General features: G+C 45.6%; 3 protein-coding genes and 2 non-coding genes across 7 annotated transcripts; 3 read left to right on the top strand and 2 right to left on the bottom strand.

The window, feature by feature from the left end:
• The first annotated feature begins 12,236 nt into the window (after positions 1-12,236).
• Positions 12,237-30,769, top strand: LOC144100425 (uncharacterized). 2 transcript variants are annotated; one of them, XM_077633387.1, is made up of 4 exons: positions 12,237-12,332; positions 22,275-22,516; positions 29,539-29,692; positions 30,595-30,769. In XM_077633387.1, exons 1-4 carry the CDS (start codon positions 12,303-12,305, stop codon positions 30,694-30,696), a joined length of 528 nt encoding a protein of 175 aa, XP_077489513.1. In that variant the 5' UTR covers positions 12,237-12,302; the 3' UTR covers positions 30,697-30,769. The 2 variants fall into 2 exon arrangements, with proteins under 2 accessions (XP_077489513.1, XP_077489514.1); XM_077633388.1 differs by lacking the exon at positions 12,237-12,332 and adding an exon at positions 14,003-14,444.
• Positions 30,770-32,188: 1,419 nt separating this feature from the next.
• Positions 32,189-56,208, top strand: LOC144100423 (uncharacterized). Of its 2 annotated transcripts, none has more exons than XM_077633385.1 (3): positions 32,189-32,249; positions 42,635-42,774; positions 55,945-56,208. In XM_077633385.1, exons 1-3 carry the CDS (start codon positions 32,196-32,198, stop codon positions 56,051-56,053), a joined length of 303 nt encoding a protein of 100 aa, XP_077489511.1. In that variant the 5' UTR covers positions 32,189-32,195; the 3' UTR covers positions 56,054-56,208. The 2 variants fall into 2 exon arrangements, with proteins under 2 accessions (XP_077489511.1, XP_077489512.1); XM_077633386.1 differs by having other exon boundaries at positions 32,197-32,258.
• LOC144100422 (uncharacterized) lies at positions 46,971-48,531 on the bottom strand. Its single transcript, XM_077633384.1, has 3 exons — positions 48,421-48,531; positions 47,991-48,278; positions 46,971-47,880 (listed from the first exon to the last, which is right to left on the bottom strand). Exons 1-3 carry the CDS (start codon positions 48,524-48,526, stop codon positions 47,867-47,869), a joined length of 408 nt encoding a protein of 135 aa, XP_077489510.1. The 5' UTR covers positions 48,527-48,531; the 3' UTR covers positions 46,971-47,866.
• Positions 51,241-51,322, bottom strand: TRNAS-UGA (transfer RNA serine (anticodon UGA)). Its single transcript has one exon. It is a non-coding gene; the product is annotated as a tRNA-Ser (tRNA).
• Positions 52,066-52,147, top strand: TRNAS-UGA (transfer RNA serine (anticodon UGA)). Its single transcript has one exon. It is a non-coding gene; the product is annotated as a tRNA-Ser (tRNA).
• Positions 56,209-65,756: the final 9,548 nt, after the last annotated feature.

The raw sequence follows: 65,756 nt of genomic DNA, 5'->3' as shown, positions 1-65,756 counted from the left end.
AAGAAAGAAAGAAAGAAAGGAAGGAAGGAAGCAAGAAAGAAAGGAAGGAAGCAAGAAAGAAAGGAAGAAAGAAAGAAAGAAAGAAAGGAAGAAAGAAAGAAAGGAATTAAGGAAGGAAGGAAGAAAGGAAGGAATAAAGAAAGAAAGAAAGAAAGAAAGAAAGGAAGGAAGAAAGGAAGAAAGGAAGAAAGCAAGAAAGAAAGCAAGAAAGCAAGCAAGAAAGCAAGCAAGAAAGCAAGAAAGCAAGAAAGCAAGAAAGCAAGCAAGAAAGCAAGAAAGAAAGAAAGAAAGAAAGAAAGAAAGGAAGGAAGGAAGGAAGAAAGAAAGGAAGGAAGGAAGGAGGGAAGGAAGAAAGAAAGAAAGAAAGAAAAAGAAAGGAAGGAAGGAAGGAAGTAAGGAAGGAAGGAAGAAGAAGAAAGGAAGGAAGGAAGGAAGGAAGAAAGAAAGAAAGAAAGGAAGAAAGAAAGGAAGGAATAAAGAAAGGAAGGAAGAAAGAAATAAAGGAAGAAAGAAAGGAAGAAAGTAAGAAAGGAAGGAAGCAAGAAAGAAAGGGAGAAAGAAGGAAGAAAGGAAGAAGACAGAAAGAAGAAGGAAAGAAAACGAAAGAAAGAATAAAGGAAGAAAGGAAGGAATAAAGAAAGAACGAAAGGAAGGAAGAAAGAAAGGAAGGAAGCAAAAAAGAAAGGAAGAAAGAAAGAAAGGAAGACAGAAAGGAAGAAAGCAAGGAAGAAAGAAAGAAAAAGAAAGCAGGAAGAAAGAAAGAAAAAGAAAGCAGAAAGAAAGAAAGAAAAAGAAAGCAGAAAGAAAGAAAGAAGGCAGGAAAGCAAAAGAAAGAAGAAAGAACGGAAGAAAGAAAGAAAGGAAGAAAGAAAGGAAGAAAGCAAGGAAGAAAGAAAAAGAAAGCAGAAAGAAACAAAGAAGGAAGGAAAGCAAAAGAAAGAAGAAAGAACGGAAGAAAGAAAGAAAGGAAGAAAGAAAGGAAGAAAGCAAGGAAGAAAGAAAGAAAAAGAAAGCAGAAAGAAAGAAAGAAAAAGGAAGCAGAAAGAAAGAAAGAAGGAAGGAAAGCAAAAGAAAGAAGAAAGAACGGAAGAAAGAAAGAAAGAAAGAAAGAAAGGAAGAAAGCAAGGAAGAAAGCAAGGAAGAAAGAAAGAAAAAGAAAGCAGAAAGAAAGAAAGAAAAAGAAAGCAGAAAGAAACAACGAAGGAAGGAAAGCAAAAGAAAGAAGAAAGAACGGAAGAAAGAAAGAAAGGAAGAAAGAAAGGAAGAAAGCAAGGAAGAAAGAAAGAAAAAGAAAGCAGAAAGAAAGAAAGAAAAAGAAAGCAGAAAGAAACAAAGAAGGAAGGAAAGCAAAAGAAAGAAGAAAGAACGGAAGAAAGAAAGAAAGGAAGAAAGAAAGGAAGAAAGCAAGGAAGAAAGAAAGAAAAAGAAAGCAGAAAGAAAGAAAGAAAAAGAAAGCAGAAAGAAACAAAGAAGGAAGGAAAGCAAAAGAAAGAAGAAAGAACGGAAGAAAGAAAGAAAGGAAGAAAGAAAGGAAGAAAGCAAGGAAGAAAGAAAGAAAAAGAAAGCAGAAAGAAAGAAAGAAAAAGAAAGCAGAAAGAAACAAAGAAGGAAGGAAAGCAAAAGAAAGAAGAAAGAACGGAAGAAAGAAAGAAAGGAAGAAAGAAAGGAAGAAAGCAAGGAAGAAAGAAAGAAAAAGAAAGCAGAAAGAAAGAAAGAAAAAGAAAGCAGAAAGAAACAAAGAAGGAAGGAAAGCAAAAGAAAGAAGAACGAACGGAAGAAAGAAAGAAAGGAAGAAAGAAAGGAAGAAAGCAAGGAAGAAAGAAAGAAAAAGAAAGCAGAAAGAAAGAAAGAAAAAGAAAGCAGAAAGAAACAAAGAAGGAAGGAAAGCAAAAGAAAGAAGAAAGAACGGAAGAAAGAAAGAAAGGAAGAAAGAAAGGAAGAAAGCAAGGAAGAAAGAAAGAAAAAGAAAGCAGAAAGAAAGAAAGAAAAAGAAAGCAGAAAGAAACAACGAAGGAAGGAAAGCAAAAGAAAGAAGAAAGAACGGAAGAAAGAAAGAAAGGAAGAAAGAAAGGAAGAAAGCAAGGAAGAAAGAAAGAAAAAGAAAGCAGAAAGAAAGAAAGAAAAAGAAAGCAGAAAGAAACAAAGAAGGAAGGAAAGCAAAAGAAAGAAGAAAGAACGGAAGAAAGAAAGAAAGGAAGAAAGAAAGGAAGAAAGCAAGGAAGAAAGAAAGAAAAAGAAAGCAGAAAGAAAGAAAGAAAAAGGAAGCAGAAAGAAACAAAGAAGGAAGGAAAGCAAAAGAAAGAAGAAAGAACGGAAGAAAGAAAGAAAGGAAGAAAGAAAGGAAGAAAGCAAGGAAGAAAGAAAGAAAAAGAAAGCAGAAAGAAAGAAAGAAAAAGAAAGCAGAAAGAAACAACGAAGGAAGGAAAGCAAAAGAAAGAAGAAAGAACGGAAGAAAGAAAGAAAGGAAGAAAGAAAGGAAGAAAGCAAGGAAAAAAGAAAGAAAAAGAAAGCAGAAAGAAAGAAAAATAAAGCAGAAAGAAACAAAGAAGGAAGGAAAGCAAAAGAAAGAAGAAAGAACGGAAGAAAGAAAGAAAGGAAGAAAGAAAGGAAGAAAGCAAGGAAGAAAGAAAGAAAAAGAAAGCAGAAAGAAAGAAAGAGAAAGAAAGCAGAAAGAAAGAAAGAAGGAAGGAAAGCAAAAGAAAGAAGAAAGAACGGAAGAAAGAAAGAAAGGAAGGAAGAAAGGAAGAAAGCAAGGAAGAAAGAAAGAAAAAGAAAGCAGACAGAAAGAAAGAAAAAGAAAGCAGAAAGAAAGAAAGAAGGAAGGAAAGCAAAAGAAAGAAGAAAGAACGGAAGAAAGAACGGAAGAAAGAAAGAAAGGAAGAAAGGAAGAAAGCAAGGAAGAAAGAAAGAAAAAGAAAGCAGAAAGAAAGAAAGAAGGAAGGAAAGCAAAAGAAAGAAAGAAAGAAAGAAAGGAAGAAAGTAAGGAAGGAAGGAAGCAAGAAAGAAAGGGAGAAAGAAAGGAAGAAGAAAGAAAGTAAACGAAAGAAAGAAGAAAGGAAGAAAGGAAGGAATAAAGAAAGAAAGGAAGGAAGGAAGGAAGGAAGGAAGGAAGAAGAAGAAAGAAAGAAAGAAAGAAAGAAAGAAAGAAAGAAAGAAAGAAAGAAAGAAAGAAAGAAAGAAAGGCTTGTACCTTGAATTCAGCGCCTGACTCGCCAATATCACTTGCACTCAATGGAGGCATACGAGGTCTAGTTATGTTTGATCACTGAATTATTTATATGCGTCATTCTGTGGAGCCGCCTGTTAATTCAAACTCGCTTAATTCGATCTTCAAGTTCACTTCGGCTGATGCCTTGATCCTGTCACCAAATGTGTCAGACTCTCCTTGATCTCGTGTCCACCATTTTCGGGACACTGTTACGGGACACTAAGACGCTGCTACGGAAATGTTGAAGGTAATGGTTCATTATTCTGATATGTACTAAAATCCTTGTTTTAAAATGTTTCCATCGATCGTATCGAACAGTTAAGACTCCCATTGAAAACTAGTGAGGAACGCTTTGGACTATAGCAAAAACGTGAATAGAAAAAAAAATACGAGACTGCCGCCGGGGGATCTGCGGATATATTGCTAGTTATAGCGAAATCTTACATTATATTAAAAAAATTGCGTTCATAAACTGTGTCCTGTTCAAAAATGCTGTTGTTCAGAATTGTTGGGTATGAATTCGTCAGTTATCCTATAAAGTTCCCGATCCTTTTTAGTTCGAAATGTAGAGAGCCGACACTAGCTTGGTTTACCCACACCACAGGTTTTGCACAATGAGGTGACCATCAATTGCTTTTCTACTTGCGTGTACTGCTGAAATTAAGGCACTGCGAAAGTACGGGAAGGGCACTTAGAGGGCCTCGCTTGAGCAAAAACGGTCTCTCTGGTTGCTCCGTTTTTTTCTAGAGCTGCAAAGAGAAAATTATGAGGTGGTTGTCATATTCTTCTTTGTTGTGTTGATTCATTCGTTAATAGAATTATTCGTTAGTTTACTATCTCGGTCTCTAGCCCGCTTTTCCTTTTTAAAAGCTGAAAAGCTGCCTCTGTTCATACCGAAGAGTTGTCGTTCTGTGTAGACCGACATGAATCGTTCCGCTGCATGACCGCAGGGGCCATCTACGCCGGCGTCTAGAGTCAGATCACAAAGCAGTCTATGTAGACGTGGCGGCGTACACTGAGCCGAGCATCTTTGTTGCAGTCGCCCTTGACCACAATTTTCAACTACTGACGAGTGTTTCACTCCGGGATGAGGATCCTGCCGCGGCGGAAGCCTCCGCCATCGCCCTTGCCATAAGGCATTGTGAACTGGCGGACAAATCAGCTCACATAATAACTGACTCGAAGCGAGCCTGTCAATATTACATTACAGGGAGAGTCCCAAAAATGACAGCGGCTCCACTCATACCGTCGGGCCTCACACCTACACTTCAACACCCCCATAACATTCCTTGGACCCCCGGCCATTCAGGTCTTGAAGACAACGAGGCGGCAAACGATCTAGCTCGTGAGCTAACAAACCGAGCGGATCCTTGCCCGTACCTCACCCCTCTACCATCAAACTATGAGGAACGGCTGGAGATGCTTAGATTAGATCGTAGAATATATCCCCCTCCCCATATTAAACTCACCACAGAAGAAGCCACATTTTAAAGGCGAATACAAACGAATACCTTCCCTAACCTGTACTTGTACAAATACCGCCCCAAATACCACCCCTTCTGTCCATGGTGCGGTGATAAGCCTACGCTGTTTCACATTTCCTGGAATTGTCCCCAAAAACCACCTTATCTAAAAACATTACAGACATCACACGCGCAGTGGGAGGCAGCCCTGACCAGCAATGGTCTGGAGGACCAGTGTCGCATCATCAGACTGGTCCAGGCATCCGCCCAAGCCACTGGAGTCCTGAACTGAGGAGTCCGCCTACCTGACTCGTAGAACACTTCAATGAAATAATAAATGTTTTATCTCTATCTCTCTCTCCGCTGCATGATCAGAGCAATTATTCAGTGCGTTTGTTCTCCGAGCCAAAACACAAAACCCAATAATATCCAGCGTAATTACTTGTTCTAAGCGTACTGAACATTGAAAAACAAGGTAGTCCCAGGCAGCCTGTTGATAGAAGAAGTCTGACTGTGTATTACACGAGGTAATGATTTATGATTGTCGAATACAGAGTAAGCTTTTGCCTTTGAAACCTACCTTATTACCTTGTAATGCAGAGACCACAAAGTGAAACAAAAGCAACCGATAAGACCTTTACTCGTCTGCCAACTTCCGTTGAAAGTTTTCCGCGGTGTAAGCTTCAACCAACCAGTCTAACAATCCGCTTAGCGAGAGGGCTAGCCAGCCAGGCAGCCTAGCCCTCGACGGTGCACAAACAAGAAGTCGCCAAAGACACGAAGATTTCCGTTTTGCAAATGTAATGCGCACAGGGACAGGAACCCTTGCTTAGCGTCGGAAACTCGCTACTATGAATGTAGATCCGCCACCCTTATCCGCTCAAGCCAAGAAGTTCGAGTTGTTTACTTAATTAAACCGACAAAGTCCGTGAAGCCCTCCAAAGCCAACAAATCCGTCAGCATCCGTTACCTGTTTGTGCGACCGCCGCTGTGGCGATGTTATCGCTCGGGTTGTGCGTAGAGCCTTCGGTTTCCCGATGACCCGAATACACCCCGGCCTATAGTGCACCGATCGCGCTTGAGCTGACTGGAAACCCACGTGCGGACAATGAATGGTTTACACCTTGGTCCGGCAACTTTAACGCCGGGAAAGGAACACGGCGTGGGACTGGAAATTTTAGACGGATGTTGGCATGCAAAAGTTTAAGTGGAAAACGCCACCACGGCAGGATGTCCGCGGGGTCCTTCGCTCAATGGAAAACCATATTGGGCACTTCTGTTTGTCGGCAAAACCACTTGCTGAAACACACCCCCGAGTTTTTTTTTTTTCATTTCCACATACTGAAAAGCAGGATCATGATCAGCCGTAGTCAGAGCTGACAAACTATCACTAACACGCACTGCCACTAACTTGACCACACTTTATCACTTCAGGATTATCAATCACGGTACTCTTCTTGAAACTTGGAAAACATCCTGGCACAAAGAAATTCACACACACAAAAGAGACTAGGAGACGACGGACAGGTGCCTATCCATCGCCTCCTCGCCTCTTTTGTGTGCGTCAATTTTTTTTTTGCGTCAGGGTGTTTTCCAAGAGCTAGCCCGGCAACATGCTTTACAGTGCACGGTACTCGGCCGCCACTCATGTTCGTGTCCAGTCCCAGCAGTAGTAACTAAGAGCAAAGCATTCTGAGCACTGTATTTACCCTCGCAATAATTGAAGCTTTCCTGCATTAGCTATATATAGCCCTTTATATGCAGTCAAAATTTTACAGTGACATTATTCGGAGCTCTTTCGAACCTTCGCTCGCAGTTACAGTATTTGGTTTCAGTTGAAAGGTTTGGAATTCGCATTTATGCTTTTATTTGCGCTAACACCCTCAGTAGCTGGCACCCATATAGTGGTTGGCTTATAGACATTCGCAGTGACGGTGTTTAATGGGCGCATTTATCGATACTTGTCATTTTAACTGACACTGTATACCGGAGTGAGTGGCAATAGCCCTCCCCCGCCCGCTATTTCTCTTGGGTAGTGCGCGTCTTTTGGGGCACCCACTGAAGCCATTAGACCTAATAATGTTCTACAATCGCCTGCGATGGCACTGCTTGACGCTAGCATTTACCAGTACTCGCTCGCACTTACTGTGCCTATAACTCGCTGCAATTAAGAGAGACACAGAAACCCTTTTAAAAAAAGCAGAGGAATGTCAGCGCAGCTATTTGCACTCGCTCCGACTGCTACTTTCTTTGGCACTGGCCTTTGTTGGCACTCGTTCCCACTCAAGGCAATAGATGCTCGAGGTGACTGGCATTAACTCACGCTGAGGCTGCTGGGTGCTCCTGTTTATCGCCACTCTGTCGCTGTTGCTCAGAGCACTTTGCACTACCATCTTCTGCTACTGTCATCGGCATTCGCTTTGGCACCTTGCCAAGCCGCCGATCACTGCACTCAGTTTTTATTAAGCTTCTTGCTTCTCGCACTTTTTGTCATTTACTTTCACTCACACTGACTGCATGTTCCAGTACTCGGTCTCCACTTCAACAACCGCACTTCGTCGTTCAACTTTACCGGCCCTGAACAATTGCCACTTCCAATGGCGCCGATACCATTCATTTCCTCTCCTTCTCAGCCGTGTTCGTTGAATCGCGCACCCAATCTTGCGGACAACACGAGAAAGTTAATCCTTCCCTGGCACTGTAGTCCGAAGCATGATTGAGCGGCACAGATTGGTGGTACGTGGGGTTTAATGCTGCGCCTTGGCTCTGAGAGTCGCCGGAGTGCAGAGCAGAGGCTTACTAATACGGTAACAAAAATCCTCTCGGTAAAAAAAAAAATGTGTCGTCGGTCATAAAATCCGCCATTAAGCTGGATATCCCCATCGAAAAACACAACAGAAAATTTTCTTTTGTCACAACAGGTTTTCCTGTAGTATTTTGGTACCTGACAGAGAAATTCTTGTCGTAACAACAGGACTTTCTGCAGTATTGAGCAGTCTTCTGTCGTAACGACAGAGTCAGTTCTGTCGCAACAACACACAACTTCGCAATACTGCAGAAAAATCTGTCGTAACGACGGGACGACAAAAATTTGTTATTTTGGGACCGGTTCTGTCGCATTTTGCCACTGAGGAGTGAGGTGGTCTCACCAGAGCGGATAATTCCAATTGGCTAGATAGTTACATCACCAGACCGGAAGCCACGTCACATCCTGTAAGGAAAAACGCTAAGGCACCTGTGTTCTGTGTGATGTCAGTGCACGTTAAAGATGCCCAGGTGGTCGAAATTATTCCGGAGCCTTCCACTACGGCACCTCTTTCTTTCTTCCTTCTTTAACTCCCTCCTTTATCCCTTCCCTTACCGCGCGGTTCAGGTGTCCACCGATATATGAGACAGATACTGCGCCATTTCCTTTCTCCAAAAACCAATTATTATTATTATTATTATTATTATTATTATTATTATTATTATTATTATTATTATTATTATTATTATTATTATTATTATTATTATTATTATTATTATTATTATTATTATTATTATGTAAAGGCGTGAACAGCTTCCGATGCCATTGCATTGCCAACACACGAAGTAATTAGGTGTCCCTGTCAGTTCATTTTTGACCACCTGAGGCTGTATAGCGTGCAATGACATCGTGCAGCATGCAGGCATCGCTTACAGTTCGGCTCCATCGTAATGAGGCCTCCGTGTGGCATTCTATCCCGCGACATTGGCTGAACAGCCGAGCTCCATAGCTACTGAGCCATCGCAGCGGGTAGCATCTATTCCCTGCCACACCACTGAGAGAAAAAACCACCGCTTGTAGGGAGAAGTTGCACTATAAACGAGCAAAAATTTTAGCCTTCACATTTCGCACAATGCTGAGAGAATGTACACCACTGGACTAAGCGCGCTTACCGCATATCGTGAGTAACACGACTACATCAGTGTTCTGCTAGTTTTGCTTCCTGAGGTGTAACTTTTAATTCATGAAATGTCTTCTACGGTTGCATTAGAATTTTCACGTGTCCGGACTCACCGCTGACCACTTCCTCCGTGTGCGCTTATTTTTTGATTAGTCCAAATATGCCCAGGAGCACCTGTGCAAAGCTAAATCTACCTCTATTTTGCACATGTGCTTATCCTGTCCGCATGTGCGGATGCCAAACATCGTGAAACGGGTCAGCGTCCCATATACAGTCACCGCCGTAGTACGTGGCATTCAGCAGGAGCTCATCACACCAATACAGGTCTAAGCTCACCTGGACAACAAAGGAGCAGGTGCCCATGTATTTACAAGTCCAGGTGCCATAGCCTCAAATACTACATAGATCTCTATAAAAGGTCCGCTTTTAGGAGCGCAACGATAGGTTCCGTATGTACTACATAAATCGAAACCCTGCACCATTTCATGCAAAGTGGAAGCAATTTATTCATACAAGAACTGTTGCCTACGGGGCAGACTTAAAGGCTATAAATGCTCGACTCCTTATTGGGCCCTATCATCCCCCTCCCCCCCCACACACACATATCACTCAACAGCACTGTAATGCAGTATTGGGCAATCCAGGCCCTGTCAAACATGCTTCGGAAAAAAATTTTGAATATAAAAAAATTGTAAGGTACTTTTATGAAAGTATTAAAGGTAATGGTCCATTCTTCCCATGTTAGCGACATCTTTCTTTTAAAGTTTCTTTTAAAGCTTTTTTTTTTCATCGATCGCATCGAACAATGAATACTGTCATAGAAGACGAATGGGGAACGCTTTTGATGATAGAAAAAACGTTAACAGCAAAAAAAATACAGGCCTGACGACGCGAGATCTGCGGATATATTCATTTTTATAGTGAAATCTTACAGTATATGAGAAAACTGCATTCACCAACTCTTCAAAAATGATTTTGTACAGAATTGTCGGGAGTGGTACGACGGATTTGCCTTCAAGTTTTTTCTTTTGCGTTGGAACTGAAGGATATTCAATCTAAATGAAGGTTTTGCATCTCGATTTCCACAGCACATCGTTTTTTATGGTGCCCCCCAGTAACTGAATAGTAACCTCATGGGCGCATTAATGATTACACCTACACAGCACGCTTATTGCGCAGCCCCCGCCTCTTATATTTTATAGAGTCGTATTCAAAATTTCTCCGCTAAAGCGTCCTTCCGAATGCAAACTTCCTGCTGGCATCTGTGCCGGCTCCTCCCGGATTGAAGCACGTGTCAAAACACATCATAGCTAAATTCTCTTACTACGCCTACAGAGAATATTCACTCAAGTTCCTCTGTCATGGGCAAAAGCGGGTATGGTCACTGAAGCTAGAACCCGTTTGTCGAAGATCCCAACGGTGAGGAACTCCTGTTGGATGCCCGTTCACCGCACACCGCACGCGCCATCACTTTGGCCGAGCGAGCAGTCAAGGCCGGTAGACTGCCAGCCATGCGGAAATCCCTAAGATCGCTTATTTCCTTTTTTTTCTCCTTATCGCCGCTATGCTCCCATTGGCACGTGCCAAGAAAGACTTTATCTCGCAACGAACCTATTCCGTATTCTCCGATATCGTTCTAAAGGCCGCTCCGGCGTAGACTGGCTATAAAGAGACGGAGGTCCTGCTGGTGGTATTTTAAGAAGTCGGCCGGCAGCAAACGGGCAATGTGTGCGTATGAGACGCTGTCGGTGGGAAAGCTCATTAAATCAGAATGAAAGGACAGCCCGGGAGCTGCTTAGTCGAGGTGTGTTGCACGTGGGGAAAATGCGACCGTTGGCGAAGAACCGGATAAAGTCCAGTAGAGCGGCACCACGTGCTCCAGGGTGTACGTGTGTTGGGGTTAAGGTTATGCTCGCCTCTAACGTAGGAATGACGTTTGAAAGTTGTGTGCAGTTGATAAGAGGAGGCGGAGCTTTCATCGGCTCGGAGCTATTTGCCTATGAAAACCATTACGCGTAGTTATCTATTTGTTCACGTTCTTTCACCCACGTGTCGCGTTATCTTGAGGATGCGACGCTAAACGTCGCCTATCAAGGTCACCGTCCTTCGTCTCTCGCAAGCTTGAGGAAGGAACTAAAACTGGAAAACAAACATGACTTAAGGCGCACCTATCTACAGAAACCAAGAAACAGGACAAATTGTGGTGTGCAGTCGTTGAACTGGCAAATTCCTAATCTTATGAACTGTCATCCCGAGTTGGTGGAAATAATGAAGTCTTCCTCTCTCTCTTGTCTTTCGTAAGCGTGTGAAAACTTACTTTGTGGAGAATGCATAACATGAGGGTTTTATTCTACTGTCAGTTTCCTGTCATATCTGCACCTCTGCTTATCTGGTTGAACAGGTCGCTCGTGTTTTGCGTTTGTTTTGTCGGTTTATTACTCGCTCTGTACATGGGTCTGATTTGTGTGTTCCGTTTCCCTGTACTTTTCCTCTGTGAGCTCATTCTCTACGTCTCAGTGTTGAGGATGTGCCGAAGGCTTAACTGTGAAATTTGTATGTTGTAAACATTCGCATTGTGTTAACCAGAGTGTTCTTTGTTTTTTATGTGTATGGAAGTAATCCTTGCTATTGTTTTCGAATAGTGCTTAGGGCCCGGTCAGGAAGATATTATTTCCGCTTTTTGCCCTCTGCCCCAATACATTGTGCTGCCTTAATTTTTTGAACAAAAATTTAATAAAAAAAAATATGTGCTCTCCAAAATGCAGGTGTTTGCAAAACTTCTGAAGAGTTCTTGTATCTATGAATGCCTTCTGTAATAGTTTTTGAATATATTTTAAACTCATTTCTCGTCTATTTCATTCGAATCCAAGCAAGTTCACGAAACGGTGATTAATCCATGTTTAATTTTCACAAATGCGGGGCAGGTCGTAGCTGTCAACCAGATTGTTTGTTTCACTTACTGCGTACTTACTATGGCATAATATAACCGGGCTAGTTCGTCATTCCAGCACCAAAGCTATACTTCAATCTTGGCTTTTGATAGCGTGCATATCACAGATTACAATTGTAAAATTTTCGCTTCGCCACCCCGATGCGGTGGAAGCCAAAGAAAGAAAGAACGAGCAGAAATAGAAAGAAGGTATTTGTCGAAACAAAAAACAAAATGTTGTGAAAAAGACGTCTCGGCTTCTGCACGGAAGCCTTGTTCACTGAGCTCAGTGAACAAGGTTTAGTCTAGTGAACAAGGCTTCCTTTCGGAAGCCGAGACGTCCAACTTTTAACAACCACCTTTGGCCAGCGTTCCTTTTTCATTCTTTTTAGTGAACCTACTATCTGACCAGACAAAATGTCGTCAAACCTTATATTTCAAAGGAAATTATTTATTGCAACAATGGCGGCAGCCTAGGCTTGCAACCATGAACGGAGAAAGGAATAGAAATGGGGTTCCTTTGTGCTGCTTCGTGTCTTAGTGACCATTAAACCTGGACCATATCAGACGCTAGCACAACTCTTTCACGATGGTCAGTGCCCAAGAAAGGTCAAGTCTAGACAGTGCTTGTATTATATGTGTTCAGCGGCCTCGATGAGGGCCATAAAACACCTTGTGCTGCTAATTCCTTCGTACCTTTTATTCTCTCAGAGATCAAACTCTCTGCAGTAAGCTTCGACACTGACGCATGATCCGCAAATAAGGGGCGCTGCTGGATGCTTAAGGAAATCATGGCGCGATCACCGGTAAAGGATCCCCCAACGTGTCTACACTTTTTTCCCAGACTAAAACCTCGCGAATTTTTTTCCTTATTGCTTTTTTTCGTGGCCTACCAGTTCTTATTATGAGGATTCAAACGAAAAACATAAAATAGACTAAAACGTTTTGCTCCATATACTTCACAAAGAAAAGAACAAAAAAATGAGTGACGGTTTAGCGTGGTTAGGCAAGATGCGAATAAGCTGCGCTAGCATTTCGGTTTTCATTCTGTGATTGGTCATTCTCAACCTATCATTCATAGACCCCTGGGAGACCTCATACCCCTCCTGGCGCAGTGGTGCAGCGGTTAAGCGATGCGCCACTGCACTGCGATGACAGGTGCTGCCTCCTGTGGGGCTTGTGCGACTCAAGTTGCTCTTCCCGAGCGACCTATCCCAACTAATCAACTGAACTGCAACCTGCCATGGTGGGCAGCTTGCTCACAATCCTATGGGCAGGTTGCGATGAGGTCACAACGTAGGTAACCTAGATGGACCACCTGCCACCCAGGCGGGTGGCACCGAGTCACCCATCTCTTCAACGTCGCAGCGGGACCGTGCGAACATCGGCGAAATCGGCGAGTGCACTAAAACCGCCAGAGACGCAACCTAGGTGGTAGGTGGGCCAGCTAAGTCAAGTGGCTTTGTGGCGTCATAACAACCTGCCCACGCAGGAGGCACCTCACCTAAAATAAGTGGAAAATAAAGCTTTCTTTAGGTCCACACAGAGAGATCGCACAGACAAAGGCTAGCAGCTGAGTGGAAGGGCTAGTGCTAGTGCGCTAACACCATTTTTATGTTCAGCGTACAGCAGCAAACAATTCCCTGTGGGGGAGGAGCAGATGTGTTTTCAGATGACTCCATGACTGCTGCCGGTGGTCGGCGTCGCCCCGTTAGTTCCGGAAAACGCTGTTTAGGCCCTGCTTTGGATACCGGATCACTTGTGATAGGTTAGCGCTACTCAATAAATCAAGCGCATTGACTATAAGCAAAAAAACTTCTGCAATTCAGCTAACCACCCTTGCAGGTAGTTAACACATAACCGACTAAAATGACGATTCCACACCGGCATAATATTTGTTTCATGCAGTGCGGCCTGCAAAGGGCATACGTCGAATTAACAGGGCTAATTTCAGCTCGATAAATTTCCTCATATCATGAAACCTGTGTCGGCAATTCCCATACCATGTAACGTAACTTGTGTAAAAAAAACGACGCTCTCCGTTCTAAAAGGACGCGATTAGACAGTATAAAGCGTTATAGTTTTTTGCATACAGTAGCAAGTGCGTTTTTCACCACCAGGTCTAATAAAATAGTCTGTACTAGCTCTGCTAACGCGTCATCATACGTGCAGACTTCACGTACACAATCCGGCTTCGTAGAGAGCCGGTGACATAAATTACACTCTGGCTATCTTTCGCCGAAGGCATTCCCACGTCCCATAGCCCACCGTCAGCCCGCACTAAAAAAAAAGACAAAAACAGCGTAGACAGATGACTCCTGCTTCTCTCTTTGAACCCCAGTGAACCCACAGCGTAATCTTTTTTCTCCTTTCTGCGCTGTTTTTATTTTTTCCTTGTTTTTCTCGCCCCTCTTACGCGTTCCTTTCGTCGTCTCTATAGCGCTCTCGGCGCAGTCTCGCCAGCGCCAAGAAGCCACTGACCTTCCCCGGCCGGAGCGTTGTCTCATGCCGCAGGTTTGTCCGGTTGCGAGGCCGTTCTCCCTCGCACCGTAGACGCCCGAAACAAAACAACGACGCCACTGGCGGGGGGCGGTGCCCCCTTCGCCCCGGGACCGAACAAAACTGGATGTCCGACGCTCGCATCCGCCGGAAAGGAGACTTCGCGAACAAGACCACGTCCGCCCCAACCCCTCCTCGGTGGACGTCTGCAGTGCAGTCTTTGCCACCACAGCCTGGCACGACTCGGGTAAACTTCCGCTGAGTCGACGTCGACGCAGTGTTCGAGATTCAGTGAGTCAGTAGGTTTGGGAGGACCCCGGCACATCCACCCTCCAACCGCTCGCCCACACTTGAAGACACCCTATCTTCACCTTGCGGAGGCCAGCGGGACAATCCGCACACCCACAATGCGCTCTCCGGTAAGATAAAAACCGCTCTCCCCGTGCGCATTTCTTCGTGCTGGTGACTGTCAAGTTCATGGCCGTCGCGCTATGTCGCTCTAAAGGGCAATCCCGGTGTACTCGTCGTGCTCATTTCAAGCCGCGCACGTAGCAGGGTTGTCTGTCTCGCAGGACGATTGCGTGGTGCTTAGATGTATATCACATTCCTATGACGTGAGCTCACAGGAATTGATAGGATAGGAAGGCGGGGAGGGGGGGGGGGGGGGGGGGGAGACGCTTGGTCGTCAAGATGCGTAGATGCGTCGCGTCTTGGCGTCTGTCCTGGACCCAATCGGACCTTGCCCTAGTTGACCTCTCGCTTGTTGCATTCGACACCTTTGTATACCAGCTGGGCTGGTTCTCTAGGGGCATACGTGACCCACCCGCCATGTAGCTGTAGAAAGCGTTAGGGCGGAGACATCTGCTAAGATTGGAACGTCCTGCCAGTCTTATCGGTCGGGTCTGTAGGAGCTAGACGTGACGCAAGTAGTCGGGAATGAATATTTCAAGCATATGACGCAATAGGTAGTCCCTAAGCTGCACAGCTGGTTTCTGTACTGTACAGTCCCCTCTGCAAGGTAGCTCCTTTCTAATGACCTGCTTTGTGTCCTTCCAACGTCTTGTTGTGATAAGCTATAGGTTCTGCTGCTGGCCATGACATGACTGTTGGCATAGGTAGACTGCGTGCGAAGGGTCACCGCTCTAGAATGTCCACACTGAAGAACTCTGTAAAGCGTTGTATTTATCCAAGAACACAAAGTTTCAGTGCAGTTACACCGTGGACATTCCTTCGCTCATAGCTGGTGCGAAAAGTCTGGGGGCTGTAAAATTAATGTTTAATAATGGAGAGCACCGCGCTCAGCGTAATGACGTCTCAGCCATACGCCATCACAGCACGAAGACTCGCACTTCGTGGTGCAAGACGTCGATCAGGAGATAGCTCTTCCATAAAAAAAAATCGAGGAGAAAAAGGGGGAAGGGGTGCGGAGGGCGGAGGTTCCTTCAAGACAAGCGTTTCAATATATTAACTGCTAGCATTAAAGTAATGATTTTGTGACGCTTTTCAAAGTTCTTTCGGCGCTAGTTATTCGCTCAGTCTGCAATTCTTGGAAGCCCATGAAAGAGCTTCGTCCAAAAGTGTCTCGTCTATGGCCAATCCCATTAGACGTCACACGCCGTCAGATGAATTATTCAGTTATTAAGTGGGTTAATCGACCAATCTGACGGCCTCTAAATTGCAATGCCACACCTGTCAGGCTCAGCTTTGACGAATTAGCTCACCTATCTATCGGCTGCAATTTGCCCACCAGCTAATAAGATAGCGTCCTTCATGTTTAAAAACTTGCGGGGGACCCTTGCACCTTCGCAAGCACCGCTCAGGGATCAAAGAGCAAAAAAAACCCATAGCATTCGTTTTTTTTTTTCAGCTTCTGCGTTAAACAGGCGCCCGGCCTCATTTCTAAGGCGTTCCTTTTTGTTTGTGAGGCCGGTTGTCTGCTGTGAGCAAGACCTTCTCCCAGGCCTTGGCCTTGGATTTACCCGGCCGTTCCCTGCTCTCTCCCCCCCCCCTCCTCTCTTCCTCCGCTGTTCGCCGTCAAAATAGTGCTATTTGAGTGGGAAAACAAAGAAAAAGCAGCTGCTCTTAAGGACACCTCCGCGACTCCATCCACGACCCCCCCCCCCTCCACCCCCTTTTTGTACGGAATTTGTTCAGGTAGCCTGTGACGGCGAACTGCGTGGGCATGATGTAACTTTCCAAAGCTGCGGAAAAAAAGAAAGCGCGGTTGTAAAAAGAGCATTACCGCCGACACATAGAGGACAGGAATTCGTTGTTGCCGACCGAGTGTTCTTAGAGCTTTAATTTTCTTTTATTGCAGAGCGAAAAAAAGCGAAAGGAACAGTTCACTGTCCTGACAGGTGCATTTCCCTGGAAAGGATAGCGTATTTCCAGTCGTTTTACATCTTACTTGTTTTGTTCGGTTTCCCATCAGTCTGCGTAATCGATCCCACCGCAAGCCGGACGATTTTAGTGCGCTAGCACTTATAGCGGTTTACCCTCGCAATTAACCATTGTCTGTCTGTGTCTGTCCGTCTGTCTGCCTGTCTGCCTGTCCGTCTGTCTGTTTGTCCGTCCGCCTGCCTGCCTGCCTGCCTGCCTGCCTGCCTGCCTGCCTGCCTGCCTGTCTGTCTGTCTGTCTGTCTGTCTGTCTGTCTGTCTGTCTGTCTGTCTGTCTGTCTGTCTGTCTGTCTGTCTGTCTGTCTGTCTGTCTGTCTGTCTGTCTGTCTGTGTGTCCGCCTGCCTGTCTGTCTGTCCGCCTGCCTGTCTGTCTGTCCGCCTGCCTGCCTGCCTGCCTGCCTGCCTGTCTGTCTGTCTGTCTGTCTGTCTGTCTGTCTGTCTGTCTGTCTGTCTGTCTGTCTGTCTGTCTGTCTGTCTGTCTGTCCGTCCGTCCGTCCGTCCGTCCGTCCGTCCGTCCGTCCGTCCGTCTGTCTGTCTGTCTGTCTGTCTGTCTGTGTGTCTGTCTGCCTGCGTGCCTGCCTGTCCGCCTGTCTGTCCACCTGTCCGTCCGTCCGTCTGTCTGTCTGTCCGCCTGCCTGCCTGCCTGTCTGTCTGTCCGCCTGTATGTCCGTCCGTCCATCTGTCTGTTTGTCTTTCTGTCTGTCTGTCCGTCCGTCTGCCAATCTGCCTGTCCGATGCCAGTTTTGTGGCAGGTGAGTAGCCTGCCCGCCGTGTCAGGCAGCACCTCAAATAATCGTAAGAGGCTGCTCAGGAAGAGCCACTTGGATCGCAACCGAACCCAAGCCCTGCCGATGGCAGCACCTGACATAAGAAGTGCAGTGGCGCATCGCTTGACTGCTGCACCACTGCGTCAGGAGGGGTATGAGGACTCCTAGGAATGTATGAATAGAGAGAATGACCAATTCCGCATATATGGACCCATTATCGCTCTCCGAACAACTGCCATCCGTGAACACTGCATTTGAACACCGGAACCGAAGGGAAAACCCAACTGCTAATGCACCTAATTCGCATTTGGCCTAACTAAGCAATTTTATAACGTTTTTGTTTTTGTACAGTTCACTACCAAAGGTACAACTTCAGAGCATTTTGGGCTGTCATGAATGCAGCGTTGGAGGGCAGTGAAATGTCTGGCTCGAGAATTTTTAGCCCGCTGCAACTGTAGATGTATGCCCTCTGCATTTAGTGTACACGGTATACGATGCAGGCTGCGATACACTGCAGTGCACTGTTGCCAACTGTTTCTTGCAGTTTTATCATAGGGATACCATCACGAGATGGTCTCGAGTCTATTATTAGAAGAGGTTGTGCGAACGAGCCTCAGCACAATCATTCAGGCAGCTCAGATACCAAATTTCCTTCTTGCGTTCTTTCTTTATAATGATGCGCAATAACTCAGTAGACATAAATCACCCGATGGCCTCCACCTACGACTACTAAATTTTTTTACATCACATTTCTACTCTCATGTAGTCTCGCTTTCGCCTTTCGCAACCTATTTGTTTTCTATAAGGTCAAAGTTCAGCTGAAATCTGGTGATAAAAAAAAAAACATCGATGTCTTGGCTGCTTCTTCATTTCTTTTCATTGCGGTGCGTGAGACATGTTGACGTAAGGGTAGTACTGAATTCAAGCGATGAATCTGCGATCATATCGCTGTTTATTTGTGACTCACCTGACCTGAACTAAACTTTGACGTCGTAGCACAGTTGTTGAATTCTAAGCAACCTCTAAGTGTTGAACCGAAATTATTTACTGAGTGTGGGAGAATCCCATGCCGCGATTCAAGCATGCGCACCATTCTAAAGAAGAAAACACGCAACCAAACATTCGGCTTCACTGCTACTCTAATCAACATTTTTTTTTATATATTTAAGACATCGCAGCTCCACCACCATGGAAAAGGCTTAAAACGATTTCGCTTTCTTTTATAGTTCATCGTCAACCTTGTCGTCATCACCCAAGTAGAGTTCATCCTTTTTAAGAAGTCCACTAAAATCATATCGACTACGATATGGTTTATGGGGGTTTAACGTTAAAGAACATCAGGTGGTCGAAATTTCCGGAGCCCTTCACTACGGCGTCCCTCATAGCCTGAGTCGCTTTTGGACGTTAGGTCCCCATACACCATAAACCTTACCGCGTTGCTGATATATCCCACCGCCGCGTAGTAGACTTCCTTCGCATATTTTCGATCCGACATGGACAAGTTTGTCCAGCGTCACCCGGCCATCTAGTCTGCCATTGCCAGCCAACTTTCTCTCACGTCCACGCGGCCTTGCGATGGCGACTCGATTATTATTCAGCGATAAAAAGAAACGTCTCTTTTGCTCCTTTTTTGAAGTGGAAGCCAGAAGGGAAGGCGGAAAGTTTCCGCCACATCTCTGACGAAATAAGGCGTCGTCCCTCTCTGCCAAGTACGCGGATGCACGACACATTTTGCTTGGTTCATTGAAAACAGTTTATGGAGCTCTTGTTTGAGACCCATTTTAGTGGCTCATTTCAATTGCTGATTCCTCGGTCGTCAGAGTCAGGAAAGCAGGGAGGCCCCTAGCTCACCTTAAGCCATACGCCTAAGATGAGGCAGGCTTCAGATTCCACCTCTAAAGGTGGCGCGCAGGGTTCGTTTGGGTGGAGGCATCTCAGGCAACTTTTCAATCTTAATATATGAGACAGATACTGCGCCATTTCCTTCCCAAAAAAAACAATTATTATTAATAAACGCCAGCGCTGTCGGCTTCGGTAACAGTGACACACGTTGTTCATTGATGACTGATATGCAGAGAGGCATTTTTCCGGGCTAGTTATAATAATAATAATTGTTTTTTGGGGGGAAAGGAAATGGCGCAGTATCTGTCTCATATATCGTTGGACACCTGAACCGCGCCGTAAGGGAAGGGACAAGGGAGGGAGTGAAAGAAGAAAGGAAGAAAGAGGTGCCGTAGTGGAGGGCTTTGGAATAATTTCGACCACCTGGGGATCTTTAACGTTCACTGACATCGCACAGCACACGGGCGCCTTAGCGTTTGGGCTAGTTGGTGCGATGCCGTTTTCGTGGACAACGTTGAACTTTAGAACACGGCCGTGTGAAAAGTCAACAAGGACAGTGATGTGTCCTCTTAGTGCTTCTTTACGTCCGTGGGCCAGTGCTCAAGCGGGTCCACCCAAAAAGGAGATATTTTTCTCACAAATGTCACCGAATGACACCTTGAGCTGAACATCACAAATGTGTGATCACGAAGTATCCTTTTTGTCATACCTCGCTCCGGACGATTTCTCTTTCCCGTCATTAAATTCACTGATTCATATCATAAGTCAAGTGGTACGTGTAAAGAATTTCCATCACGAGCACTTGCAGTTGTCACTTTGTGCTGTGGGCCTGCACTTAAAGTGCGGTGCGGTTAGCCTTTGCATCCACTTCAGTAATGGTTTCGTAACACTTTCCGCACATATCAAATTCTGCACATGAAATGCTTATTCGCCAACTACGTTAAGTGCTTTTTTTCATATTTCTCGCTTGCACAGGCATCGTTCTTAACAAAACTGTCGGTTCCTGCGTCTTCTTCTGCACCGCTGGCTGTAACCCCGCAAAAAGCGTGTGCGATCACGTGACCACCCGTGCACACAGCTGGTTCCCCACGCCTCATACCAACTTCGTCACTATCAGGTAGGGCGCGCGCTTGCAGCAAGACGGCGCCAAATGTCTTGGAGTGCCGCTCAAGATTACATCGTGAAATGACTGCGTAGCGCGATATCCTGCGCGCCTGCGCAGTAGCAGCTCCATTAATTATTATAATGCGGTCAGCTGGGACGTGGAACATCACACGCATTTCGGGAGGGCCGTGGATGTAGCCGAGGAGGATGGTGGTGCTGGGAACGCTGCACGTACGCGGGAGGCAAGAGCCAACATAGAACGCATGCTGTCGGGACGCTGCCCACAAGCACGCTGCACGACAAGGCGCTCATATCCGTGCCAACACATTTTTCCCGCTGTAGAGCTCTCGTTGTAACGCTGCCAAAACGAAAACACAATCGTCACCCACTCATTTCTGGCAGCAGCATTCAAAGCAAATACAACAACTGCAAACTCACAATGCGGACAAGCTAGCGTTCATCATCCGCACTACCATATCCCCACTTAATTTTTATCGCTTTTATATTTTTATTTCGAACTTTCTGATAATTTGATAATCAATAATAATAATAATAATAATAATAATAATAATAATAATAATAATAATAATAATAATAATAATAATAATAATAACTGACTTTTGTGGAAAGGAAATCGCACAGTATCTGTCTCATATATCGTTGGACACCTGAACCGCGCCATAAGGGAAGGGATGAAGGAGGGAGTGAAAGAAGAAAGGAAGAGGTGAAGTAGTGGAGGGTTCCGGAATAATTTCGACCACATGGGGATCTTTAACGTGCACTGACATCGCACAGGACACGGGCGCCTTAGCGTTTTTCCTCCATAAAAACGCAGCCGCCGTGGTCGGGTTCGAACCCGGGAACTCCCATTCGAAGACCTGTGCTGTTTACAGCGCAGCTTATTTTTATTTTTTTGTTTTAAACCACGTGTCATTTAGGCTGGCATTTCTGTCAGAACTAGCAGTCTTATGTGTAAAACATTTCAATTTCTGTTACTCCTTCTTTGCTACTCATATCGGGTGATTACGTCAGCGGAGCTTCAATGCTAATTTGAATGCAGTGGAGAACACAAAAAGCTAAATTTCAGCCATCTACCTTAGTTTTTCCGAATCTCACCGAAACCTCCCGATTCAATTGTTATCTAATTTTTGCACTTTTAGCATACGCGTTTAGCACATAGTGCGTGTATTTGCCTACACTGCAAAGCAGCATTCTAGTGACTCGTATACTTACTACAAAAACTTTGCAAAATAAAGACTGATGTAGACGCTAAGCCTCGTGTATAAATGCTTTAATTAGTTTAGTGTGATTCGTCATGTAGCTGTGCGCTTCATTGTCTTATAATAAACTCTGACACATCTCCAACCAAAAACTTTAATTGAAAACACAAAGTTTCGGAGCCGGCTTGGCTCCTTCTTCAGGGGTGACTGTGGGCAGTAGTTAGCGTCTTGGCCCCGTATTCTCAGATTTCCCCTTGGGAGGTAGGCTACACTGTGGAGCTTTACAGTCGTTCCATGCAGAAGACGTAAAACGTCGGAATTCTTAGGTATTTTTGTTTGTTTGTCTTAATATGAACAAGTGTTCATGCCCCAGAGGAGAATTCTGTACAACTTTTTCTTAGCACTACCTATTCGCGAAATTCCTCGCACAACACAATTTTAACCACCAAAAGTTCGTCTTCTGGTACATTGCTTAGTCGTTAACTTGCCTCCTCTATCTTCTGCAACGTTTGTTTTCCATAATTTTATCCAGTTTTATATTCAAGTATATTTCTCAAAAGCTGTTAGATTTCTTTTGTATTGTTTTGAACTTTTGTTTAAATTTCCGGTATTTATTTACTCCTGCTTGTATTCATCTCTAATTCTTATTCACGCTCTTCTATTTCTCGCCTTTGTCGCAGGTCTTTATTCGCATAGCCGCAGTTGTGTGTTTCTGTCTAGAACAAGATGATTCATAACCGTCTTTTATAGCATACGTAATTGTCATGCGTATCCTTTTACTGTTTTACACACTACTACTAGAATGTGTTGTCTGCTGTGGCAGAGTAAAGCAAAAATATATGAGAAAAACACGCCGTCTCCGCCATCTTCTTGTTCATTCAATAGAGAATGCACTAATATTCTTTATCTCTCTCTGCAGATTTCCGTGATACTCCTGCCGGCGTTGTTCTGCCTCTCGGCAACCACAAGGGGCTACCCCGTGATTAGCCCTTACTCGGTTGTGTACCCCGACTACCCCCTGACGTATCATCCCTCTGGCTATGCTCCCGCATACCAGACTGCCTACCAAAATGCCTACCAGAATGCCTACCAGACTGCCTACCAGCCTGGCTACCAGCCTGGCTACCCGGCAGGTTACCAGGCAGTTGTAGTAGGACTCGGGTAAGCTCAAGCTTAAAGCAGCATTATTTCATTGAGTGATTGTCGGTGTATTCCTCCTTGGAACAAAGAAGACACCTGAGGAGCACCTACTAACTTGTCCTGAAAGTACGATGGGTGTGCCAACAGCAGGCAACTGCACTACACGCTGGTGTGCAGAGAATAGCCCTGTAACATTGTAAATTAAACGTAACAGACGGCAACGAATCCTGGAACATGTTGTGAAACCCTTATTGAATCCACTCGATGGCGATTCTCCTTATTATACGAGAAATGCTTGGACCATGATATGGTTAAACAGCGCGTACTTAGTGCGGCATTAAAGGACTGTGCAACTGTGTGCGTAAATACTCGGGTAATGGAAGTGTTCGCATAATGAACGCACTTTCTTGTTTTGGCTGACAAAAGTACAATTTTTCCCCTCGCGTATTGGACGTACCCCCGTTCTTTTTGGCACAAAGTGAAAAGTGTCTTTGTGACACGAAGTCACAGCCAGCTTTTGCTTAGAGATTCTGAAAACAGGGAAGAAACAACAGCAGAGGAGACCAGCAATGTACTCGCACGGGGGTCACGGTGTTTCAAAGCGTGATAAGCCTGTGCCATTCTCGCGCTGTTTTGTCTCGGTGTTTGATAGTAATCGCGGTAGTTAAGAAAGGACGCATGTATTCGCAGGCGCAGCAGACGAGCAGAAAAGTGCGACGGCATGCCCGTGCTCTTTTAGATTTTTGCTGTATTAACTCGCACCTCTTTATACAGCGATCACACACTCCGCCCGATGACACGTCGCCGTGCATCAAAAAAAGTAAAGTGCAAGGCCATGTGCAACTGCAAGTGGCGTCTCACTCTAACGCTTGCACGGCTTTCAGAGCGAAACCTCAACTTCTCCCATTCCTGACGCGAAGGTCAAATGATTCCGAGACTTGACCTCTAAACTGGGAACTCACCGGGGGTGTGGCTCTGACGTCATATCACGTGATTCACCGCAACTGCGTCGCTCGCTTCACCGCCGCCGCGCTGACGATTCGTCTCGCCAGCTGTACCACGTGACTAACCACGTGACTCGCCGGTCGCCTCGCCACGGCTCCGCTGCTTTCACTCAGCATAACTAGGTTCAGCCGGGTTGAACCCTAGCGATTTTTTTTTTGCATAGTCAAGAGTGCTCTAGAACACTGAGACAAGTACACAGGCTTATCGCAAGGGAAAACACCCCTATGTTTTTAAGAGTGAAAAAAAAACTCCTACCTTTAAGGCGAAACCAGTTTTCTTCCCTGGGTGCTTCGTGATGCGCTATGGCTGGTCCGCTCTTTTTTGTTGCTGTTGCTCTTTCAGTTTGTTTTAATCGTGCTAAAATTGTAACAACATGGCACAGCTCTTGTTCACAAGATGAGCCTTTCGTTCATTTTTAAACGCGTGAAAAGACGGCGGCCATAGGAGAGCCACAAACACTATAGCACGAGAGACCTACTCTCTTGTATCGACGGCGCACCAACTCAGCCTATAAGCCGGTATGGATACACAAGATTCACTGCACCACCTCACTTATGTGCGTATACACTGTGTTGTTGTGGGTGATGTGAACCATTTTGTTTAAGCGTGCCCGCGTTTTTGTGCCGAGTGTAAGACACTGCTGGAAAACCTGAGGAGACTGAACGTTCCCTTGGACGACGTCTCTCGCATTGTGTACACCGAGGGTTCTCGACCTGAATCGGTGATCAGTGTCAACGCGTCACTCTTGAAGAGGACACTGGCCTTATGGAACGATGGTAGAGCCATAATCATTTAAATCAGTGACTCCGGTGGAGCAACTGCCGACATACCACTGTAAGGCTAATCCCGCCTGTACAGGGAAGTTTATATACACAGGTTAGACGCACATACACGCACGCATGCAGACGCACACACACGCACGCTCGCTTATATTACCGGATCTTTCACTAACAACATCTCGGGTCTGGGTAACAAGAGTTTAGCGCCATCAAAGTCATAGTCGCAAACGTCACAGGCCTTCTGGCGTACGCGTCAGCGTTTTGTTTTATACGTGCTGTATTCATTATCTCATGTGTTATCTACCATTTTTCATAGCCGATAATCTAACTGCGCTCAAGACTTGGAACACAGCCACAGGATCCACAATGCGCAGATAAAATTCTAGTGAAAGCTAATACTTAGTAATATCCCCGCGACACTTATCACGCCACAAGGCCGGTGCCCGATGATAAAAAGGGCTACCGCATCCACCCGTCATTAGTACCACCTCGTATCACCGTGACGGCTTACCTGTAATAAAAATGAGGTGTATGTGAAGCGAGATAGTCTTCGACGCTCGTTACGTAGATAGAAAAAAGAAAACAAAAGCCAACATGAGAACCGATATAACCTAGTCTATAATTCTGATTGTATCTGACATTTTTCATAATTCAAAAAGCATCTGGCACCTGAGGGGCGTCTAGATTCCGCGCTGTTTTATGTCAGTGCTCGGTTCCTAAATTGGCAAGTCAATGACATTACAAGTCGAACTAAAAATAAACAGATACAGCCCTCCTTTCAAGACCCCTCTCATGCTTTCAACATGCATCAAGAGATGGGCTGTCGGAGTCTTCTTCATGAGAGCATTGTCCCGTTTTTATGAGCGGTCGCTGTTTCTGATGAACTCTCTCCACTTCAGAACCCAGTAATTAGCCCATTCTTCTTCTTCTTTGTTACTCCAGGTATATGGCACATACCCACGCGGGGGGACTGGCCAAGGTGTAGTTGAATAAACAAAGAAGTTTCCATGGAAGATGACGGCAAAATTGTAGCACCAATCGTGAATTTTGAAAAATCAATGAATAAAAAGCGAAAATAACAGCTTGCACATGATCGTCAGCATCGATATATCGCTGTTTCGATTCATCATCGATTCAGTTTGCATGAAAACTAACTCACAAACTATTAGGGAAAGCACGCACGTAGAAATGACGTAGTGCACAAGTGAAGTCAGGAAGAATGGTACGCGTTGTATTCAACTCGGGCATCATTTCCACTTTCGAATCCGATTTGGAGAGGAGGTAGGATTCCTTATATATTTATGTGCTTTCTAGGAAATTAATGCCACTGACTCCCTTCTCTTCAAACTCTCTACTAACAAGTGCGTAGCTGACCGAGTCGATGTCAGTTAAACACTAAGTCTGAAACTCAGTGGTATTACATTTCCACATTCAAATCCATACTAATATGCGCGGGAGAAAATCGGTTCCGAAAAGCTCTCCTTTTCGATACGACATTAAGCCAAGAGTAGTGGACTGGCAGCAGCTTACAATAGGCATCGAAAGTCTTGAAGTGGGGAATAAATACTTGTGGCACGTACTGACAGCAGATCCGGACCATGAGAGTGAAATAGCTGGAAGAATAAGATTAGGGTGGAGCCCATGTGGCAGATTCTTAGAGATCATGAATGGCAGTTTACCAATATCCCTCAAGAGAAAAATATAGAAGCTGTATCTTTCCGGTACTCACCTGCGGGGAAAAAACGTGGAGGCTAAGGAAAAGGGTTCAGCTTAAGTTAAGGACAACGCAGCGAGCCATGGAAATAAAAATGATAGGTGTAACATTAAGAGACCGGAAGCGGGCAGAGTGGATGAGGGAACAAACGTGGGTCAATGACATCCTAGTGGAAATCAAAAGGAAGAAATGGGCTTGGGCAGGGCGTGTAATGCGAAGGGAAGAAAGCCGCTGGTAGTTGAGGGTAACGGACTGGTTTCCAAGAGAAGGCAAGCGTAGCAGGGGGCGGCAGAAGGTTATTCAGAAGGATGAGGTGAAGAAGTTTGAGGAGATAAGGTGGCCACAGCAGGCACAGCACAGGGTTTATTGGAGAATCATGGGGGAGGTCTTTTCCCTGCAGTGGCCGTAGTAAGGCTTATGATGATGACGAAGAGTGCACTGGTGGAGGTCAGAGGCAACTGGAGATCGAGAGAAGTCCTTGCCCTGCTGTGGTAGAAGCCTGGAATGCAATGTTCATGATGGTGAAGACGACGATTACTGTGCAGGTACTGAAGTAGGTAGATCTGACAGAACACAATACAGGCACGCAGGAAATCCTAGTATTGCGTTGCAAGACACTGCTGGCCTGTGGGCCCGCGAGTTCCGGAAACTGCTTCTGCCGCGAACGCTCCGGCCTACCCTCGGCGCTGCAGGTTGCCAGCCTAGTCGCAGACGCAGGGCTCATGTTCGGCCGAAGACGCGCCCCTCTCGGACTTGACATGTTTATGAGGGTCACGAAGCGCGGCTGTCCCCCACTCCTCTCGCGTCGGAACTCGGGTTGGTCTGGATTCGGCCACCAAGGACGCTTTCTTTCTTTCCTGGGACCCGCAGCTTGGTCAAGGAGTCTTCCTCCGGCAGCGGAAGAGAGCAGCTGCTCGGGGAGCCAGTCTGTACCTTCCAAGGGCCTGGGACCCTGTTTTCTTCTTTTGGGTCAAAATCACTGAATAAAGACCCAATTCCTAGCCTTCATGGAGTCCGCAGCCCGTACCTCACAACACTAGTTGCATGACGCACACGCGAAGCTTTGAGCATTCGTTAACTGTCTACACCGACGTTCCATCCCATATACTGCGCTCGTTTGACGCTTATTTGGAAGCGCATCGCGTCAGTGGTGCTCCGGAGCGCACGGACACGCGAAGAGGAAACTGCACACGTGCCCATAGGCAAGCTCGAAAACCACGAAGCTCCTGACGCACGACTCCGACACGTTTTCCGGGTATGGCATACAGCAACGAAAACACTCTCTCCTCAAGCGGACGCCTCTGGCCTAAGGATGCGCTCTCGGATCAATGAGCTTAATTTGCATGTATTCCGCAATGAGCGCCTGTGTCGTGTTGTCTTCGGCCCCGCCGTCTTCGTCTTTTTTGCGCTCGTTAACCATGAAACGTACCAACTAGACTAACTTCTCACGTTAAAGCATTCCGCCGCAAATAAGGCACGGGTTAGGATTTCAAACGCGGTGACTGCGGAGTGAAAAAAAAAGCCTCAGACTTGTTTCCTCCCTCTCTCTAGGTGGAGAAAAAACACCGATAACATTACTACCCCTCGCCCCACGTGTGCGCCTAGCCTGAGGCCCAGCTTGAACACAAGTGACTCATCCTTGAGAGCTGTGCCCTCTCTGGATCTATTGACCCTCAGTGTTCAGGACGACCTACATGGGAAACCTTGTCCTTGGGCAGTGGCGGTGGTGGTGGTTGTCCTTATGGGCACGTGGGATTAGGTTTACACTGATCATCTTACAGCGAGAGCTGCTAAGACCACATTTCTCGGTGGCGGCGTCGTAACACGTAGGAAAGCGAGGAGAGGGAGGAAGGTACCACAGGTGCGGCTATCCATGCTGGTTTTCTTGCTGCACCTGCATTGACAAAGTTAAGGGTAATTATTTTAGGAAGATTAGTTAAGAGGGTTCGTACGAAGGTAAGGCGCTCACAAGAAGCGTACCAGTTCATAAGTTGATATATGTGCGAAAAATCAGGCAGCACTAACAGTAGAGAGAAAAAAGAAGAGAAAATGATAACATCGCTAGATGCTTTGATGAATAAGAATGCAGTACTGATTTCATCAGCGAATAACGGGAAGTTTTTTTTTTTCAGCTGTGCATCTTGTTTTAAACGACAATGCATTTTCTACCTCTGCCCCAGAGGGCCAGCGTCCCTCAGGAAACACGTAGTGCACGAACCCTCAGGAAACAAGACTCAGTCTTCGGGGCTGTGGGTAAACTATTTTGGTCGGGAGTGAATAAGGCACAAACAGCCAGCGCCGCAATTAAACGCACATAGGGTCCTGTACGGAGCTATCCCTGCAAAAGAAAAGGCTGCCGCATGTCCCGCCATCCTCGCGGGCACGCTTTTCCTGGTAATTACCGGTGCAGGCAGGCAGGCAGGGGTGCGGGAAAGACCCGGGTGTCCGCTCAGCCGCCGGCCGCATTTCAATGAGCCCGCAATTCACGGGTCGAAGATCTGTGCATGCGCACCGATAGCCACTGTGTGGCCGCACGCGACGCTTGCTTTGCCAAGGCAGGAGAAAAAAAAATTAAACATCGAGTCTGTGACTGCTTGCTTGCTGGCTTTAAAGCACTGCGCCTTGACGCAACGCTGCCAGAAACTTGGCGCGACCTCTTGACCCGGTGTGACTCACCGGCGCGTCGGTGATCACGGTGGTGACTAATCGTTGTAGATCATCTCCAGAGAGCCGTCAGTGGTCGTTTGCAACTTTCGTGGTCTTCATTCTTGTTTTTATTCTTCATGTGGGGTAACGGGAAAGTCTGGAAAAACAACTTTCCAAAAGGAGTTCCCCAGCCTTATGGAGCACGCTACATGATTTGTTGTTCTCCGCGCCTCGCGGTGGCGATGTAAATGCAAGGAAGGGTCGAACGGTTAGGCTGAAAGAGCGGTAATATATTTGTATTTATTCCTTGTGCTAACTTCGAGCGGTTAAGAAACCCTTGTTCACTTTCAAATTTATGAAAATGGTAGCGAATAGAGACTACCTAATTGATAAGGTATGAAGAAAAGAATTAGGAGTTCACCGAATAGGGCAATGGATATGGGCTTTTGTGTGTGAAACGGGGGCGCTAGGCATAGTTATGCAAAGGAAAGTTTACTGTAGCCTTACCTGCTTCTTAAGGGAGATTCAGACGACGGACCGTTCTCCCGCGAGCCAGGCGTCGTTAGACATAGTCATGGTCATTCGCCATGCTAGCTTACGGACATTGTTGGCCAGCAGTACATCAGATGGACCGGAAATGGGACGTCGCCTGACGCCTAGTCCGCGGCCCAAAAGCCCGTCGTGTGAATCTGCCTTAAGCGTTACCATATCACGCTCACCTGGGGAGCATGTTCATTGGAAACTACACTGGTGCATAACGTTTTCAAGAGAGGGTCCGTCATTTCTAGACCGACCGACTGACTGGCTGACGAACCTTTTGATTGACTGATTGATATTATCCTTGAACGAGGCTGCTGAAAGCCATACAACAATGCGGTACAATGCTCGCCCTCTTGCAGCCATCCAAGCGGGCATGTGCAACTGGTGCCGACCACGGTGACGGACACCCGGCCCGTGCTGGTGCCGCTGGTACCCGTAGGACGGCCACCCCACCGGCGACAGCCGCTGGACCCGCAGAGACACGACAGGCCGCAACTGGTCCACCCGGGGCACGTGAGTGATGAACAGTGGACGCAGGCAGTCTGGAGGGAAGCATTAAGCAATGGGAACAACGTTACAGGGACATCCGGTGAAGCCCTGTCGGCGCTTGGAAACGAGCACATATAATACGCGGAAGCCATGCGAGAATGGGAAGCAAATGCGTGAGGGTTCAGGAGACGCGGAAGGAATTTCAGGAGAATGCCGCCGTGCTAGTTGGTGCTGCATGATGCAAAGAAGTCCACGCGAAAACTAGATGAGGCACAGGAGGTACACCTCGCTGGTGAATGTATTTTGTGTCTTCTCTTTTATCCCTTGTCCCATCGTGGAATGAAGAACAGGCCTCAGGTACAGAGGAGGGTAGACAGCTAGGCTTAGGCATGAGAACAGGGTGTCCAGGGACACGGAGGCTTAAGCCGGATAGAATGAGATAGAACTAAGACGGAAAGCTGCGCCCTGCATTGAAGCTATTGGGCATCGTGATGATGACGGCGATAATGCTGATAACGATGAGAACAGAAGCAAGAAGTATTGATCAGTGAGAAATTAACACTGGAAATGGCATGTGAGAATAGAAATCATAACAGGACAAAGTGGCAGTACGGGGATGAGCATGACGTCAGCAGGTCTTTAGTGACCTGTACTGGGCATACGGTATTGAGCACCATACCGATCATTAGGGCATATAAGATGCCAACAATTGCTTGATCCCATTCGCGCTTAGTAATAACGTACCGCTCGGTCGGCGATTCCACTGAGAACCACCACGTATTTGGGCATGGTCCCTGCAAAATTAAAAACTATCATCTTTATGCAAGGACGCGTTTCCAACGATGGAATTATTGTTAAACGGCTATCCTCTTTTCGGCCGTTGCATTGTGAGCAGACCGCAGGTAACCTACCCACTACCTCCGCAGGTGATCCGCCTGCAACCTGAACGCCACCACGCCCCAGCACCGCAAGAACCGGATGTTGTTGACGTCGTCGTCGACAGGAAACCGGAAGCGGTCACCGAGTAGACAAAGCCACTGAGCTGTGGACATGAAGATTCATTGGGAAATAACGTCATCGGGAAATAAAATAAACAACGATAACGCCAGTGCTGTGATCCTTTCTTCCTTTTCCTCTTTTTTTTTGCACACCGTTAAGCTATGTGAAGCCGAATGCATCGGTGTACACCGAACCAGATTACATTGAGCATAAACGTACGACGGTGACCTTTGGAGCAGGGGTAGAGTTGAATGACAACTTACATTAGCTGTAAGCAAAAATTTTATTGAGAACTTTCTCCGCAAACATTACGTACAGTATGTCTCATACTTAGAGGGAACATGTGAAATGGTTAAACCGGATATTAACGCGGATAAAGGTGCGCGACTTCAGATTCCTCCTCTCGAGCTCTCTGCGCCATATTTTTTTAGCTTTGAGTTTAAAACCTACTTTTCTCCAGTTAAAAGCCGGTTAGCATTTTTTTTCTTGGGTCCCCTCCAAGTATGACACATACTGTACACGGTTTTGATAGCCCGACCCCTGTGATCTGGGCTTTCCACTGGTGTACCATAAATAAAGACTCTTCCGAGTTACGGTACCCTCGCCACCTGCCCCTTAATACATTCCCTTCTGAAACACTGGGCTAGGGACTCTGGCAATAACGTTTTTCACAAGCGCCCTTTGTCCACCATAGCCTATAGTTAGAATTAAATGCTATCCAATTTCTCCTGGAATCGGAACAGAAACGCGAAGTGGAAGGAGAAGTGCGAAATTGAGAATACGTACCCAGCAATTCTGAACAAAAGTATTTTTGAGCGAAAAATTATTTTTGAACGCAGTTTTTTTCATATAATGTAAGATTTTACTATGACAATCAATATATCCGCAGATCCCCCGATGGCAGTCTTGAATATAGTTTTTCTATTAACGTTTTTTTTTTATCGTCAAAAGCGTTCCCCATTGGTTTTCTATGGCAGTCTTCTATGTTCAATGGGATTGATGGAAACAATTTAAAAGAATTATTTTGCTACATATCAGAAGGATGGAGCATTACCTTCAATATTACCTTAAAAGCAGCTTACAATTTTGCAATTTTCAAAAATTTCGGCCGAAATTGCTGGACCTGAATGTAGCCTTATAAATAATAACACGTGGCATTGTCTATGAATTCATGAATAAACTTTAATACACATACACGCCCGAATACGTATGGCATTCAATAGTTGTCTTCTATGCGTTAGTACCCATCCTACACTACGCAAGATACCTTCGCAGGCGGAGCTCTTGGAGTTCCTATAAAAGTTACAATTCCATTGAAGCATGCCGAACAGACAGCCAGTATTTTTTTCGTTGCCCCGACAGTCACGGTAATCATGATGGTCATGACCATATCGCATGTCCTTGTATAACGCTCCTCTTGCAATGCCCTTAGCACAGTTTCGATGGCTCATGCAGTACTGTGAATAGGCAAAGAAGAAGAAGAAGGGGGCTGAGCGACATGTTCGACTAAGGAGGAGAAGAAGAAGACATGTTCGACCTGCCTCACTCCGTCCCGCTCATGGAGGCTTCGCTGATGGTGCTGGTCAGTTTGGTACAGTGACTCCTGTTTTCGTAGACATGTAGTACCTCCGCTCTGTTCGTAGTCTGGCCGTAGTTCGTTGTAGCGAGGTCGCCATCACGCAATGTCACGCCTGTAGCGTTATCAAGTGCCGCTACTCGGCCAGAATGCCTTGTGCTTGAAGAGGACCCAGACGCGAATCGAGAGCGATACGCCGCTCAGCGCCACCTTGTTGCGCATTTTTGCATCGCTAAGCTGACGGCTGCTTCTCCTGTGAGCGTCCTAGAGTTGTAGCCTACACTGGCAGCCTTTTCATTTTCATGCTGCAGGAGCACCGTCTCCCTGTCTCCTTCTATGTGTTCTGCAACAGTAAAAGTAATGACCTTTAGTGGTAATAACGTTTAGTCCATTCTTGCGCTCAATTCTAAAACGATGCTTCATTTCGTCCACCTGGAAATCCTTTTGAAATAGGAGACGCTTCTCACAAAATGGTAACCATGATCATTTGTACGAAATCGTAACTGCCGACCTCACGCCCGAACTAGTAGAATTATTTATTTATTTTATTTATTTAGTACATACTGTTGGCCTAACTTTGAGGCCGTAACAGGATCGGGTTTACATACATATGAAAAAGTGCGAAAGGAAAAAAAGAAAAAGAGAATCAGCAGAGAAGGAACTTTTTCATTTTACACAAAGGTACACGTAAACGCACATGGTGACACTGTTGTTAATAATTTTCAAGATGGTTTGTTAGCTTCGATACAAATGCTTCAGGGGACATCTGGTTCACAATTTTTGGAGGCAACATATTCCACTCATGAAACACATGTGGGAAAAATGAAAATTTTAATGTATCACTACGGTATCTGTATTTGGATAGGTGTTTTTCATGTTTTGTTCTTGTGACACGTGTGTTAGGCTCAAACAGATATCTAGTCTTATCAAGTTTTGTGCGATCATTCAAAAGGAGGAACTGAAACTTAAGCCTCAGCAGTCTGGCTCGTGTGTGGATTGTAGAGAGGCCGGCTGTTTGCAGAAGCAGTGTGTGGGATTCATGACGACTGTATTTGTTGAAAATTAATCGGACAGCTTTTCTCTGGACACTTTCTAATCTATCAATATATTGTTTAGTGTAGGGAAGCCAAGTAATAATACTGTATTCTAGCACAGAACGAACAAGTGAAATGTTTGCCAAAAGTTTTGTTTCCGGTGAAGCAAGTCGAAGGGAACGTCTTATCATGTAAAGAGAAGAATGCGCCTTTGTGGTAATGTGTGTCACGTGCTCGTTCCATCGTAGGTCCGAGGCAATAATAACGCCAAGGTACTTGAACTGCTCTACCTTTGTGAGTGTCTTCTGTTCGATTTCATAATTGTAATTTAATGGCTGTTTCTTTCTAGTGACTGTCATGCAGACAGTTTTTTCCAGGCTGAGGGCCATCTGCCAGTTGTCCCACCATATCGATACAGAGTGCAGTGAGTTGTTCAGGGCAATTTGGTCGGCAGGGCTATTGATTTGTTTGTAGATGACGCAGTCATCCGCGAACATGCGTACTGTTGCATCAATATTCTTGCTCAAATCATTAATAAAAAGAAGGAAAAGAAGTGGTGCAAGCACTTACCGCTGTGGCACGCCAGAGAATACTTCCGCCAAGTCCGACTCGCTGTTTTCAAAGAAGACAAACTGGTGACGACCATTTAAATAGGCTTTTAACCAATTAGTTACTGTACCATTACCAAGTAAGTGAACTAGCTTATAGTGAAGCTTAGGATGAGATACCCGGTCGAAGGCTTTTGACAAATCAAGGAAAATCATATCTGTTTGCCCCCCTTTATCGATTCTCATAGCCAAGTCATGGACAGTTTGTAGTAATTGTGTCGTCGTAGACAAACCTTTTCGGAAGCCATGTTTATTGGGAATAATTAATTTGTGGTCTTCAACAAACGTTGTAATGTGCTTCAAAATTAAATGTTCTAGGATTTTATAGACCGTAGATGTAAGAGAAATAGGACGGTAGTTGGAAACATTGGCTGGGCCTCCTTATTTATGTATCGGAAATACCCTAGCTGTTTTCCACATTTCTGGTAGTTCTGCAGTTTCTATTGATTTCTTATATAAAAGAATTAACTGCAGAGACATTCGCAAAAAAAAAAGTGTACCACCCGCGTCTAAGTATATGTGAAGAGGAGAGGTCTTTTTTTTTTCCCGGGGGGGGGGACTCCCAAACGAGTTCAAGTCATTGCACACTGAATTCTTTCCAAACTGCTAACACTGCTCCAGGTGCCTTTCTTTGATACGTGAAGAATAGATTAAAAATATGCGCCCATTTTTTTCGAATATCATCGAAAGCCTGGTTAAACGACGCACTGTTGTGGGAACATTTATACTCTTTCTCCTTTCCACTCATACTGAAATAAAAACAGAAGCTTTTTTTCTTTGCCGGGGGGGGGGGGGGGGGGGGGGGGGGGGGGGGGGGGGGGACACGCCTAGAGGACGGCTTACTCGCTTTTTACTCCTCTCTGTTTAGAGTGTACTAAATATGTGTTCACCGCTGAACACACATGCTAGGGTGGCAAAAAGAACAATTTTCAAAGTCGCATGACTACAGGTGAGTTTTCCCTCTTGCTGTTCGTACCTGTCATGCACCCACGCGTGTAGTGAATTATCAGACAACCATTCGATTTAACGCATTTTAGTGACGCAAATAATGTCGGACAAACAACCCTTAATGGGGATACGTTGCGTCGAGCTCTAACAATACTCTGATGACGAGAATCGTGAACCGCTCAGGTAGAAAAAAAAGTATTTTGTGGCATTACGGCCTCCACGCAGCTTTCTATGACAGATTCAGAATTAGGGGTGAAAATGCACTCAACGTACAGATGTTCAACTCGAGCAGCTGTGCAAGTGCACGCGGCTGAAAGAGAGCGAGACAGTGTTGCACAGAGTATTTCAGCCTATGAGACGAAACAATGATCATACTAGGGCTGTGTGTAGTGAGCTCCAGTTATGTAGTTACGTCGCTCAAACTATACTGGCGTTCACTACGCGTACTTGTAGTTGGAATATAAACCAAGCAGAAAAAAATTGGAGAGGACAGTTAAGCTCCGCCTTAAGGATGTGACGCCATAGCGTTAAATGAGTTAATGCCCATATATGCGTAATTGGTCATTCTCAACTTTACATTCATATGTCCTCGGGAGTCCTCACACCTCTCCTTGCGCAATGGTGCAGCGGTTAAAGGATACGCCACTGCCCTGCGATGGCAGGTACTGCCACCAGTGGGACTTGTGAGACCCAAGTTGCTCTTCCCGAGCAACCACTCGCGATCAAGCCATTAATTTAACTGCCACCTGCCAGTGCGGTTCATTTTCTAAGGATCCGATGGCTAGGTTGTGATGACCCCACAAAGTCACGTTAGCTAGCTTGCTTACACTGGTTGCTTCTGCGCGGGTGGCTGCCTGGGTCACCCTACGCCATCCTATTTATCGCTCACAACGCCGGCGTCGGATTTTCTGCGTAACGGGGCCTTTAACGCTATGGCGTTAAAACTGCCGGGACCTGAATTATAGCCTGAGCTCTGGACCCTCGATATGACTCAGACACGTTCAATAGCGAAATTTCTGGAAAACACCCGCAACAGCTGTGACCGTGTCGCAAAGGTGGCCGGCAGGCTCTTGACTCGTGACACTAGCGTATGCGCCGCGGCCTATGAAACTTGATCTCGACGTGTGCAATGTTGGCATGCTGCCTGTACCATGGCGTAACGCAGTCGTAAATCTGAACCTTGCAGCTTTTTTTTTTCATTTTGCCTTCACAAGGATGCATTTGGCTCGTGTGTGTGTTCATAGCAGTCTGGCTTCAGGCAGGTGGTCGCAAATGCCGCATTTTCGCGCGTGCAGCCCGCATAAAAAAAGGTCAAAATATGATCTTAAAGTTGTGGTGCTCGTGATATGATTATGGTCTTCTTCGCCTGATTTCGGATTTCGGATAATCGAATATCGGAGGAAGGGGTCATCTTCATGTCGACGCGTGCCGTCACATGGAGCGTCTGCAATCCTTATGTACACAGTGGGCCATTGGCAAGACGTTGAATTGACCAGAAAACAGCGAAAATGTAGTTTAGAAAAACGGCAGTTACGTCAACTTGGCCTTATCCAACAATTCTCGACAATAGCATTTTTCGACGGGAAAGAGTTTTTGGACGCAATTTTTTTCATATGATGTGAGTATCTACTATAACAATCAATATATCCTCAGATCCCATGTCGGCAAGTTGCATTTTTTTTTTGCTATTGACGTTTTTGCTGCTACCAAAAACGTTCCCTATTGGTTTCCTATGGTAGTCTTAATTTATTGATGCGATCGAGTGATGGGGAAACTTCGAAAGATTTTGCTACGTATCCGAAGAATGGCCCGTTACCTTCAATATTTCCATAATAGTATCCCACAATATTCAACATTCAAAATTGTTGTCCCATAAGGATGCGTAAATAGAGCACTGATGTAAGCATCACGAAACAAACTTGTCCTAAAAACTGAGCATTTTAGCACACCTATTAAAGTACAAAGTGCTAGTTTTCTCACGTAAGTGCGCTGGTAATACGAGAATTTATTCTCCATGTTTTTCACCGTCCAAATTAGCAGGGCGAGAAATACGCGGCAAAATACAGTATAACTCCGGCCGGTCAGTTGTATGTCGAGTCACTGTTGAGAAAGGCCGTAGCAGAAAAAATCCGGGAAGCGACACTGGAGCCTTTTCGAGGTCTGTATGGATGCACTGGGGGGAAGCCTTAGAGAGCTCAGTGACCCATTGCATTCGTACAGAGTGGCCTTCGAGCGCAATTGAAAACAGCTGGTCGAATTTTGTGGAGTGAGAAATCGGAGTTTTCCAGCGACGTATACAACCAGGCTGAAAATAAGAGAGAATACGCAAGGAGTTACTGTAAGCGTGACATGTTTTGCATTGAGAACGTTTTTCTCATCATCCGCTATGCAAGAGAATTTAAGGCCGTTATACCTAACGCCATCGGAATAGTCTGATGGGAGATGCTTCCCATGCGTTGGTCAGTGGTTTGCTACCACTTGAATGTTATGCAGGCGCAAATTCTCTGGAACGGGTAAATTTCGAATTTCGATCCGGAGTTTCGATCAGTTGGCTGTTCGTGAGCGCCCTTCTCAAAAATTTCTTTTTTTGTTTGTTCGAGTATGCATCAAACACTTCTAAATGCGATATTTACATTTGTGCGCCGTCAAAATACTTTTTGTGCGCCGTCAGTGCACGTTAAAGATCCCCAGGTGGTCGAAATTATTCCGGAGCCCTCCACTACGGTACCCCTTTCTTCCTTTCTTCTTTCACTCCCTCCTTTATCCCTTCCCTTACAGCGCAGATCAGGTGTCCAACGATATATGAGACAGATACTGCTGCCATTTCCTTTCCACAAAATCAAATTATTATTATTATTATTATTATTATTATTATTATTATTATTATTATTATTATTATTATTAATATTATTATTATTATTATTATTATTATTATTATTATTATTATTATTATTACTATTATTATTATTATTATTATTATTATTATTATTAAAATTAAAATACTACACTTTTTTCGGCCACAGTGAAGCTGGCAGTCGTTGTCAGCGAAGGTAAAGATAAGAAGTTACGTTTTTCTGACGTAATGAAATCTCGGATTTATTATCATCATGTTTTCTTGTGGTCAGTGGTTCGACAGGACTCTGTCTCCATCAACGGTTCTGATATTGGGCTCTTCCTCGTTAAGATTTATGTCCAGCATTATTAGAGAGAAATTTTGAATATTGGAATATGGTAACATATGTAAATAATGAAGGCAATGGTTCATTCTTCAGATGTGTAGCAGAATCTTTCTTTTAAAGTTTTTTTCATTGCTCGCATTGAGCAGTTAAGGCTTGCACTAGAAAAACCCATAAGGAATGTTTTTCACTAAAAAAAATGCAAGCCTTCTCACGGAAGATCTGCAGATATATTGACTGTTGTACTGAAATCAATCTTACAACTTATGGAAAAAATGCATTTATATACTCTTTCATGTTAAAAAGAATGATTTTGTCCACAACTGCCGGGTATTTTTATTTATTTATTTATTTATGTATTTATTTATTAATTTATTTATTTATTTCATAATACTGTCAATGCCTTTTTGGGGGACTTTTACAGGAGTGGGTTTAAAACTGCAGATAAATGGTAGAGAAATTTTCATAAGTGTACAAAAAGGACAGCGAGAGATGTTAAACAAAGATAATTGACCTATGTAAACAGCATTGAATGGGTGTAAAAGGCAACGCACAGTCAACTGGTTTCGGTTACATATGATGACACAGCAATAGAGACGAGCACGTGAAATATAAAAGCAATAACATCATACGCAATTTCACAGCGCAGATTTCTTCATACATGGAAAATAAAACAATCATAGGCACAGTCACAATAGCAGCACTTCCTCGATGTGGACAGCACAGTTTGACCAGCAATTTCGACAAATTTGTCAACAGAAGGCTGTGCGACCACCGTCTTGGCTAAATCATTCCACTCACGAACAGCACGTGGGAAGAACGAACTGAATGTGTTATTAGTGCAATAATATTCTTTGAGTGTTAGGTGATGCTTATGACGTGTTTCTTTGGCTGTGGAATAGAAAATTTATGTTTTAGAATGCACTTTAACCTTATTATGTAGGATGAGATACAAAAATTTGAGCCGGTGGAGCTTCGCACGGCTGGTTAATGTATGAAGGTTAATCTCGGACAGCGTCTGTGTGGGCGAGTCGGTGCGCCTGTTATCTATTACAGATAAAACGCCCGGTTTTCCCCTGGACAGCCTCCAGAGCAGCTATTTGATTTTGGGCATACGGAAACCACGCCACGTTCGCATATTCTAAGATAGGACGTATAAGCGTCACATATGCCAAGAGCTTGACTTCCTTTGCAGAATATTTCAGAGCCCGGTTTAAAAACATTAGCTTTCGCATCGCCTTGCTTGCCACGTGCTCTACATGAGCCGACCATCCCAGATCTGATGTTATGACGACCCCCCGGTACTTATATTGAGTGACAGTTTTAGGGATGGTACTATCATAGCCGTACAGAAAACGAAGTTTTTATTTCGTTTTTGTTTCTGACATTGAAACTGTTTTATCAAGGTTTATGACCATTTTCCAGGTTTCACACCATTGGGCCTTGTTTTGGTCTTGTTGGTTTTAAACTTCTCTATACAGGACGCAGTCGTCTGCAAACAATCTAATCTTGGATTTGATCTGACTAGCTATGTCGTTTATAAACAACAGGAAGAGGACAGGAGCTAAAACGGAACCCTGGGGTACACCAGACAGGACTGGCAGAATATCAGAAGTTTGGGAGCCGAACTGAACAAACTGGCGGCGGTCAGATAGGTAACAGCTGATCCAACGAAAAACTGGACCATCTCCTAGCACATGTTTAAGCTTTAGGAGTAGTTTAGTATGGGATACATGGTCAAATGCCTTTGAAAAGTCTAAGTAAATTACATCTATTTGTGTTTGGTTGTTAACTGCTTTGGCGAAACTGTGTAGAGTCTCAACAAGCTGGGTGACGGTAGACAAACCAGCCCTAAAGCCATGTTGACAGGGATGGAGGACATTAGACGCTTCAACGAACTCTGTGTCGAATTTTAAAAGAATATTTTCCAAGATTTTGCAGCAAGTACACGTGAGAGAGATAGGCCTATAATTTGACTGACAAGAAGTATCACCCGATTTGCAACCGGGCACTATCTTTGCAATTTTCCATTCTGCTGGAAGGCATTGTTCGCTGATTGACTTATTGTACACAAGGAATAGATACCTGCTCACAGGCTCAGCATAGCGTTTCAGGAAGCAGTTCGGGATTCCGTCGGGTCCGTTGCACTCTTTATCGTCAAAATTTAATAACAGTGAAAACACTCCTGCTTCGGTTACGAAGTGTGTTTTGCGCCTCGTTTTTAGATACAATTTCTGGCCTGTAAGCATGCGTAATGTCATTGTCAGGAGCATATACAGAATGGAAAACTACATTAAACAATTCTGCTTCTTTCCTTTCTTCGATCGGCAGCAACTGTTTTGGAGCGTTATCTTTGTGACTTAGATAATGCCAGAATTTCTGGGGTGAGTCTTGATAGAATTGGAGAGCGTCGAACTGCAGAATCTGTTTTTTTGCTTTGTTTTTTTATCAGTCTGTTTAGAAAGTTTATTTTCTGGCAGAAGTCTGGAACTGGGCATGATTTCTTAGATTTCCTCAACCTTTTTATTCTGCGTTTCAAGTGAATTAGTTTGCGTGTTATCCATGGGTTATGCTTATGAGTGGTCTTTCGTGTATGTGGGACAAATTGACTCAAGCAGTGGATAACATGTGCCTTGAATAGCAGCCAGATTTCATCAATGTTGGCCGAGCCCTCCGAGACTAGTTCGTGGAAGTCGTAGTACTCGTGGGCAAGGTAGGTCATAATAGCGTTGTCGTCTGCTTTGTTAAATGCGTACACGGACATATTAGTACTACGTTGACGGACACAATTTGGAATAGTTAGCGTGCAAAGTACTGTTTCGTGGTTAGATAAACCTTCAAGAATATCAACGTTACTTTTTCTTTTCAAGAAGAAATCGCTTGCAAAAATAAGGCCTAAGATAGACCTAGAAGAGCCCTGTACACGGGTAGGTTCGGAAATAATTTGAGTCAGGTTGAAGGTAAACAGAAAACTCAGTAGGATATTGTTAGTTAGATTAGATGAACTCAGAGAGCGCCAGTTGACATCTGGGAGATTGAAATCCCCTCCCATTATTATGGGGCTCCCCAATCATGTGCTCATGCACGAATACCAGAAGTTGTTCAACATAAGGCACTTCGACATGGGGGGGGGGGGGGGGGGGGGGGTCTATATACTGCGCCAACACATAGGTGGCTCTGGCCCAACTGAATCTTGCACCAGACGGCCTCTAAACCTGGGACATCTGGCATCACTGAATAATTTATGCCTTGTCTTATGAGCATAACAATACCACCGCCGCTACTTGTTCTATCTTTTCAGACGATGGAGTAGCCCGGTGGAGCAACTTCATGATTTCCAACGTCTGTGTGCAGCCATGTCTCTGTCACGCAAATAATGCCAGGTTCAAGGGCGACCAGAATCGCCTCGAACTGCTTAATTTTGCTCAAAAGGCTCCGTGCGTTAACATTGAGGACAACTAGGGCAGTGTGGCTAGGCCGTTGTCCATGTTTTCATTTTTTGCAACTTCCGCTAAATCATTTGTTTCATCATCCCAGGTGTACAGGCGGCTATTTATTTTAACTTTATCGTAAGACCAAAAAACTTTGTCTTTCTGGTCACGATGCACTTTACATCGGTCCCATGGCTCCTTTCTGATTTGTCTTACTACAGGCGAAAAATCCTCGCTAATAGAGTATTCCGTTCCCTTTAGCTTTTCGCAATTAGTAAGTATATTGGCTTTATTCCTATAGTGTAATTATTTCAGAATAATGGGTCTGTGCTTCGAACTGTCAGACGCTTGCTTCCGCCCAAGACGGTGGATTCTTTCGATGCCAGTAGTTTTTATTCCTATCATATCTTCGAAGATTTGTTTGTCAATAGTATCGAGTAGGTCTTGGTGCGTCTCATATTCGAGTTCCTTTACACCGTATACGATAAGGTTAGACCTGTGGCCTCTGTTGTCTAATTCGTCGACTTTTTTAATCAAGGACAGAACCAGTTCTAGTTTTTCAACTCTTTCTACGCATTCCAAGACCTGTTTTTCTATTTTGTTTATTTTTTCGAGCTTTTTATCTATTGCTCCTAGTTTTTTTATTCGTCGCCGTCCTTTCATTCTTTATCTCCTGGATGTCTTTTGCAATCAATTTGAGGGTCTCCTCAATCGTAACGTCACTAGGGCCAGGATTAGTTTCAACATTCCCGGCTAATAGCAACAGAAACCGCAAGGAAGCCGGAAGATCACAGAACCATTCAAGCAAAGCGTGCGGGCACGGCAGTAAAACTAGGAACACGCTACTACTACGAAAGGTTTTGCCGTAACGCTTCCTCACCTGGATGGCCAACAGGAATGGGTTTGAGCGATGCATCATGGCATTGCCGCCGCGCCCACTCTGTAGCAGACAAGCGCTCATTTACCCCTCTAATCCTCTCTAACTATTCCTCCGCACATCTCACTGTTATGACGTCATCCCTTCCCTTGTGTACCTCTTCATTCATTTCCCTTCCCCTTTGCTGTAGTGGGGTGCACCACAGGCAAGTTCCTGCAGCAATCCTCTGCCCAATTTCTGCAATTAAATCTCTTCCTTCCCGGCCTGTCGGGGCCGAACACAAAGCAAGGCCCTCACAGGACAGTGGGCATGCGCAGGTGTGTTTGGCGTGTCTGACGACTATTTCTGCCGCCGTGCTGCTCCAGCCGCTGGCCAGCATGGGCCGTGGCGGTGGGAAGCGAAGCTCGGACATCGCATGTTCCTTCGCCTCTTTCAGGATGGCTCCACTGCGATTCAGGTGGGTCTGTTAGACCATGTGAACTACTGAACGACATCAACGGCATGTAACGAGCATTTGCGGCGTCATAACCCCTCACTTCATCCAGGCTCACCCACGTGACCATTTGGCCCATAATCCGGTCTTCAGTCGAAACTTGACCGAGTAACCGTCTATGGATCATGTAGCACGTCATACCCTTACAGAGCAAGGCGACGCTAACAACTGAGGCTGAAACTCACGACATCATTACGTTAATGCCGTCTTCAGTTTGTCTTCAGTTTAATACTCCTTGCTTTTTTTAACTCGAAGACTTGCCATGTGGCATGAGAAGAGGATGTCGATAAGCTAGAGTAGGTCGTGAAGCCCATTCTCTTCAAGAAACCTTAGCAGGCTCCGGATCTTAGTATTGTCTGTTAGTCACAAGGACAGGTGTTCCTCCCTTGCGGCTGCAAGTTCAACTTCCGGTAATCGTCTTCTGCTTTCGTTCCCCTTTAAGCTTTAAAAAAAAAAGGTACCACGACTTTCCAACTATAGTCAGCCCTGGATGCATTGTGCAAAGATTTCTATTAAACGTAAAATCACTCTCAGGCTCCTTTTGTTGTATCGGTGAGCAGTTGTCGCAAGTAGTTTCAACACATTTTAGAGAGCCGTCTTAAGTTTGCTTAATTTCCCGTAACAAAAAAAATCAAGGAAGACATGATCTTAGAGACAAATTTCTCTACGGTCCGTTGCTTTAGCTTTACCGTACAGAACAAGCATCAGCGATTCAACGAAAGACACTATTGCGTCAATTTCGGCGCTTTACGGCACCTCTTTCTTCCTTTCTTCTTTCACTCCCTCCTTTATCCCTTCCCTTACGACGTGGTTCAGGTGTCCAACGATATATGAGACAGATACTGCGCCATTTCCTTTCCCCAATATTATTATTATTATTATTATTATTATTATTATTATTATTATTATTATTATTATTATTATTATTATTATTATTATTATTATTATTAACTTTTCAATCAATTTGTAGGTGGACGCCACCGCCTACTCCCACCACTAATGAGGTGTCCACTCTCCCAGTAAGCCAGTTAGACTTGCTACTCAGAGGCTCCACAAGCATGGTGGACACGAGGTGGATGTGGTGGCTTCCTGGCCTTACGGGGCTGGGATGTAGGGGCTCTCGCACATCTGGCGGGGGCTGCTTGTCAGTGGGGGTATCTGTTGCTAAACCGTCGTCGTCGCTTCTAATGACGCGGCTGTTGCGACGCGCGTCCTTTCTTTCAGTGTTTCCTCACATCTCTTTCAACTCTCCTACTCTCTGCACATGGCAGCGATTACGGCTCAGCTTGAGCCAGCGGGCAGGCCCGTGCACTTCCCTTTCCAGTCTTCCTGCAGTCGCAATAACAACACAAGCATACACAGAGACACATCGCTGAAACCCGGGTAACCCGACCCCGGCGGCTGCGTTTTTATGGAGGCAAAACGCAAGGGCTCCCGTGTGCTGTGCGATGTCAGTGCACGCTAAAGATACCCAGGTGGTCGAAATTATTCCGGAGCCCTCCACTACGGACACCTCTTCCTTCCTTTGTTCTTTCATTCCCTCATTTATCCCTTCCCTTAAGGCGCGGTTCAGGTGTCCAACGATATATGAGACACATACTGCACCATTTCCATTCCCCAAAAACCAATTATTATTATTATTAAACCCGGAAGATGCGGCTAGAACTGTTTCGCCCTAAAGCACGGCAGGATGTTGTGCAATGTCAGTGCACATTAAAGGTCATAATAATAATAATAATAATAATAATAATAATAATAATAATAATAATAATAATAATAATAATAATAATAATAATAATAATAATAATAATAATAATAATAATAATAATAATAATAATATAATAATAATAATTGGTTTTGGTTAAAAGCAAATAGCGCAGTATCTGTCTCATATATCGTTGGTCCCCAGGTCTGGAAATTATTGCGGAGACCTCCACTACAGCACCTCTTTCTCTCTTTCTTCAACTCCCTCTTTTTTCCTTCCTTTGCGGCGCGGTTCAGGTGTCCAATGAGGTATGTGACACAGTTAATGCGTCATTTCCTTTCTTCAAAAAAAATTTGCAATTTGTAGGTGGGCGCCACCGCCTACTCACAGCGCGAATGAGGTATCCACTCTTCCAGCTCGCCAGTTAACACTTGTTACTCAGAGCATTCACAAGTATATACAAACACACACTGCTGAAACCCGAGGAGTGCGGCTAGGAGTGCTCCCACACTAAAACACGTCAGTGATATAGTGCGGTGAGAAAACGAGCACGCGCGCCTTCCGTCTCCACGGCCCTAGACCTCCACACTCTCCTACACTCTAAACAGTAAGGAGTAGCAAGGGAGTAAGGTGTCCTCTAGGTGGTGGTGGTAGTGGTTGTTTATTAAAATAATAGTAAAAAGGAAGGAAAAGATTTTTGCTAGCCCCAGCATCTGCCATCGATACTGAAGCACCTGAGCTTGGGCAGCGGAAATAAAGGATAGCAGGCAGAATGGAGAAATGAAATGAAAGAGGTGAGGGGACAGGAAGAGAGGATAGGGGGAGAAGTAATATGTACAAACTATTTCCACAATAAGAAATGTGTCCAGGTTGTGCGCGTGATTAGTTCATTTTAGAGGAATTAAATCACACACGCGCACAGCACTGTGTTGGCTACAACTGGAGTCGGGCGTCCAGTTATTAATCGTTCAAGGTAGAACTCGCGGAGCGTTTGGTCACTGCGTGTAACTACCTGACGGAGAACAGACGGGACGTCAAGCCCGTGTGTTCGAGGAATGCACAGAGGCTCACCAATGTTCGCTCACGAGTGCGCGCACTGCCCTGCAGCCACAATAGCGTCTTGATGGAGTCCGGTAGTATTCCCTGCGCCCTATAGGCCGAGAGCATATCGCGACGAGCATCGGCGAACGCGGCACAGTGAAGGAGCAGGTGTTATAGTTGGTCTCCTCGATTTGGCTGCACTTCTTGCACTAGTTCACAAAAGTGCCGTGCCAGTGCAGCGCCAGTTCTTGCGGTGCCAGTGCAGCGCGACACTAGCGCTCTTCGTGGCGCGGCCGAATCGAATGCACAAGTGCAAGCCTTGTCGTCTGCCGCTCTTTCTGTGCTAGCCGTGCGCCGTTGGTTTTTGCTTGTACCCACCGGCCCTTCAACTTCCCGATTAAATCAGTGATTAAACTAAAGATTTTAATGAGTGAATCGTGGACGAACATGGCTGACGTTGTTCAGTTAGGCATGGAAATAGTCGAAGACGATGAGAGTGAAGTGCGCGTCTTGTGTGAAGCGCGGAAAAACGTTGCCGACATTGTTCTGTTAGCGATGGAAATTGTAGAGGACGACGAGAGCGATGACGAGTTCGACGCCGAGCTGGAAGCTGCGTTTGCCCTTGCAGCATGCAAGTTACTACGTGCAGACCGCAACCGCGTCAGTGGCTACTTCCAAAATGTGACGTCCAGATACTTCGACTTTGAGTTTAAAAAGCTCTTTAGGTTGTCTCGAGAGACTTGTGACCTCGTGTGCGAGCGCTTCAGGTGCTCTTCCTCGTATGCGAAGGCTGTGAGCGGACGGCGGCAAATTTCTGCCGAAGAGACAATTTTGATTGCCCTTAGCTATATCGGGAATCAAAGCAGCATGAATTCTGTGGCCGACCGATTTGACGTGACCGAGTCTTCTGTTGTGTTGTGCCTTCGGAGGGTGCTGGACTTTCTCATGGACATCAGCGACGAAGTGATCGCTTGGCCAGACGATGCAGAGCTGGCCCGCAGCAAGACACGTTTTCTCTCTAAGAGTGGTGGGAAAGGTCCCCGAAATACTGTTGGCTGCATTGATGGCAGCCATGTCGAGATTGCCAAGCCTGAAGACTCCACTGCTTCCTATATCAATAGGAAGAAGTGGCCGTCGATAATACTGCAGGGGATCTGCAATGACCAGAACAAGTTCCTGGGTGTGTTCATCGGATTTCCCGGCTCTGCGCACGATGCCCACGTGCTGAAGGAGAGTCCCTTCTTCGCGGAAGCCACCAGTAAATGCGGGGACGATTGCATACTGGGCGACTCGGCGTACCCGCTTCTACCGTGGTTATTGACACCCTACAGGGACAATGGATCAAGCTTTCCTTCGTGGAAAAGGAAGTTTAACAAGTACCATAGCCCGCAACGAGTGGCTATAGAGAATACGTTCGGCCTTGTTAAACAGCGCTTCAGGCGGCTGTATCTGATTGATGCCAAGAGCATTCTCCAGTGCTGCAAGATTGTAATGGGCGCTTGTGTGCTTCACAATTTATGCAATGCTGAAAGAGATTTTATAGCCGAGCTTGCAGACAACCCTCACATTGACGATGTAGGTAACAACGATGAAGATATCGGAATCACTTCACCAGCGTGCTCCGAGAGCCGAAGGCAAATGATTGCTCAGCATCAGTGCTAGAAAAACATCCTTGCTTGCGTAAAGATACATTTCCCCGACAAGTTCTGAATGGCTACTCTTTATTTGTGCGCACGACACTTATCAATTCCTTCAGCAGGGCCATTCTTGCGTCGTGCCGTGCTTGCCTGGCAGCCTCCGCATCTGCAATAACCTTCAAAAGGACTTCCACAGGCTTGTCCCTGCGACGCCTTTTCTTTGTTGGCCCAAGTTGTGGCTCCGCTTGGGGCTCGCTGCTGGGTTCAATTTCTTCCCTGTAAAATGCATGAGAATGACTTCCCGTCATGTCATCACAAATAAAAACAACTTACCCAGAGGCGGTGTCTTCTTGTTCTGGGGATGGCTGGGAAGTCAGGGCTCTTCCCTGTGTCAGCAGCACCGTTGGTGTTAAGTGGTGCTGTTTTTCGAGTACGTCCGCTAGCTCGCTGAAAAATTTAAGCAGCTTTTATAGCAGTTTGGAAACAGACACGAAATCAAACTTATTTTACTTACGTCTCGTAGTCGCATGACACTCGAGAGTGGCCCGACGAGTTGTTTTTACTTTCGTTTTTTTATATCGGCGCTCTAGTGATTTCCACTTATTCTCCACCTGAACCGCTGTCAGGTTTCCGCCGAACTCTGCGTTTATTATGCCTGCGAGCTTCGTCCACATCAGCTTCTTTGTTCTGTATATAATGTTGGAGTAATGCATGTGCATGCAAGAAGCCAAACATATTAAGGCATGTTACTTTTACTAGATAAATAAAACTTTGTTTACTAGTAATGCACGACTTACCTGAAGCCAACTTTCTTGCTCCCAACTCGGTGAGCGCTTTGTACTTGGCGATGAGAAGCAGAGCCTTAGGCCTCGGCCAAAATTCTCTTTCAGCATCGGGCTGGGCTTCGGCGCTCGTACTAGGGCCTGGCAGCGCCAGCTGCGAATCGTCGGCTGCCGAAACCGAGCCTCTATCTCTACTGTTTGGTATGTCGGCTGCGGGTTCCGTAGCCCTTTGGCTGCCGGGCAGCTCGGCACTTCCAGCTCCGCCGGCCTCGTTGGCAAAAACAACGCTGACGCGTATGCCATCTACGGAAAATAAGCGGCAAAGAAAAAACAAAAAAAGGATCAGCAAGCCACCGCGGTATGAACAGAAGTGCGAACTGCGTACCCGCGAAAGTTACCACACACGTGCTATTACCGTCACATGTGCTCAAATGGCGACACTCACCTTCCGTCTCGTACAGCAATCCTCCTTGCTCCCCGGCCGCATGAACGCCGTTTTCATCGACGACGGGGAACACGTCCCTTTCCTCGTTTTGCAGAAGCAACTTCATGTCGTCTGCAACAGTTGGATTGCCGCACCTCGTGAACTGAACAGAACTGACAGCGGAGCAAGTGCAAACGTGCAGAGAACTCGTGAACGAAAAGGCTTGCACGATGTCAAATGAAGTGCGGCAGTGCAGGTGGCGCGCGCTGCACTCGCCAAATCGAGCGCCAGAGTGCAGCACTCTTGAACTAGTGCCGAAAGTGCAGCCAAATCGAGGAGGCCTAGTGTGTTTCCACTGCACCGCATCCGTCACACACATCACTCGTCGCGATTCCGTGACGCACCCGTCGTTCCTCGGGCCACACGCAGCCAATGCGCGCGCGGAGGATTATTGCACGTTGTGACCGTGTAAGTCCGCGACAGCCGGTGATACTGTCGATGCGCTCACCTCCTGCGATGTGTGGGTCTGTGTGCTGCTTTCGGAGATGGTCGTGGATGGCCGCACGCACGTCCTCCAGCGCAAGGGGCAGATCGCTGGCAGGTAGTTGGTGTGCAGCGGTCGCGAGGTCGTCAGCTTCTTCGTTGTTGGCGATTCCGCAGTGACCGGGCACCCACTGTGCACGCACGGCACATCCTCTCTGCGCGAGGCGCTCGATGCGCGAGCGAATTTCCCGCACTAGTGGGGTACCGCGGCCGTTAGATTGCAGGCGGCTGAGGGCGGCGCGGGAGTCGCACAGCAGAGCACTCCTGGGCGGCGGAGGGCCGAGGGTGAGCAGCAGGTCCAGCCTGAACCGGATCCCCATCAACTCCGCCGTGGTGGAGGAGCCCAGGAAGGTTGCGTGTTGCTGGTTGTGCAGTCGCAGGGCGGGGATGGTAGCCGCCGCAGCAAGGGAGCAGCTGTCGCGGGCCACTGAGCTGTCGGTGTACACGAGGAGATGGTCCTGCTGCTCCTTGTGTATGACGGCTCTGGCCAGCTGCTGCACAGCACAGAGGGGTGTGCTCCGCTTTCCCGCAATGCCGACGATCTCTCGCGGAACCTCCGAGGCAGCAGGCCAGGGTGCGCAGGAGCCTCTAGAGCCCTTCCTTTTATAAAAGGGACTGGGCTAGAGGACAGCTTATACCCCTGTCACACCGCAAAGGTCCTTGAGAATCAGGTCCTTGTATCCAAAGGCGTAAGAAGTGCAGCTACACGGCACAAATGTTGCGCCTTTGCCCCTAAGGGCCTTGGAGGTGAAGACGCCCGTCCGAGACCTTTGGAGCCCAAAGGCGCGGCCTTCGAGAACCTGCGATCGCAGTGCCATCCAACGTCAAAAAGTAAAAGCAAGAAAAAATAGATACAGCCAACAATGTTTGAAAACATTTTTTTATATACGAAAGGTGTGTCTGGCTTTGCTTTTTGTACGGGTGTTTATATCTTGTGCCCAGATTATAAAACAGTGAAAGTGTTGCAGCAACACCGAGTGCCCCTGGTGGCAAAGGCAATACACAAAACCTGCTGCTGCTGATGAGAGTAACTAAAAAAAAATTGTCTCAGCTCAACGAACGAACAGAATACCCCACTTTAATTTTAAAACACTCACTTCCGCCGCCTCGAGCACAGCAAGGGGTGCTAAGCCTCGAAGACTGCTTGACCTTTGGGGTGCACCGTGTAGCTGCGTCGCTGCTCCTTTAAGCTCTCGCTCCTTTGGTGAAAAAAGGTGCCTTTGCTGGAAAGGCCTTCGAGGAATGCCGTGTGACAGGTGTAAAGGCGAAAGCCTATAGACGGTGTCACACGTTTAACTCGGGAACTAACAAAGATAGCACAAAAATAATGGTCTCTTGCTTCAGATAGAGAAAGAAAAAATGAACCTAGAAGCCAAGTTTGATGACTGTAGAGTAATTAGTTAATAAATTAAACGCAAAAATGTCTGAATATTGTTGAAATAACGCAAACGTCGATATAAGCACAAAAACAGTGTGACGTCACATCCACCGGAAGTCGTCACGGCATATTGAAAATTGTCACAGAATGGTCGGAAAGACGTCGGATTTGTGTCAAATTGGATGGCAAATTGTGTGATTGAGCGTAATTAATACTCAAGATCCCCGAAAGATGTATAACTTGGATATCGATATAGCCACTGGTACGGTGTGACGTCACATCCACCGGAAGTCGTCACGGCAGAGTGAAAATTGTCCCAGAATGGTCGGCTTTCGCCTCTCAACACTTCAGTTCTCAAAGTGTCTCGTAATTTTACTTTCTCCCATATAGCCGTATTCATGTTTAGAGTTGTATAGCAGAGAGAGGAGTAGGTTCTCCACACCTCGTGCACACAAGCGGCGGGCGACGCATTTTCCTGCAATGTCCCTCTACCAGCTAGAGCGATAAGGTTTATCAAAGGGGCATTCAATCTGATATGGTGGCTGTTTTTAAGCTACAAAACTAACGCCATTCTCATAACTCCCACTATAGTTTCTGTTTCTTCGCACACAACCAAGGGCATGTTGCGAGCATATTATAAGGAACAGTAGTTCATCATTCACGTATGTGAGAAACAATATCAGGCGGATTCAGCCTGAGTGAGTGATGTAGTTTGTGCCCTGATAATGCGAAGTTTCCAACAAGCAAACAAAGATAAGCAATAAATTGATATTAAAAGCGCGAAAAGCGTCTTTATGTAAATATTAGTTAAGTGTTGATAACATTTGTTTGTCCAGACTTCAATTGAAGGCTTCCTCGAAAATGAGTATTAAGTAGAGGGGTAATGTATACTACATAAAAAAAAGAAAACTTAAAATTTCCGCAGTCGGCAGGATTCGAACCTGCGCGGGAGGATCCCAATGGATTTCAAGTCCATCGCCTTAACCACTCGGCCACGACTGCACATGTACGTCCATTGACGCAGATAGGCAGAGCAGATTGTTGAACCGTTGAAACAATGCACAGCTGTTTACGACGCCAAGGGGCCGCGCATGTATCTGCAATGTTTCTTATCTCTTCGTCCTCTGTCACCGGCCTCGGTTTCCCGGTGACGTAAAGCGGTGCGGACGATGTTAAAGAAAAGCAAAGCGAAATGTTATAAAATACGGAGTCCCAGTCGTCGCACTGTGCTCTGCTGTGTTTTAGTAGGAGCTAAACATGTCGTTTTGTCTACGCGCCAAAGCATTCGTATCAGCACAGTCGTGGCCAGAGTCAACAGAACAAGTCTTGATTGCTGGGATGCGCTGCTCTTTTAGGACGTACTCCAGTGTACAATAAAGACTTACCCTTGACGCCGTATGGGATACGATTCCTGGACGATGAGCCGGATCTTTATAAACACGATGCAATTTTCCTTCTTGGCCTGCACAGCATTTGGCGAAGCAGGATGGCTGCACGACACAGCGATGAAGATGCGCGCTCTGTCCGAGATTAATTCAAAGAAAACATATTTAAGCTGCGTGAAGTGTACAAGGAGCTATGTTTGGGGAATTAAGTTATCGAGTTGATGGGAGAGCTGTGTTCCCGAAACAGTTTTGATTTTCTCGCGTGAGTGAAACGCATGACCGCTCTTATTGTTTGAGAATGTAGAGCAGAATATGTTTGTGATCTGTTGTGAACTGTCGAAAGAGGAAAAGACAGAAAGCGCAGTCGTGGCCGAGTGGTTAAGGCGATGGACTTGAAATCCATTGGGATTTTCCCGCGCAGGTTCGAATCCTGCCGACTGCGGCATTTTTTTTTCCTTGTAATAAACTATTTTCATTCTGCAGCGTGGTCCCCTGTATTAAATACGCTCATTCGTCACAAGCCTTAGGGGTATTCAGAAAAAAAAAACCTCGGATTAAGTAACTTCCTCTCAAACACTCGGTGTGCCATTAACCGGCGGAAGTTTTGGCGTTTGTGTGACAAATTTCACCCGACAAAAAAAATCAATAGCTGCTCTCACTGACTCGAGTTTTAGCACACAGTCCCACTTCTGTTCGTTACGGAGAATCGCAGTCATCGCGCCTATAATCTACGTGGTGCCGAAAACTATGATTCGGTTTTAGCTTGGTTTTGGTTTGATTTGGTTTGGTTTATGGTTTGGTGCCGAAAACTATGCAAGATCAAAATACCTACTCCGCGCTTGGCTTCTTGTAATATTAAAGTGACAGCATTAGACTTAACATCATGCGATTTCAGCACTGCATATCACAAAAGTCGCTGATTGCTTTAGAAAGGTCACATGATCTTGGGACGTCATCGCAACCTGCGCACCGTGACAGGTTGCAATTAATCCAAATATAATCAATGTATTTACCACCTTCCCAGCCGTGGCTCTGCACATGACGTGACTGCGTCCTGCGGTAGTAAAAAAAAGTCGCTGATTGGCCGAGAGGACGATGACATCACAAGGTTGGCCGAGAGGGCGATGACATCATAAGGACGCATGACATTGTGACGTAATCAATATCTGCCCATCGGGTTGTCAGCAACCGGCTTGGTAGAGATGACGATGACGTCGCAAGGCCACGCGTCCTTGTTACATTATCACAACCTGCCGACCAGTTTGTGATAAACCAGCCCACTGTCACAGGTGACGATTAAATTAATGCAATTTAGTTCATTTGCGCGAAAATTCGAAACTGAAAGACAAAGGCGGAGCGCGCCACCGGAAATGGAGAGACAAGCAGTTTGCAACAGGTTCTCGGCGGATTCACTGAGCACATGATCATGTGCATACATGAACATACGATCATAGTGACAGCATTGTGTGTGGGGTGAAAGATCTTACAGACGCATAAACATGTAGCAGCAATCTTACTCCTAGTTCTGTCGCATCGCACTCTTAAGGACTATAGACAGCTAATTTTGTTGCATGTTTTCTTCTTCAAAACGATGCGGTAGAAATTAAAATACATGGATCACCGCGTGGTATTCGCCTACGACCGCTAAATAATTTGTAATCGAACTTCTTCTTTCATGCAGTTTCGGTTTCATCATTGAACGATGGCTGTGACGTGCAGTTGGACTTTAGGTCATGTGATGCTCGGAAAAAAAACTGCAACATAAGTGGTTTTAGCATACTATAGCCCTTAAAAGAGCCTGCTTCAAGAGCTAGAATTACAACAAATGACGTATCGCAGTCATATTGCCGTTTTTTTTTTTGTGCCTCACGTGACCTAAAGTTCAATTACATGTCACAGGTATTGTTGAGTTGATGAAACCGAAACAACGTCGAATTATAAATTCAATTATAAATTAAACAGACCTAGGCGAATACCACGAGATGATCCATGTATACTAATGTCTAACGCATCGATTGAAAGAAGAAAACACAAAAGAAAACATTTGGTATCTATATTCAGGGACTTAATTACGTCCCTTTATTTTTATTTTCAGTTGCAGGGGAGCGTCTGCAACGACCTGACAATAATGAGAGATTTGAAGGGATCGTTATATTTGTACCGTCCAGTCTGAGGCCAGAAGCGATAACTGATAAGGAAATTCAAGCAGCCCAATCTCGAGTTGCATAGCGCAATAGTGCATTTTTAGAATATTACACTTTTTAGAGGAGTGAGCGTGGTCGAGAATACAATGTGAGGGCCATTGCAGCCAAACAGAGGGACCAACAGTGTATAACGAAAATGGGGCGTCGAACCCACGATCTTCTCATGCCTCGCCGACTCTAAGCTTAAGTAGACTACGATTGAAATTTCCACACCAACGCACATTACTTTTCACATACCTACCTTTCTCCACATTTATTACTATTGGCGCAACGTTTCTGGGCTGCTATTCCTTCAATTGCGAAAACAAATTGCATGCCTGGCTTGACTGGCATTGAGCTTCACCTTGGCTACAACAGCGCGGATGGTTCGTTTGAAGGTCGCAGACAGGACCGGCGTTGGCACGAAACTAAATTAGCCATTACTGCTCAGATGCGTATAATGTATGCAAAAAGCATTCCACTGTGCCGCGGCTTCCGTAAAACGCAAGGTTAAAAGTTGCTCCTCTGTGCCTTGTCTGTGTTACGCCGTCAAACCATAACGATTTGTTTCTCTTATTGACTGAATTTTAACGTTTGACTGGCGGCCTTGTATGACTGCCCGGTGGACTGGAAAATTATAGAATCCCTGCTTAGCTAATCAGCAAAGTTTATGCTGTCAAATGGTAATGTAAGAGTGACGTTCACTATTTTTTTTTATTTATTTAAGCAGTAAACGAATATATGCGTATTGCCTCCGTCGGAGATCTGGGTCTTTTTAACAGGAAAGACTAAACGCCCCCAAGCTAGCGTGCGCGGCTCTGTTTTGAGTGTTTATTGTTGGTCCAGAAATTTAATTTATTTATGAAGTCTTGGCATGCAAACGAAGCACATAGGCACCGGCGGGGTCGCAGCAGTCGTCATAACTCCCGACGCAGCCGTGGGACTAATAGAGAACCTTACCGTTGCGTCATCATACTACATGCAAAACTTACCATAAGCCTGTAAGCATATTGAAATCCGGTGCTTTGACTGTGCAAAGCATTTGGAGTTAGCTGCTTGTCGCGACACCTGGTGGCAGTAATGTAAACGTTGTTCAACTTAGGTTCTACGAAATTGTTGATAAACGCAGTAGCCCCTGGAAACAAAATCAGCGAAACAGATCTAGTCACCAAAAATGATAACTTTAACAGCCCGAAGAATAAATTAAGAGTTAAAATAAGCACTTTATTCCATCGTTTCTGAATCTCAATGAAAGACAGCAACAGTTTTGATTTGTCGCTTTCAGATGGCGCTGCCATCTGCTAACCTTCGTGAATTAGCTATCGGTCTACAGAAACTGGGCGCTATTGCCCGCTGCGGTGGCTCAGTGGTTAGGGCGCTCGACTACTGAGCCGGAGTTCCCGGGTTCGAACCCGACCGCGGCGGCTGCGTTTTTATGGAGGAAAAACGCCAAGGCGCCCGTGTGCTGTGCGCTGTCAGTGCACGTTAAATATCCCCAGGTGGTCGAAATTATTCCGGAGCCCTCCACTACGGCACCTATTCTTCCTTTCTTCTTTCACTCCCTCCCTTATCCCTTCCCTTACGGCGCGGTTCAGGTGTCCAACGATATATGAGACAGATACTGCGCCATTTCTTTTCCCCAAAAACCAGTTAATATTATTATTATTACTTCTCATAAATTATTGATTTTTGTTTCGTTTTTTATGTGGAATAGTTGGCTGTTGGACGCCTTTAAACCGTAACATACTGCTCTATGGGTCATGCCATAGTAATCTCTATTTAGGAAATGGTATGCATAGAATTGTCACTGGGCGTCGAATTCATGGACACGACGGCTATGAACACTGTCCTTGTTGTTATTTTTTTTGTTTTCTGTACTGAGCGCCACCTATTTTATAAGTTATTGGGACACAAGAGAAGTAGGTGACGTCATTTTGCTGTTTGCAATCTGGCTGCACGAACTGTGTACTGGGTGGTGGTTACCATGGCGACCCAGCGTTCAAGAGGGCGTCGCCCCGCGGCATTCTCGCTAAACAGCCTGCATCTCTGTTCACAGCACCTACGGCGAACTGGACCGAGGATCTGCGCTGGAGCTGGAGCCCCTCACAAGGGCCGATTCTAAGAACTCGGCCTGCTTCGCGGACCCGAACACGGACAGTGATTGAAGAGACACGTCTGTGCTTGTGCGGCGCAGTTTGCAGTGCACGTCTCGAATTGCGCGAGACGTCGTTGTGGTGTGCAACTGCAGAGACATCCGGAAAAACTTTGGGTTTCTCATCGGTGCAGTTCTTTCTTCTCTTGTTTTTCTGTTTCGCCAGTTTGGGGGGGGGGGGGGGGGGGACAGGTGATAAAAACAACAGTAAAAAACAAATGGACCAGAATGGAAGTTTAACGCCGTGATTTGGCGTACCTTGCGAAGCTGAGTAATACTTGTCGGGGGGCCTATTGGTGCATGTTTCCAGAAGAGGGTTGTAGCGCCGAAAAAGACAACACATAGCAAGCGAGACGGGACAGGCGCAACTTCCAACTGTTTATTCGCCGCGAATGCGAATGAATATAAGGACAAATCAAGATGGGTAGCAAGAACCACACATGCGCACGAGGGTCTTACAAAAAAGCGGAGAAAAGATAAGCGAGGCACACACGTACCTCACACCCGTGCATCTAAAAAAGCAGTTTCATTTTTATAAATGGAGGTAGATGGGGCGCTAACACAATCGCTACAGTTTCTTTTAATATAGAAGGCCTCCAACAGTTCACGGGCTGTCTGGTCCTTACTTCTGTTTAAAACCTTTGCTTCTTTCAGCCTTGCCACACACTTAATCTTTCTTTCTTCTCCGCAGACTTTACAATGATGCGACAGATGAGAACCAGTGCCGTTTTGTAAATCCCGATTATGTTCCGCTAATCGGTCGTTAATACAGTGGCGGGTTTGTCCAATGTACTTCTTTCCGCATGTGAGAGGAATCTGATATACGACTCCCATGGCACATTTAACAAGCGGAGCTGCATGTCTCTTTTTACATTCAGTTTTTGTTACCTTGTTGGGATCAGTTTTTACGCACAAGCCAGCAGAAGCCAGCCAGCGAAACGGGATGTGGCGGTCCCGTCTAGCTTGCTATGTGTTATCTTTTTCGGCGCTACAACCTTGCGAAGCTTTTTAACTAAAATTTCCGGCGCCGCTTTCTGTTTGATGTTTTTTCGTTCCTGCATATGACGTGCAAAACTACATCAAAAATATTATTCAACTGCACTTGTTTCGCCTGATTTCGGCCTACTCCAGGCGAGATTAGAATTTCTGAGTTTGTTGAGAGCATCACTGACCTTCACGCCTATTTTCCAGGAAAATGGGCCTCCTGATTTCTGCCATTTCACTAGCTGTACACTTATTCTTAGTTTCCGTCGATGACGTGAAAATATACCTGTGCCCTCTGGCGACGCGCTCACTCGTTCGAAAAAAAATAAATATATAGCTAGTTTCCTAACGCGATACTAAGTGACGGACCTTGTATTTTCATTCCCGTAGTTTACATTGGTCTCTGGCGCAACCGCAGCCCTTATCTGTAATTTCCATCCATCTATCTCGCACAGGCCAGTAGACAACACGAGTTTGATCTACTGACCTATCAAAGCCAGGCAGATTTAGCGACCCGCCTTGCGAATACAAACTCATCACCGCCTCGGCTCCTTCATTTGGACAATTTTACCCTCCTTTCATCAAGAAAGGAACTCCTCCGGCGCCGCACACGTGCTATCATCCCTCCGTGTGCGGTAACCATTCCCCGGGGTCTTACCCGTGCAGAGGAGGTTGCGCTTAGGAGGATCAGGGTCGGGGTTGCCCTCACACCAGCCGTCACTCGGAAGTGGCCTCAGTACCGAGAATTGTTTCCTCGGCCAAGGTGTCCGATGTGTAAACACGAGGACATTGAGGCCGACATTGATCACTTACTGTGGGACTGCCCAGCTCTCAAGCCTACAAGGATCCGGCACCTGAAGGTAGCAGGTCTTTCACCAAGCAACCCTTCTTCATACTTTGCCTGGACGCAGGGACCGTACCATCGTTCTCTACTGGACTTCATCAAATCAGCTAACCTTTTTTCCATTAATTTAATCTCTACTGCATCATTCATCACACCTTCACCCATCATTGATGTCCTGGGGCAATAAATATCGCTTTAAAAAAAACACGGGTTTGTGAAAAGTGCTCCATAACAATTGCTTTTTCATTTCGTAATTATGTCGCCCGTATCTGGAAGTTGTTCAAGCCACTGCAAATTTCTTCAGAATACAGCATTAACTCCTCTTCACTAGAATGGGTTTCTAAGAGATATGGTCCTCGCTCCTGCAATGCTCCCAGCACAACAAACAGCAGTTTGCTGCTTTCACAACGCTGCTAATGATAAATTCAAACATTGGATAGTTAACATAGTCAACTTTGGTGATGTCTCGACTCGACATTCAGAAAAAAAAATTGCATCTAAATACACAAATATTTTGCTACTACAACTGAATTATATTGCTTTACTACATTATATTGCTTTTGTTCTTAGCAGTAGTACTAGTAAGTGGTTTTATTAAAATAATAGCAAAAAGGAAGGAAAAGATTTTTGCTAGCCCCGGCATCTGCCATCGATACTGAAGCACCTGAGCTGGGGCAGCGGAAATATATATTACTTCTCCCCCTATCCGCTCTTCCTGTCCCCTCACCTCTTTCATTTCGTTTCACCGTTCTGCCTGCTATCATTTATTCCCGCTGCCCCAGCTCAGGTGCTTCAGTATCGATGGCAGATGCCGGGGCTAGCAAAAATCTTTTCCTTCCTTTTTACTATTATTTTTAATAAAACCACTACCACCACCGCCGCCACTACTGGAGATTTGGCAGTACAGTCAAACGACATGATACGCGCACAGCTTTTATTACCGTGTGCATATGAAGAGTTTTTCCTCTTTTTTTTCCAGAACGCGCCAAATCCAAACAGGAACTCTGAAGAAGGCAGAAGCCTTTTATCTTGATAAACCGTAGCGCAGTCCAGGCTGTTATATGCTTTACATGTAAGTTCGAGCAACTGTACACCCCCATGAAGTGAAACATTGTGCAAATAATTTGAACAGTAACGTTGGATTTGCCTCTTTTCGGTGTGAAACTCTACATGTGACCAGTTTTGTTTCAAAAATTTTATTTCTACATTATTAATTCAGACTGTGTTTATGAAAATTACGTTTGAAAATGATTGCGCTCTGAACTGAGCAGAAAAACAATTGGAACATTCACTCTGCGCAATCATCGACACTGCGGCTCTTCAACACAAGCAAGTAACTCTGGATAGCATAGTGATAGTGAAATGGTGGACGCAGATAAGGCACGAAACGACAGGACAACCGTCAGTCCTGTAGTTTCCAGTCTGTGTCCACCATTTCGCTAATAATAATAATTGGTTTTGGGGGGAAAGGAAATTGCGCAGTATCTGTCTCATATATCGTTGGACACCTGAACCGCGCCGTAAGGGAAGGGTAAAGGAGGGAGTGAAAGAAGAAAGGAAGAGAGGTGCCGTAGTGGAGGGCTCCGGAATAATTTCGACCACCTGGGGATCTTTAACGTACACTGACATCGCACAGCACACGGGCGCCTTAGCGTTTTTCCTCCATAAAGAACGCAGCCGCCGCGGTCGGGTTCGAACCCGGGAACTCCGGATCAGTAGTCGAGCGCCCTAACCACTGAGCCACCGCGGCGGGGCCCACCATTTCGATAGTAATTATGAATTTAGGAACCCAGTACCCACTAGTTCAACTAAACAACCGTCTACCTCATAGGCGTTTAAAACGTCCGATAAAAGTTATGAACTCTCAGGATTTCATCACTGATGGCAACTTAAAGGCAAAAACGTGTGAAGCTGGGATTTAGCTCATTTTGATTTTTTGTTGTTGATTTTTTTTGCTTGCAGTGCAAAAGCCTTAAGGTTAAGAACCGCAAAACCGTGCACAAATCCGCAAGCGCATACAATAAATCAAATTCAAAATTCAAAACTCCTCTATCACCTGTGCAGTAAGCCATACCACCACAAAAATATTAGGGAGATCCTCCTGCATTTCTGGCAGCTCCCGAGTTAGCTTTGCGTTGATACTTCATAGATATCTTCGAGAAGGTGGTTGCTTCAAATATGCTAGCAAATCACAGTTATCCGATAAAAATGAAAATTATTCGCACTTTTATTTTTATGTTATTTTATTGTTATGTTATTCGCACGCAATTTTATGTTCTGCATTACATTTGATACGCTGGGCCTTACGAGATTAAAATGCACACCCTTGCCTCCTTGCTAGGAGCCTGTCCGCCGACCTCTTCAGGTACTAAGCAGTCGATTTCAAAATAGCGCTGGAAAAAAAAATACAAGAAAGTATGCTCGAAACAGTCCGCTCTATGAAGCTCAGGTTGACAATGAAGGCTCTCACCAGGGGATTTGGATCAACCTCATACGTACGGAAGCAGTAACTTTCACATTTTTATTTGAAATAGCCTCTTTGCGTGCAAGATATCTAGCAGTTACAGGTCCCCTTTCGTTGTAATAGTCTTTTTTTTTTCAAAGAAAAGATGTATGGAATAGCTGACCATTACAGTGCGTTTTGACTTAGTTTCTGTTTCTGGATCAAGCTAATTTGGTTTGGTTTATGAGGATCTAACGTCCCAAAGCAACTCAGGCTATGAGGGACGCCTAGCTCATTTCGAAAAAAAAAACTCGCATACAGACATGCTTAACGGAATAATGGCGCAGATCAAGTGACAGGACAGCAGGAGAGTACAAACACACACAAGCGCCAACTTACAACTTTATTGTTTGGCTGCGAATATGCCGAATTTATGCAAAGCAACACGCCCAAACTGTTAACAATAATCAAACAGTGACGCACATGGACGCGATGTGCGAAGCGGCAAATCATGATATCGCACAAGGCAAACACCATGACGAGTGCACTAAGCTCTACCGCAGCACGTGGAACATCCCTGTCTCAGATGACTAACTGGCAAAAAACAAGAGGTAAAAGATGGGACGACACAAGCTAAAACCTAAACTAATCACGAACATATCACCGAAGAAAAATTATGACGGAAGGCCACGTCACAAAACCAGAGAAATGACAAAGGAGGACTAAAAGGGCTAAAACCATGAGAATGAAACCTGAAACGTCAACAGAACACGCAAAGACTCAGTGTAAAACAAGACGCATAAAACAAAACTACAAAGCCAACAAAAACACGGCTAAATTCGATGAAAGTGAATAACAAGGAACCTGGTATAAAAGCGCAAAAAAAAACATACTAAGCATGCTGACACGACCTCGGGGCCCCGACAACAAAATCAAAACCCTTCAAGTAGGTCTGCCACCTCCAGAGTGCTCTCGTTCGGTGAGGGAGGTTAATTCTTTTTTCGTTTGGCAGATTGATGCTTCGCTGATGCAAGTCTTCTCAGCTCGCGCTATTTCTTGCGCTTCTACAATTTCCAGGGTGAGCTGATCTTTGTGCTTGTAAATAACCGAGCATTTCTTGCAGTGCACATTATAGATGCACATTATTCAGTACACAGTATTTGCGCCTCCCAAAATCATGTGATGTCTTTAAAGGCATCCCTCGATCATAGGTACGCATCCGTGTTTTGTCCACCCCCAATGACTAGATTCAAAACGACGTGTGTTGAAAACCGAAGCGGCAACACTTCGGTTTCCAAACTCGGAGCATGTCACGTCTTGTTTATTTTTTTTCCCCTTGGCACCACGCGACGTCGGGCGCCCTGCAAAAGCCAGACATAGCGTAACGCCGGGATCCCTTCCAAGGGACACTACACATATGCTGCCAAGACGAGAGCTTAAACTACGAGCGAAGCGCGGAGGACACTGTTTACGACAGCGGCAAAAAACATGCACGGCATATGAATACAAACGGTCCAGCCAGCAAATCAATTTTATGGTCGGAAAACTAATCACGTTTCTTTATTCCTCCCTTCTTGCCTTGATTTTACTTTTTTTATCTCGTCCAATGAGGTCCCTGCCTTCCAAGAAAAGAAGCAACAGAGCGCGCTTATCTTCGCCAAAATAGCTTTGTCCTTGCTTTAAGCCACTATGCAAAGAGAGCGAGCAAGATACGCCATCCACGGAAGCGCAGAGCACGCTGAACTTTTGTGTAGAGTTTCGAAGATTATAGATTCCAGCCGCAGCCAAGATATCATGTCGTCATGGTAAACAGAAAATTGATTCCGAGTTCCGTGCGCGAATAACCAAATAACGTGGCTTCTCTTTCCACTTAAGTAACTAAAGCTTTTAAGCCTGGTATAAACCAGAAGTAAGCTGTTGTAGTTAGCCCGGTGTTGTTGTTTCCTTCCTCCTGTATTCTAACAAAAAGCTCGGCACTTGAACAAAGATAACGCTGGGCGTGGAAGCCTGGTTTTTAAAGGAGGTTCGAGTCCACAATCGGAACGTCACATCAGCGGAAACCAGAAGCGCTCCTGGCACCGAAACGGGATATAAATCGCCAATAAAACGGGCACATTTTGGCTACGTTAATGCCCGCGTGCTTTCTCTGTGCTGCTGCATCTCGCGCGCACGAAGTTTTTTTACGATCCATTCAAACGACGTGCGGAGAAATGCAATTAGGCTACGAAATTCCGCCGCCTCTTTGTCGCTGTCTCCAGGCGTTAAGAATCGCCAGGCAAAGGAAGAAACTACGAAAGAATTAAGGTAAGGAAAAAAACTGAGAAACAAACATCACGTGCATGCATGCACGCACATGGCGCAATCGTCGCGGATAAGATTTAAAAATTGCATAACGAAGAAAGAATGAAGGAAAGAAAGAAGAAAGAAAAGGAGGACAGGAATAATATTAAAGAGGGAGAAAAGAAAACCCGCCACGGTGGCTCAGTGGTTAAGGCGCTCGTCTACTGAGCCAGAGCACCCGGGTTCGAACCCGACCGCGGCGGCCGCGTTTCGATGGAGGCGAAAAGCAAAAGGCGCCCGTGTGCTGTGCGATGCCAGTGCACGTTAACGAACCCCAGGTGGTCGAAATTTCCGGAGCCTTTAACTACGGCGTCCCTCATATCCTGAGTCGCCTTGGGACGTTAAACCAACATAAGTCTAAGCCTAAAGATCCCCAGTTGGTCGAACTTATTCCGGAGCTCGGTAGTCGATGGCCTATGGGCGCCAGTATCCACGGCAGACATCCGAGGCCGCGACATATATAGAGAATGCTAAGGAAGTTGCGATAGCGCTCGCTTGGTAGGAACGCAAGCCAAGTTCATAATTAGCGACAGCAAAACTGCCGTCCAAAATTCTGGAAAGGAGAGTATATCACCGGAAGTGGCGAAAATTCTCACCCAAAGAACGCTGAATATGAAAATGCAGCTAGTTTGGACACCCGCGCACGCTGCCGTCTCTGATAACGAGGCGGCTCACGAGCTAGCCCGCGCTCTCTACCTCCGGGTAGCCGTCGAGACCCCCACACTGGGATACGACGAGCGTCTTCAAAATTACGGTGAAATCATCGACCTTTATAAATTGGGACGTAGACTGGTACGCCCGCCAGATGTTGGCCTTAATAATAGAGAAGCTGTCGCGTTGAGGCGTTCTAATACCTTCATGAACCCGGTCTGGGCGTTCCACGTGCTGCCAGAGGACGATCAGTGCAAACACTGCGGGGCGAGAGGGACCCTCGACCACATAGTTTGGGAGTGCCCACAATCCACAGGGCAGGGACAAAATATAGTAAGTAGAGAAAGAAGCCTGGGAGGCCCTGCTGCGAAGCGCAGACCCTACCATCCAGCGACGCGCCATCCATCTGGCGGAAGAGGCTGCAACAAGCCAAGGGCTGCCTGCCAGCCTCTAGTCCGCGAGCGCACGACTACCCGTCTTCCCAGGCCTGCGTGCCGGGGGCGGGGAGGGAGGTGCCTTTTTTGTGATGGAAATGAAAGTTGTTGCAATCAATCAATCAATCCGCCAATCAATCAATCGTCCCTCCACTACGGCACCTCTTCCTTTCTTCTTTCACTTCCTCCTTTATTCTTACGGCGTGGTTTGGGTGTCCACCTAGATATGTGAGACAATTACAACGACATTCCCTTATCTCAAAAACCAATTTTCAGTTTCAAAAAGACAGTATTAAAGAGAGAAAGAATGAACAACGAAAGAAAGAAAGTAAGAAAGAAAGAGGAACGAAAGAATGTAAGAAAGGAAAAGAGAAAGATTGAAAGGAAGAAAAAAAGATATAAAGAAGGAAAGAAAAGAAGAAGAAACAGAAGGAAAGGAATGACACAAGAAACAAAGCATAAACTACAAGTGCACTCACGAAGCGATGTGGAGCTCGCGATATTACTTCTTTCAGAGAGTTGGGTGAAAGATTGGTTATCTGCGGATTGATCGATTAAAGCTGCGTGCTTGGCTGGGGCACAACATACGCATCGAGGCTTCGGCTGGGTAGTTGCGTCAGGGGAGTTGATCCTGCTAGAGTTGCGGCTTCCAGAGGAACTTGGCAAGCGAAATAACTTTTCTTGTTGCTGCTCCTGTAGCTGGTGCTGTTGTCTAAGAGAGCCTGTCGCGTGACCGGTATTGCACACGCTCGCATCCTATTGAAATGCGCGAAAACAAGTCTTGTGATGTTTCTCTCGTGGCAAGAGTGGCGCGTCCCGACGTAGAAATTAAAATGGTGGCTTTTATTTTTTTTTAATACTTCTGAGTGTACGTGCCTTACGTTTCAATATGGACAAATATCGCACCCAACAATTCTAGACAAAAGCGTTTTTCAACGCGTAAGAGTTTATGGTCACCATTTTTCATATTGCAAGATTCCACTATAACAATGAATATATTCGCAGATCACCCGTCGCCAGGCATGCGTTTTTTTCTATTGCGCCTTTGTCAAAACCGTTTTTTTTTTGCTATCTGCGTGATGCGAGCGGTGGAAAAACTTTTAAAGATTTTTCTACGCTTCGGAAGAATGGACCATTTCCTTCAATATTTCCATAACAGTACCTCACAGTTTCCCAATATTCAAAATTTTTGTCCAAGAAAGCTGAACATAAAAGTTCATTTGGAATGGCATACCGCGCAAAATAACTTGAGAGCGTCCGAGAGACATTTTATGCAAACACAAGCAAGATATGGCATGTATGCCTGAAACGTGGACAGCTCAAGAGACTCCACAACTGTTTTCCTATTTGTATATCGTCTCATCGGTGTTCGTCTGCCTACATTGCAAAACTAATCGTAATGCACGTCGCTGATCCTCTTCTTGGGCTCCCAAAGTATACCACGTTTCAAAACAAACAAACAAACAAACGAAGGAACGAACAAATAAACAAAGAAACAAAAATAAATCTACGGTGCCCGCGCAGCAACCTTGCCACTAAGTGCACAAAACACATGAGCATAATGTGTGTGCAAATACATTGCCAATAGTCATTGGAAAATTTCCAGTGTACCGCATTCGCGCATCCGGTTTGGATAGAGTAAGGCTGCTGCGGCTCATCGTTGCAAACACTGCGCAAGCTGCGTGGTATTAGTAGTAGAGAGGAACAAATGGGTGCTGGTCGCAGCAACTGCTTTCTACTATCTTAAGCACCTGAGCTGTAGCCGGCAGAAAGGAAAGGGACAGCAGAGAAGACAGGAAGGCGGAATACAGATTGCAACGATAGCGAGGAAGAATGGGGGAAGGGGGGGGGGGGGGGGGGGGTTACCAGTATCCCCCAAGAGAAAAGTATGACAATAGCTGTATCTTACCGGTACTCACCTACGGGGCAGAAAAGTGGAGTCTGGCGAAGAGGGTTCAGCTTAACCCTTTGACTATGTGCATCGGATTTTTGCTTTTGTGTTTTCTTCTTCCCAACAAAG

The sequence above is a fragment of the Amblyomma americanum genome, chromosome 8 (genome assembly GCF_052857255.1).
Source record: "Amblyomma americanum isolate KBUSLIRL-KWMA chromosome 8, ASM5285725v1, whole genome shotgun sequence".
Lineage (NCBI taxonomy): Eukaryota > Metazoa > Arthropoda > Arachnida > Ixodida > Ixodidae > Amblyomma > Amblyomma americanum.
Note: the sequence above shows the minus strand (reverse complement) of the source record. Positions and strands in the feature narration are given on the sequence as shown.

Excerpts from the sequence above, each read along its gene's own strand:
- LOC144100425 (XM_077633387.1), top strand. The coding sequence starts at position 12,303 with ATGCTTAAGGAAATCATGGCGCGATCACCG. Across the intron at positions 12,333-22,274 it reads AAATCATGGCGCGATCACCG|ATTTCCGTGATACTCCTGCC; the intron begins GTAAAGGATCCC and ends CTCTCTCTGCAG. Across the intron at positions 22,517-29,538 it reads GCAGTTGTAGTAGGACTCGG|CCATCCAAGCGGGCATGTGC; the intron begins GTAAGCTCAAGC and ends GCCCTCTTGCAG.
- LOC144100423 (XM_077633385.1), top strand. The coding sequence starts at position 32,196 with ATGTTCGACCTGCCTCACTCCGTCCCGCTCATGGAGGCTTCGCTGATG. Across the intron at positions 32,250-42,634 it reads AGGCTTCGCTGATGGTGCTG|GTGTGTTTGGCGTGTCTGAC; the intron begins GTCAGTTTGGTA and ends GGGCATGCGCAG. Across the intron at positions 42,775-55,944 it reads ATGGCTCCACTGCGATTCAG|CACCTACGGCGAACTGGACC; the intron begins GTGGGTCTGTTA and ends CTCTGTTCACAG.
- LOC144100422 (XM_077633384.1), bottom strand. The coding sequence starts at position 48,526 with ATGAAGTTGCTTCTGCAAAACGAGGAAAGGGACGTGTTCCCCGTCGTC. Across the intron at positions 48,279-48,420 it reads ATTGCTGTACGAGACGGAAG|ATGGCATACGCGTCAGCGTT; the intron begins GTGAGTGTCGCC and ends TATTTTCCGTAG.